At 40.4% G+C, this 64,514-nt stretch overlaps 2 protein-coding genes across 3 annotated transcripts; one reads left to right on the forward strand and one right to left on the reverse strand.

Moving 5' to 3' along the window:
- The first annotated feature begins 218 nt into the window (after positions 1 to 218).
- Positions 219 to 8,887, forward strand: LOC137589184 (protein mono-ADP-ribosyltransferase PARP11-like). Of its 2 annotated transcripts, XM_068306755.1 has the most exons (8): positions 219 to 290; positions 4,035 to 4,159; positions 4,862 to 4,982; positions 5,117 to 5,192; positions 5,556 to 5,628; positions 5,921 to 6,048; positions 6,692 to 6,843; positions 6,945 to 8,887. In XM_068306755.1, exons 2-8 carry the CDS (start codon positions 4,043 to 4,045, stop codon positions 7,262 to 7,264), a joined length of 987 nt encoding a protein of 328 aa, XP_068162856.1. In that variant the 5' UTR covers positions 219 to 290; positions 4,035 to 4,042; the 3' UTR covers positions 7,265 to 8,887. The 2 variants fall into 2 exon arrangements, with proteins under 2 accessions (XP_068162856.1, XP_068162857.1); XM_068306756.1 differs by lacking the exon at positions 219 to 290 and having other exon boundaries at positions 3,602 to 4,159.
- A 1,958-nt stretch (positions 8,888 to 10,845) lies between these two features.
- LOC137589410 (protein O-mannosyl-transferase TMTC2-like) lies at positions 10,846 to 59,750 on the reverse strand. The gene is made up of 12 exons (XM_068307159.1): positions 59,283 to 59,750; positions 35,445 to 36,033; positions 25,753 to 26,587; positions 25,448 to 25,562; positions 24,620 to 24,705; positions 23,795 to 23,979; positions 23,609 to 23,687; positions 21,678 to 21,799; positions 18,913 to 18,994; positions 17,128 to 17,242; positions 15,198 to 15,261; positions 10,846 to 12,221 (listed from the first exon to the last, which is right to left on the reverse strand). The coding sequence occupies exons 1-12, from the start codon at positions 59,363 to 59,365 to the stop codon at positions 12,018 to 12,020; spliced, it is 2,559 nt and encodes an 852-aa protein (XP_068163260.1). The 5' UTR covers positions 59,366 to 59,750; the 3' UTR covers positions 10,846 to 12,017.
- Positions 59,751 to 64,514: the final 4,764 nt, after the last annotated feature.

Here is a 64,514-nt window from a genome sequence, read left to right on the forward strand (position 1 = left end):
AAATTTACGTTATTAAAGGCATGAAAGATTGGAAAGAATGACCCGCCCTACTTCGCCTCTGATTGGTTAAGATCTGAATGTTGGTTGGTTTGATTGGATAGGCTCAGGAAATCTGTAGAAAAGTTGGGCGTGTCGTGGCGTCGCCGTAGCAGTATCGTTTGAACTCTGAACCAATCAGGATGACAACGTGTTGACGCAATGCGCCTGACAAACCAGGAAATAAATGTAAACAATGAACACAGCGAACTGACTGGGTCCGTTTCACAAAGCCGGTTTAGTGGAAAACCAGGGTAAGTTAACCCTGAAATCAGGGAAAACCAGGGCTTTCATTTTCAAGAAGGGAGGTAAATTAACCCAGGGTTAGAGCAGTAACCCTGACCTGTTTCATGACGCGATGTAACGTGAACCTCTGGGTTTGGTACCGCAGTGACAGACTCTCTGAACATAGTCGGGAGCAGGTTTCATTCCACAAACCCAGGGTTTCCTCTGACTCCGCCCCCTTTCACCGCCGCTCGTGCGGCTGCATTTCCTGGTTCTGACCGAAGTAAGGGTTAATAAATAACTCCGTATTTCAGAGGTGAACATAGCATGTCCGTTTGACGAGGAGCCCCTTGATGGAGTTTCTAATTCACACAGATTTTAATATTTTTTTTTGTATCGCGTTCAGATGTCCTGTCATATCCTGTCGGACAGTTGTCTTTATCAGTTCTCTTTAAAAAGGGATGAAAATCTGTTAGTAAGTAGGGGATAAATGTCACTCTGTATTCCACCAGAATGGGAAGAGAACAATCAGTAACATAAAATATTATCCCACCTTTGTTTTCTTCAATTTCTTGTTAATTTCTTTCTTTTTAAAAAAATCATTATTAACTCCTGTGTGTATCATGGGACTAAAACAGACAGAAAATAAAACCTGGAATACCTTAAAGCGGTTATTTATTTATTTATTTTATTTTATTTTTTATTTTTTATTTTTATTTATTTAATTTATTTATTCAGTTTATTTTCTTCTTTCCAGGCATGTTATTACAACAGATTTTACATTCATCATTGTTGAAACATCGGCAACATCACCTGAAAAAAAAAAAAAAAGGGTTGCCGGGTAGAAGCCACTGGCTTGTGAAGTTCCCGTCCCCTAAATCACCAACATCTCATTACAGCACATTGTCAATCAATACATACTTTGCATGTCACAATTCAAATTTAATTATTTTATTCTGATACGCTGTTGTTTTGATCCATGCATTTAGTTCAACAGGCGTGCGTCTTTGCACACCTCTTTATCAGTTCTTGAGAAGAGTCCTAATTTTGTTCTTGTTCATTTTGTTATTCTGCCCAATTTCTGCACAGAGGTTGTAGTGACATTTGTTTCACAGAATTACCAACATGAAGTTCATCTCGCCAAAACAGTTCAGTCCTTTAACCATCATTTGCGTCAGAAATATAACCTTGCAAAATCTTGTTTTTTTGCAAGGTTACAAGTTCACTGTTGAACTTATCGAAGTCACTCCTGAGCTGGTCCACAGTGCGGGTCAGCGCCTCCAACCCAGAGACCATTCGTTTCAGGGTTTTATTTTCATGTTCATTCTCAGACTCCTCAGATTTCCCTTTTTCCTTTTGGCATTTTGAAGGCTAAACACAGACATTATGAGGCTAAACACAGACACTCTCAGGGAATTGGCCCACAGAAGTCCAAGATAAGGGCTCAGAATATAAAACATCAAAGCCCATCTTATAAGCGGTACAATGTCACGGCCACTGTTGTATGAACTAAAGCAGTTTTGGCTATGACTGTATCAAACGAGCTACATGTCAGCTCCAGATTTCAGTTCTTAGATAATATCGGTGTACACAATGGTGTGAATATCCTTCTCAACTGTTTTTGTAACGTTCATATGCCGATTGACTGTTTTATTTACACAACAATAAAACGTTTTAATGTATTTCATTATTTAACAGAACGTGATATAGATGAGAGTGCATTTATGTGCGTGAAAAGAGCGTTATGTTGGGGATAAAACAACTGAATAGTCAAACGTCCACTTAATATTTATTGTACAATATCAAACATAATGAGGATGAGGAGGATCCATAACGAGATGATGGAGTCTGACCTGTGGGAATGATGTTTTTATTTTCATTCCCAGCTGCTGACGTGCCCTTCTCCCCCCACTGGATCACACCTAAATAAAATAAATTAATAAACTACTCTTGAAGCCGTTTACTTCTGTATTTTTACCGTGAGTGCAACGGACTTCGAACTTACGCAACGACTTGAGCAGCAATTCCCTCCCACGACATGTCGATCTTCTTTGCAGCTGCAACGCTGTTCTGTTTCTTCTGAAAATGTCCTCAAAGTCTTTCTATTCAAAAATTGAAATCTGTACTCCGACTTCCGTAAAGCGTTGCGTCTCGTCCGTCGTCATGGTGAATCGATGAATCGGGGCTCCATTGGTGATGGCTTTTTTTCAAGTTGTGGTGTCTGTTAAACTGCGGGTCAATTTACTCTGGGTTAGGAAAACTAACCCTGAACCGCGTTTGTGAAACCGACATCCCTGGTTTTTCCAAGTTCAGGGTAAAGCAACCCAGAACCACAGGTTTACCTCAGGGTAGGTTAACCCTGCCTTGGTGAAATAGGCCCACTGTCGTGTCACATTATTTATCAATTTGTATTATTTGTTTGAAGTTTTTAAGGACACTATGCACGAAGGATCCCGATATGAACAGGGACCCAGTTAGACAGATAGAGAACCGGTAACATAACCAGAACATCGAGGGGAGTCGGTACGATTAATGATAGCTTGCTCGATATAGCAATTACCTGTATTATTTGTATTTGTTTACAGCAGGGGTGTCAGACTCATTTTCACCAAGGGATACATCAGCATAACGGCTGTCCTCATAGGGCCAGATGTAAAGTAAAAGTAAATGTAACTCAATGTAATGTAAAATAAATGTGACTACTGCTTAATGTTAAGTCTTCTTCTTCTTCTTCTTTTCCTTTCGGCTTTTCCCTTCAGGGGTCGCCACAGCGAATCAATTTCCTCCATCTAGCCCTGTCCTTTGAATCCTCTTCTCTCACACCAACTACCTTCATGTCTTCCCTCATTACATCCATAAACCTCCTCTTTGGTCTTCCTCTAGGCCTCCTGCCTGGCAGTTCAAAACTCAGCATCCTTCTACCAATATATTCACCATCTCTCCTCTGGACATGTCCAAACCATCTCAGTCTGGCCGCTCTGACTTTATCTCCAAAACCTCTAACATGTGCTGTCCCTCTGATGTACTCATTCCTGATCCTATCCTTCCTGGTCACTCCCAGAGAGAACCTCAGCATCTTCATCTCTGCTACCTCCAGCTCTGTCTCCTGTCTTTTCCTCAGTGACACTGTCTCTAGACCAAACAACATCGCTGGTCTCACCACAGTTTTGTACACCTTTCCTTTCATTTTAGCTGAAACTCTTCTTTCACACCTGACACTTTCCTCCACCCGTTCCATCCTGCCTGTACACGCTTCTTCACCTCTTTTCCACACTCTCCATTGCTCTGGACTGTTGAGCCTAAGTACTTATACTGCTTAATGTTAAGTAACTGAGTTTATTACGCATTCAAGTTACATTCAAGTTACAAACATTACAGTTGCATAGATAAAACATGTTTGAGATTGTTGCTTTGTTTTAAAATAAATCCTTTGAATATGTCAGGTTATAAAACCCACAGAACTCCATTAATCAAGGATCAAACTATTCAATAGAAGAAAAAAAAAATCAAACACAATTCAAGACAATGGCTTTGTTCAAAACGTTTTTGTCCATGTTAAAATGGGCTTAATAACTGCATTGTGGCAAATGTAGTTTTTGGTCAAAGCACACTGTTGACCTATTCTTAGACACATACGGTTTACAGGATGAAATGCCCCATGGCAAATTTTGATTATAACCAATTGTTTCATAAATAAAACATTGCATTCCCCAATTGATTTAGCACCATTTTTAATTGATTTTCTCTAATATGATTGTTTTAATTTATTGCAGATTTCACCATGTTAGCCAGCAGATCATCTGAGGAGGAGTCCGCTGAGACCGAGGAGATGGACACATCGGAGCCAAACTGGTGCTGGTTCTACCTGGCTGAGTGTGGCATGTGGCATATGTTTGAGGTAGCTCATGCATTTGACAACTTTCTTTGCCCATCCCGCTTTGACCATTGTGTTATTGTTCTCCATAAACAGAACAAAAGTCTGCAGGTTATGTCATTTCAAAACAACTTAGTGCAATATCTCAAACCTGTCCATTCATCAATAATGTTTTGGGGTATGGTCTTTTGTTGCCATAAAAATTGTATTAATGGAAGTGTTATTGGCAAATTATTATAGATCCTTACTGCCAATCCCAATGGTCATTAATTAAATTTCCCTTCCTGCTGTCATGTCAATCAGCAAAACATTTAATGAGTTTAAAAACAGTAGAGAATTATCTGTCAAATTATTTTCTCCATGGTTTTCTAGAAAATGTCTTCAGCCAGATCTGACATATTCAGATTGTCTGTCGTGTCTGACCAATAGACCAACAGTCAAGTGTTTAGTTTACTATTACTAAGACAAAGAAAATTCAGCAATTAGAACAAAGAAGGTGGTTTTTACTTGTTTTCCAGTCACTTTACAAATCAGTTAGTCAAGCAATCATTCCATCTTATCGTTAGACTTCTTTTCCTTTCGGCTTTTCCCTTCAGGGGTCGCCACAGTGAATCAATTGCCTCCATCTAACCCTGTCCTTTGAATCCTCTTCTCTCACACCAACTAGCTTCATGTCCTCCCTCATTACATACACAAACCTCCTCATTTGCTTTAAATTCCTTTCAGATCGATCCCAGTGCAGAATGCTCCGTGACAAGTGCTCAGATTGAACAATGCTACAACAGAAACCAATGGGGTATCATGGGGTTCGTCACAGCCAAGTACACTTACAGACTGGACTTCTCAGGTAAAGTGATACATTCAGGTGATTCAGTCTGCAAATATATAAAAGAAGTCAAAAATTCTGAGTCAGATTGAATTCTCTTCCAGAAATTGTGTTTGAATTTCTCTTAATCTTGTTCGTTTTACATCTCTCTTTAGCTATGCAGCAGACAAATTTAACAACAGGGAAGCAACGGCCAATCAAGCGCGCCATTCATTCTGCCACTGGATTTAGGTAAACTTTGGTGACATCTATGGAACTTTTTTGCAATCTAATACAGAAAATATATTAGAGGGAGTAGAAATAGGCATTAAATGAAAGTTCAGGGTTCAAGCGCCTGGCAGTTTCAGGAATCCTTGACGAAAACCTTGCATTCCTTTCAGCTCCACAGGGAGCTGCCCTGTTTCTGACCCTTAACTTTAGGCTTTTTACAAACACAGAGCAAGATAAAGGGGGTTAAGATCAGGCACAAATATCTTAGAGGAGATTTTTTTCCCCTAATTTTGTGTTCTTATCTGAATGGAATTGGCGCATTGACAGAATACACTCAGTGTTATATTGCTGTTCTTCTCCACTCTCTTCTACATGTTCCATCAGGTTTATTTGTGATAATCTTGCCTTACCTGTTCCCTGTCATTGGGAACAAATCAACACAGATGAGCCATATCAGGTGAGTTAAAAGACACACAGCACTGTGACGCAAACAGATTTCCAAATTTGCATCAGCAGGACAAGAACAAGTAAGTGTTTGTCTGGTATTTGTGTTATTTTGAATTGATGTTAACAAACGAAACAGAAATCTCTTAAAAATTTTTTTACAAATTGCCATCAAATGAAAACTTGACCAAACTTAAAATGACAAGTAAATGTTTCTGCATTTTATTTCCAACATAAAACACTATGAAGTCATCTACTAGTCTACAGTGTAACTCCTGTTTGCATGCGTGATTGTGTTTTTGCAGCTCATCCAACTTGGAAGAGAAACATATGAGTTTAAAAAAGTCTCCAAACTGTATGAAAGGACCATGAATCATCCGATCAAATCCATCCAGAGGATCCAGAATCTGCACTTATGGGAATTCTTCTGCAGGTAGACAGTTGTTGTAATGATGTGTTGTTATTTGACAGAACAATAGTCCATATGTTCCTCAATTTTAATTGCAAGCACCTTTCTTCTGCTGCTTAACTCAATTTGCTTTGCAGTAAAACATAGAAAAGCTATATAATTTGAAAACATAATAACATTTCAGCATGGAGACTTTACTATCCTTCTCCTATTTTTTGTACTACTGCAGCTACAGTATATTGTAATATTGTACCAGGCACAAAATATGCAAATAAACTTACACATAAACTACCATAAAAAAGAAATATTCTCAAACTGCACTGAAAAGATGAAGCAGATGCAGTAGATCTATAGCCATCAGCCATTTTGGTCCAGTCGATCACTATGTGATCTAGTTTTTAATGGAGGTAAATTCAAGTTAGCTGAGGGATCTGACTGGGTTGTGTGCTGTAGAAGAAATATCTGCTTCTGTTGCAGTAAATGGGCAGAGAGAAATTCAATTAAAAGCTGCCTCACTTCAAGCCAAACATCCGAGTTTTTCCTGTCCAATGAGAGCCATTCATGCTCTAGTTTTGAGATTGTCCCTGCTGCTCTTTACAACCTGACAATACACTTTGTAACAAAGTGATCACAATTGTGTTTTGCCATTCTTTGGTTCCTTCTTAAGGAAGAAAACACAACTAAAAAAAGTCAAGCGTACATTGGAAATCAAGGAGCGAATGCTGTTTCACGGCACAGGACACAACAACATACAAGCTATATGTGCATTTAACTTTGACTGGCGGCTGTCAGGAAGCCATGGTGACGTCTATGGCAAAGGTAGAATTTCCTGTGTTGTGATGCAATGTCATGAAATAACTCAGTGTGCTAATTTTTGTTTTTTCTGAGCTGGACATTTCATATAAATTTATTTCCTACAGGAAGCTACTTTGCCCGTGATGCCATATACTCCAGTAAATTCTGTCACACCACTGGGAAGCATAACACTATCCTGCAGAGACACGGACTCGCCCCAGTAATATTTGCCAGTGAGCCACCCTACAGGACCATGTTCTTGGCCAGAGTACTTGTTGGAGAATATACAGTTGGACATTCCACGTACTGCAGACCACCATCAAAGGATGCCAGCTTTACCAACGTCTATGACAGTTGTGTGGATGATATGGCCAATCCAAAGATTTATGTAATTTTTGACAGCAATCAGATTTACCCAGAATATCTGATTGAGTTCTTCTATTAAGGCCCAAAACAAGAGGATATGAACTCTTCTCAAGTGTTGGATCTCAAACATGAATGTCTTTTGGGATAAAGAATAACCAAATCAAATGGAAAAACAGCTTAAAGCTTCATGGACCTTTCCTTTTTTTCCAGTCAGATCCAGTGCCTAACTAGAGCATGAGTCATCCAAAGTGCCTTTGGAAATTTAGGAAGACAGTAAAGGCTTTGTGTCCAATTTATATCCTACACGGAATTCTAAGCCAGACTCTGTGTAACGTTTCTGTAAAAAAAAAGAAAGAAAAAAAACTGGCTGAAGATCATCCATTTGTATCCAATGCAGAATATGTGCTTGTTTAATATTTGTGCACAATTGTCTAAAATATGGACTTGCAGCCTGTAGGTGATTCACATCATCCACTGTCATTCACATCCCAACTAATGTCACACAAGCTTGTTTCCAAATCATGTTGTCATAATTCCAAATGACAAAATGAGAATTTAACATCTATCAGTCTACCCTCATCTGTATGAGCACAGATCATGGTATTATATAAGCATGGGATTTATTTATTCAAATTTTTATACCTGTACATTTCCATACATCAGTGCCACATCAGTGTGTGTTATCTAGTCTGTATTTAATTCATCAGAATAACAAGGGTATGCAGGGAACCAACTTTGCAACAAGGTGGAGCAATGGTACCAGATTGTATTCCAAGCAGTTCTTGTATTTTCAATGGCTGCAGACAGAAATATAACGCAACCACACGTAGTACAGCCAAGATACAGATCATAACTCGGATATGGGATATACGGTTAGGTAGCTGAGATTTGATTAGATAGATAGATATATACTTTATTAATCCCGGAGGAAATTGCATATGTCGGAGTTTTTATTTTTTTATAATTTCATGATACTTAAAAATTAAAAAAAAAATGGAAAGGCAAAGTCTTTGTTATTATTTAACTACTCGTTGTGAGATGAATGAAAAGTCATATAGAAAGAAATTTCTGTGGGCTAAAGAGTATGTGTGAGAGGAGACCCACAGAACAAGAAGCTGTACTTCAGAGAATTCACCAGCAGGGGTCGCAATTGACCCATCAAATAAAACAGGTCAGCATTGGCTGGTTCCCATTAGATAAGGTTGTTCCTACTGGAACATCCTTCAGCTAGGAGCTCATCACTCAAACACTCTTTAACAGAAGGAATAGCTATTGGGAAGACTGTGAAGTTGTTTATAGATTTTTTTTTTGGAACTTGATCTATACTTCCTGCATAGTGGCTCAGCAGTAGAGCGGACGTCTTATGACCAGACATCGGCGGATGGATTCCAGCTCCCGCCAGACATCCTCAGAGTGTGAGCTGACTATGGGATGTGTCAGCTCACCACCTGGCCACTGCCGAGGCTCCCTCGAGCAAGGCGCCATCCCCTTACATGCTGCTAAATTGGGCGCCAACCAAAGTTGCTGCCCTTCACTCTGCCTCCCCATGCACTGTTTGTTGTGTTTACTAATTGCATGCTCGCAGGCCCCTTGTGTGCTGTGGTTGTTTCAGGGGCCTGCTCACAACTCTATCTCACACAAAGATATGTATATGAATAGAGTGTAAGAAGTAATTTCCCCATTAGCAGATTAATAAAGTGGATCTTCTTTTTCTTACAACATGTAAAAGAAGGCACATGATGGTTTGCTAGGCAGATATAACCATTAAATATGAATATCTGATTTCCTGAATGACTTCCAATTTATTGGTCTGTTAGGTGTGAGGTAGTGAAAGCACAGACAATTTACCGAGAAGTGACAGGAAGCTGTACTCGACTCACTGATTTCCATTAGTTCCTGCTAATCTGCCTCTGAGATAAGAGGTTATCAAAATGCTTCCTCTTAGGGTGTGACCTCGGATGTACTTGGTCACTATGGGCCTGTGTTTGATGAAAACAGAGCTCTTACTTATGTCTCAAAAGGAGCCACGGTAGATTCTTTCATGGACAACTCTAACTTATTGTGATATTCAAAAGAACAAGGATATTCCTTTAATATCTGCAATTAAATTAACCCTGAAATGTTTCTGTTTATTAAAACTGATTTATGAGTATTTTTCTAAGGGAATACAAATCAAATTGGTCTAATTATATATGTGTTAAAACAGATTAAAAAATCCAGTGTTTCACTGGAAATTTGCTTTTGTGGATGTGTTGTACAAAACTCATCCCCCCATTTAGTTTTGTAGTTATATTAATTTAATTGGTAAGAGACAAGACAAAAACGTACCATAAAATCGTACCAAAAATGAAACTTTTCTCTAATTGACAAAAAAACTTATGTTTTAACCTTGAGTGTGAGTAATGTTGGGTTTTTGTACATTAGACATACTTCTATAAAGACAGCATATTACTGTTTATTACACATACACAAACTGCACTGACACTGAAACCACTGGAGAGAAATCACTTCTTTTTAAAATCATTTAACACCTCAGACGTTTGCAAATGTATGTAAATCCCAAATAAGTGGAGCGAAGCCTGCAAACGAGTCCAGGAAGACGTTTCCATCACCGCTGCACTTTGCAAAAATACAGTTTGATTACCTCTTTGCTGTACTTTGCTTGTTTTATCAACTTCATCCTTCATGATACTTATTTCCCAATTGTGTGAAAATAGCTTTTGAACATTATTTTTAAGTGCTGCAGCCACCTAAAACAACATTACCCAAAAATGTCATTCACTATATTTATGAGCAACTCTGTAAGAGTATTTTCTGAAATATAAATTTCTGATAAGGCCTGGATATTTAATAACGTTTTGGTTGTGCTGCTTTTCGCTGCATCTCTCCCTGTCCTATTCTCTTGACCCCATCCCCACCCTGACATCCACCTGAAGGCTCCTGCAAGGAGGTTTAAAGTGTTTGTTCATCATAAGCTAACATCTCTGTGTAAGCCTGTCTGCAGGGAGGGATGAGGTCGGAACCCGGACATAGAACTAGAGGCCACTGTCATTCAATCCTGAGCTGTTGCAATGAAATAATACCTGCACAGCTCTCAGCGAGTGTGTACCTCCACCGGAGGCTTTGTTACTAAAACCTGAATTAGTGCCAAATACTTTTCTCACGTTAGAGCCATTCAGGTCAATTCCATCAGCAGTCAGACCCCCGGGAGAAGAAATGGACTGGCTGTTAGATCATCAATTGTTACATCATTGCACCCAGGGCATTACACACACTACAGCGATGTCGCCACGCTGCCGTTGTTTTATTTGGATCTGAGTCTTGCCAAATTAAGTGATACCGCCTAATTCCTAGAGCCTGGAAGCCGTCTCCTAGCAGCTGGACTCACGTGTTTTGCATCACAAGTTTATGATTTCATGATGGATTTATATAGTGGTGAAAAAATGTTGGTTTTGTGGCATATGTCCTACTCATTTGCTGCTCATTTTTGTCGGTTCCCATTTGTTCCCCCACTGCACATTGATTTTTGTTCTCGTGAGGAGAAGTTGGAGTTGTGTGCTTTCCCGCATCGACAGGAGTGAAGACAAATATCAACTCATCGTATTCTCATAATCGCCCATGCAAGCAGGTCGACTGTGTTCACGTTGTTAGGACATCACATTACTGAGTTCAAAACTTTTATCTCGTTTTATTACGGAAAAAGGTTCTTTTTTCTGTACAAAACACCACATATTCACCTACATGTATTCTATAATTTAATCAAACATCGATCATAAAAAAAACAAAAACATCTAGTTCCATTTTAAGTAGCTCTCTCTGTGTCACATCATGTGACAGGAAATAACCCATTGGCCCTGAGCAGAGAGAAAAACAACAAATAAAACATGAATGTAACCGTCTATTGTTGTCTATCTATAAGGAAGAATTAAAGGTGGTCTACCATGAGGGTGATGGCACAGTGTTGCCTTTTTCACATAAAACAACATGTATTAATAAATTAAGTTTGATCCTTCGATCGCACGGAGTGAAACATCATTTGACACGAGGAACACAACACAGAAGAGCAGTTCTTGCTTGGCACAAGAGGTGTACAAGCTTTGGCACCACCGCGGAGTCTTATCATCCGTTTTTTTTTTTACAGCACCAGGCGTTTCACTTGGTAAAAACAAACAGAATGCTAAGCTATGAGTTTAAACCTGTTGTCTTACTCAGAGCAAACAACATCTTTCTCATGGAACCCCACTGCTTGTGTTACCTACAGTTATGCTGGTAGCAGCTATTTTATCCTCCAGCACAGATGAGGTTCAGATACCTCCTCCCAGACCTCCCTTTGAAGGTGACACATTTATCACAAATGTAGTGGTTCTCTTCAAGTAAACAGTTTCTGATGTGTGAAATGGAAAGACCCAGCTAGCATCGTGAACTGCAGAACCAAAGTTCTACATGCGACAGCGCTGATGACTTCCAAACCCCGGCTTGTAGGAACTGTTTAAATAATTTTGCTAAAGCTTGATTCAAATTAAACCCTAGTTTCAACGTTTGGACTTGCGGTTCCTGTGACATCAGCTGAATAAATGAGCCTCACTTCATAAAATCTATCAATAAAAGGTGACATCAGTGTTCGGCATTCGTGCCACCGTACAGCACTAGTGGTGATGTGTTATGGGGCTGAACGTCCTGGAGTCCCAGACATGCCAAGCCTCGATTTCCCCTCCAGCATCACTGGCCCTAATTGTGAAGTCTTGCAGTCTCAAGCGGATAACTTTTATCCTCTTTGTCTGGGGAAATGAGACACGATCTTAGCGTCAAGTGTGTGGTGGCTTCCTCTTGATTCAAAGCTCATCCCTCTGCATTCTGAGCCCCCCTCTAATCCTGAGCCCTTGCCTCTCCATGATGTTCCACAGCTTCCGGAGGTTGGATTGGGTGATGGCATCGTCGGGTTTCAGCTGTAGCGCTCGCAAGTAGTTTGCCTCTGCCTTGGTGAGTTTGCCGTTCAAGTGCAGGATGGCACCGAGGTTCATCAGAGCAGCCGGGTACTGCAAGAGGGTAAAGACGCAGTGAGAAACAGAGGTACAATGATTTTTAATGCCCTAACTACAGTGAGATCAGGGGTCCCACAGTGTTGACTGATAGGATTACCGCACGAAGATGGCATCTTTGATGATCTCAGATTTATTTACCTGGATTAACTGTTTTAAACTTAGTTTTCTCAGTTTATTATTTGAAAAACACAACTAAGTGTCAAATAAAAGGATTTTTAAGAAGCTTGACAGATGTTGTTACGCAAGGACGACTTCAGGCATGAGCTCCGGAGGGTAGGGAAATCAAACACGCCTTATGTTATCCCCATTGCGATCAGGCATAGCCACGAATCAGTGTGTCTTTTTCCGGTGACTCAGGGAACAATAGGATCTACAGCTTGTGAGTGGGTGTGTGTTACGTTTTTGTTTTGGTTTTTTTTGGTTATGATCCAATGAATCCATTCAAGGAAGGTATATTATTATTTAGCAAAGCTATCTTCTGAAACTTATATTTAAAAAAAAAAAAAAAGGGGGGGGGGGGATGTAACCATCTGGCTAAATCTTGAAAATCTGGATTCAGCAAATAGTCTGAACACCACACGTCTCATCCTAGAATCGGCATCTGATGCTCCCAGATCTCGCCCACGTCCTCACCGCGAGACTTACGTTTAGCAACTTGGCAACCAGTTCACACGTTTTCTCTCCCCAAACACAACTGTTCATGTCTTCTCAACGCTGACTTGTTTACATTCCAACTTTCAAGTGGTGTTAAAAGACTGGCCGTGGGAGTGGGAGCTTGTTTCGCTCACCTAATGTATCAAATGAGGGTTTATAGAGCTGGGATATTTCAACTGGCGGCCTGGAATACGCTGGGAAATTAATTAATTAGCAGCTGCAGTGCTGCGCTGCATGCCCCCCCCCCCGTGTTTCAAGTCTCGACAGATGATGTGTCAAGCAGATGCATCTAAAAATACTCCAAATCGTAGCTACGCTTCTTATAGAACCCGTTAGAGAAACCTGCGAGCAGTTGAGACGCGATAACGTCTCTGTTCAAACAGCTGGGTGATAAACAGATTTGAGGGAAAGCAGCTCTGACTACATGAGTTCTCTGCACAGGAAGGCAGCCAATTACTTTTGTAGCTCTTGCTTTAACTGTAAAAATTACTTCCGAAGTCGGGTCAGTTTGGCTGCGACACGCCAACAGCGATGAAAGGGATGTGGTCTCCCGACCTTCAGCTAGTTGGATATATGGTACTTTTACAACTTCTTTGATCTTTGGCTTTTATGATGCATCCTGCTCCCTGAGCTGCATTTATAATTCTCAAAGATCCCTTGAAGACATGTTCTAAGATGTTAAATACTATCCTAAGTATAATAATTCTTTAAAAATATGCCTAGGCTTTATACAAAGTGACACCCGATGGCTAAAAGGGAAGAGTCCTAGCTGACATGTGGACCCAGGATTGGAAATATGAATTATTTTACCGGTAATGCAAACTGAGCACAAAGTAAAAGCATTCAACTAGAGAAACACAGGCTTTTACTTTGAAGGGGCTGCTGTAGCCAATCATTACTCTATCTGAGTCGGTTGTAATCTGATTGCACCCTTTCCTTCAAGGCACATCATCATTGTCTTTCTTAGCACGAAGAGCTAGCGCTGAAACTTTCACGACCTGAAAGCTATCGGATTAAGCAGACATTTGAGAGAGGCCGTCACTCACTAAGCAACCGTGCACTTTGAAAACGTCAAAGACAAGAAGCGCTTTACTCGTGACAAATGACAAAGGAAGCCCTCAGGGTGTCTGAATGTGAGCAGGAGGGCTTTAGGACTGTGAATAATAACACCTGTGACTTTGCGGTCACGTCTTTTTTTAGAAGACTAAAATATAAAAACATGCCTTTCCAATTGAAACTGGGCAACTTTTTCTGCTATGGTTGTACTTTCAGGGGTTTCGACAGGATGTAAACAGACAAGCAGATGCTATCTGAAAGGGGTGGATGTTGTAAGGCGTAGAGTACTTCATGTTCCTTTATATTCCCCATGGGGCAGGTCTGCAGGGTGTACAAATTAGAGGCAAAGAGGAGTCTTTCCTCGGTTAATGATTATTGAAATTATCCACCAAATGATTGGAAAATTGGGTAAATTCTTGATTAAATGCTTGCAATTGATCTAAACTCAGGGTTAAATGCTTGAAATTTATTTTGAATAGGTTTTTTGTGATTAAAGTGTTTGATCAGATCAATATAAACACATTTGGTTAATGAAGGGGTAAGTCATCAGACGGGGCTGTGTGGGAACATCACACTAAAAAGGACGAGGAAGCACGGATTTATGGTGCTTGGCCATATATAATATAACACTGGCTACTCCGGTGAAGGGCATGAGGATTAAAGTCTAACCATCGCATCTGACTGAACGGCAACATAACTCACACAGCAGACTGTAGCCAAGCGGGCTAACAAGACAAATGATCACAGGAAGCCCGTTGTAGGTCTGGTCCAAAAAACACCGGGGTTCCTGCGACACCACGTGACCTCCAGCCGACCAGTCCAAGGTTCAAGGTTGCTTCAACCATGCATCCGTTTCCTTTTGAAGTGTTGATTCATGCCTGACAGAAACATCCTTCCATCCTGCCTTAAACTTCTTCAACCACATGTGCTGACACCGAGAGACGTGATCCGCCACAAGGCTCTATCCGTTTTTAACGACGCTGTGACGTTCAACTGGTTGTTACTTCGAGGAAATATCAAGCGACACAAACCACCGATCATTCATCTCAGGGATTTCGTGTTTGTTTAAGCACATCGAAAAAGTTTCCAGCCATGAGCTGAACAACTTTCAATGTTTTTATTAAGTCATATCTTTGTTGCCAGGAATAACAGTAGAATAATATAACGTTCGAATGATGACCAACTCATAAGATGCAGTAAACTGAATTTATATTAAAGGTGTGTGTGTGTGTATGTGTGTGTGTGTGTATGTGGACTTACATTTGGTCTGAGGCTGGCTGCTCGCTCATATTGCCTTTCTGCTGCTTCATTTAGACTGGCCTGTCTGAAGAGAACAACAAATGGAAATTGAGGAACCTTCTTGCACTAATACAACATTCATTCATTACTGAACATTACTTTAGTCACAGCAAGACATTCATTCATTTTGTAAATTACTGCAAAATGTGTTAATTAGAACTTTTTTTCTGGTAGATCTTTTTTGGTTCAACCAAATACTATTTGTGTACTTAATCTGTGACCACAGAGTGAAGGTTTTAAAAATTGTGTATTAATAGATTTTTAAAATATGTCTAGGATACTTCACTTCTGAAAGAAAGATGTAAATTGCATAATAGCTTTTGCAGGAGTAATGGATGAATTTTCTTATATTTTGGCAAGGTTTTTGAAGGAAATATCAATACACTTATCTAATGTGGGAATTGAATAAGTTTTGTTCTTTCTTTATCTAACACTTTCTGTAATCTTGTGTGCATTTTGGAATTAATTTTTTTTCATTCGTCCACTCATTTTATTAACACTTCTCCCACTCTGCGTGTCACGGGGGTCGCTGGAGCCTATCCCAGCGATGCTATTAAACTTACATTTAGTGTATTTATTCTATAGTCTATGGGTACTAATGAATCTAATGAGTCTTCCTCAGCTACAACAGTAGTGAAGCATTTAAGTATGATGATGTAGTAAAGGCTCCTTTGCCAGAATATCATGAAGAGAAATTGTTTTCATGATGCCAGAAACACTTGTTCAGTTGTTCCTCTTCTACATGTTGCAACTGGGTTCATGAAGTGTCATTTAATCTGCTCCATACATACAATTTATCCAGAGAGTGCATGAACCGGATTTCGCTGTGCCAAAGTCAATAAAATTAAGGAAACTGTTCTTTCCTGACATGGCAATTAATATTTATAAGACTGTGACTTGGGTACGAAATGCCTTGAGTGTACAGTTAATGAGGGTTCAATAGAGTTCATATGTGACTATCGTAGTCTTCATCTTTTAACTTTTTTGTTTAGCGCAGCCGAGTCAATAACAAAGACAGATAAACCCACAGGAAGTCAGCTTTTAAGGGAAGTAACTTTGAGTCAAAACACAGAAACATCCTCTTTCTTTTAAAAACATGTAGATTCATCCCAAGCATATAAAAGAAGTATTTTGTGATGGAGGTCACACACCAGGCTACCCGTGATATCTGAATCCTCAGAGTGGCTTGGAGTAAGGAAGAAAGGAAGCCTAGCACACATATAAAAAGTAAAGAGGGCAAACTTCTGACAAACTGTAATATGAGGTTATAATAATCCTGGTTATGGTCAATCAATAAGACAAGATTTGTAATTTTCCATCAGTGGAGTAGCTTGAGTTCTAAAGCCGGCTAACGATAGGTATGTGTCATGGCCATAAAATCCTAATCAAATTCGATTTATGTCAGACTCAGCTAAAACACAGACCAGAATATCCGATAATGAAGTGTCATTTAGATTTGTCTCATGTTTCTGAAAACAAACCACTGCCAAACCCCTGCAACGTTTAACTTCTTAACAAACCCTCTGCGGTGTTGTATTGAGATGGATGCTGGAGAGCAGTGATGGCTTTTCCAGATATGTAGAGCAAACTAGAAAGAGGCCACTTAGCTCCGGTGTTTCCTTGAGTCAGTGGAAGAAAAGTACATCCGTGCACAATTTTGACACATACGTGTTATCTGTGCATATTCTCGCCAAACTCCACAATGTGTTTATTAAATGGCAAAAGTACAAAATAAACCTAAGGATGGGTCAAGCAGCACAGCTGAAAACGAATACAGGAAAAACTGGGTTGAGAAAACCTCCATATTTCCTGGAATGAACCCATTTATTCATTTTTTTTGTTCCTTTTTCGATTAGGAAAACTGTTATTGTATGTCAGCGGTTCGGCAAACCTGAGCATGTGAGCAGCGCTGAAGACCACATCGAACTCCGAGCTGTCCAGCTCTGCGGCTCGCTCAGCCATCTCCGCTGCCTCGCTAAGACGAGACTGTTCCAGCAGAAACTGACCTGGAAGAGAAGACAAAGGAAGCCATCTTATTTATGCATAACACAAATTGTGTTGGGGAATTTTTCTTTTTTAGACTTAATAGAAGTGTAGGCACGCCAAAAAGATCCCAAAAGAAAACTTTTAATACAGTACTGGAAGGAGGCACACAAACATTATAGGACATTGATTTTGTCTGCAGGTAATTGACTGATGTCTTCTGTTATAAGTTTGTTGTGTCTGCATAGTGGGTGTGTGGTGGAGTGACTGACTAAAGGCTGAAGATTATCATGGCTAATAAAAAGCTGCAGGGAAAATGAAAGTGTCAAGGTTCCACCATAATGATCAGCTAAGCACCCTTCCTGCAGAATGGTAATCGGTCTGCAATGGAAGATGAAGCAGAGAAAGTATCTGGCGAGGAGAATCAAGTCGATGCAGAAAACAGAAAACAATAGTGGTGTTGTTTACTTGCACACAGAGGTTTTTGGTTTTGTTTCTTTCTTTGGTGTTATTCACAAGTTCAAGCCAAACTGATGGAAGCAATGTGGAGTCAGACGTGGAAGAAGCTCTGACAAAGATGAAGATCGGTGGGTAAACAAAGAAAGATGAATAGCGGCAATGAAAGAAACGAGCGCCACAGGAAATGCGAGGAGGAGGCATAGAGAGGGAGAGAATAGAGGGAGATTGGGAAGGATTGCTTTTCTCTGACACAGGGGAGCACAGATGAGACGGAGGTATTTCATGTGATTTCCTGTGGGAGTATGGACACCTGGTGTGGCACCCGCAAGTGCTCGCCTTAGTGTCTATAAATTAACAGCTACAGATGCTAGTGTGTGTGTGTGTGTGTGAAGAGGGAAATGTGAGGGGGTTCACTTTAATTAAGCACTTCTAGTATTTAAAACTAACTGCGTTCACAGCGTTGGACTCTACAAACGATTTCAAACTGGGTCATATGAAGGGTCGTTTGCATAAAAAAAGTGTCATTGCCAACAACGGCAGGACGGAATGCATTTTGTCTTCCTTATCACTTCCCCAGAACCTACTTCCTTGCATTCTCTATACATGTTTGTCCACGTTTGTGTCCGTCGTGTGAAATTGCAGCCAGATATCGCTCCTTGAGCGCACCTGGAGCTCCTCCAGCGAACACAGGATACCTCGTGCCGCCCCATGTGTGATAAAGGAGGGGAGCAGCCCAAATAAACATCACCTACAGCAAGAAGCTACAAGATAACATTCGAAAAAATGAAAACAGCCCGATACGCTGTGACAGGGTAAAGAGTGTAAGGGGAAGTGGCTCGGTCCAAAGACAGCAAAGCATCGCTCGCCATGGATCAAGCTAATCTTGAACCCCCAAGATATCCAGAGCAGAGAAAGCACTGGGAGGAATGAGTGGAGATAAGGAAGAGAGAAGGGGACAATGCATGGCCGTAGTTTTAGCGGGACAGGACAGATTTAATTTCCGGTGAACATCCTAAAGATAGTGAGACGGAGCTGCATGAAGCCTGTTCCTGCGAGCAGATATGAAATACTGCATTAACAGCGACGCAGAAAAAGTGTGGAATCATGTTTTACTCGCTGTCAGGAATGGTAAACATGCATTCTGAGGCGGATAAACAGAGCATTCATGCCTGTTTGTGTGTGTTTGAACCAACTGCAAACACTCAACCATGAAATCTGCGGTATGTCTTCTTACCGTAGTGCATGTAACAGTTTCCTTTTGTCGGGTCGAGATGGATAGCTCTCAGATAGTACTTCTCTGCCTCTGTTTTCTGGCCCTAAAAGGGAAAAGAAGGACATCATTAACAGCAGTGTGTTTGTTTTTCTCTATCTACATAGATACACTTAATCTGCATGTACATATACAGGGATTCAAACATGTGATGCATGTTAGAGCCGTGGCTTGAACATGTTTGCTTGGAGGTTCTGGGTTTCAAAGAAAAGATAAAGGAGCAACTTCATTTTCAGTATTAAACATTGTCAAGGTTAGGGACTGTTACCTGGAATGCGTTTAATAATCAAAGCTAGAAAATAACATCCAAGTGTACGAGAGACTCCATCTGAAGATGCACCTTATTGTGACTGTGAATTATACTAAAGTCAGAAATGAAATAATGTATAACATGAAAGAAATGTCAAGGGAATAGCTCCAAATTTTTGAATAAAACTGAGTGACAGCAAAATTAAAAGTCAATTTTAATTGCTAAAGAATAAGAATTAGTGTTAAAAATAAGACGATTGGTGACAAAAACTATTTGTAGTTGTGTTGAGATTTAGCAGGAATCCAATGCTTTGAAGAACAAACCACACACCTCCCCACGGTCCAGTGTTAAAGAAAACCCCCTGAGGTGCTTTTACTTGTGCGCATGTGTGTGTACCTCCAACAGAAGTGACAGAAACAAAGCTTCTGTGTGCTCGTGGTTTGATTTCTTCACCTCTTTTGTTGTGCAGACTCCAGCACTGATTGCTTCCATATTGCCAATTGGCTTGTCATGCAAGAAGACGTGCTTAGACCCGGGCATATTAGGTCCGCTTCATTAGCTTTTTCCCATGCCCGCAATCAGTTGAAATGAATCACTCAATATCGGGGCCTAGATGGCTTATTTCACATTTTCTTTGGCTTCTTTATTTCCATACTTGCAATTACATCCTTTTCCCCATCAATCCATCAGACCTGCAGTGGTTCAGTGGGCTGACGTTGGACGTTGGAGCATGTCATTATTTAACAAGTTCAGGTCAATTTCAAAATATTCAATCAAGACAATTCTGTTGCATGCTGTGACAAACTTTTTTCCTCTTTTTTTTGGTTGGTTTTGTATGTATTTCTCCACATATTGCACACTTTTATCACATTTAAGCTGCTTTACTGTTGATCTGATAATATTCCAATGCAATGGAATATTATCACCAGCAGTGAATGAATCAAAATGCATACAGTAATTTAATTGTAGAAGTCAGCTTGGTGTTGCCTGACCACAGTTTTTCTGAACACCTTCTGATTGCAGAAAGGAATCTCTGACCGAGGGCTCTGTCGTGGCGGGTGACTTTTGTAAAACAGTTTTGACCTTTGGAGGAATAAGGCAGATTAGCAGCCGCAGGAGTCGCAAACGTTATTTAACGAGGGATGTAAAGTGCTACAAGATTTTCAGGTTCCAGCTTTATTATTGGGTGGATGTAAGGCTCAAAAAACTTGAAGAGCTACTTTGCATCAGCTTTCAGATGCAGCACAGCAGTGCAGACCATATCGGGGTGAACCGCAGTGCAGGACTTCAGTTTCACCTTTGCTCGCCATGTCTGCCTTTTCGACCGATCTGATCAGGACAGCTAAAAAAACTTGGCTGATGGACTGATTCAATAAGGAAGGAGAGTAATTGCATAATATGCCTGTCTGCTGGTCCCATTGTCCAGGGTCCATCTGATCTGTTTTTCCTAAAGCAGCGGAGAGAGACCTCACTGTGAGGCAGGACCCTCCATGGTTCTACAGCCCTGAATGAGCCTAAGGGAGCAGGACAGATGTGTGTTTTTGTCTGTGTGTGTGTGTGTCTATCTTCAAATCTTTCACTGAAAAAAAGAGAGAAATGATCAGAACTAAGGTTAAAGCTTGTAAGGATTGCAGCTGCAAGTGCAGACTGTTTGTGTCTTTACTCAGCAGCCAAAGGATGTGGAAAAGAGGAGGTCAAAGCTCTCCAGCAGGGTTACAGAGGATGCACAGCTCTACCCCACCCGCCCGCCATGTCTAAACGCGACCCAGCTGCGAACACATCTGTTGTCACATAAGTGTGTTTTTGTTTTTGTGGAAAGGGAGAGGTGGTGGGAGGACAGGGAATGCAGGGAAAAAAAATAGGATGTCGGGCAAACTTGTGCAATCTCAACATTTCTTTAACACTCACAGATACACAAAACGAAGGGAAGGAAAACACGAAGGGAATCTGGAAGTCATCCCGTATCACAGAGGGATAGCTTTCATTCACACCAGACGAACTCCCCACACGTGTAACCTTCAGATGTCAACGATGGATACCAGCATCCTCTCTGCTGGTGCTGCTAATTTTTTTCATTTTTTTGTAAGGCATCAGTGACCTTTATTCTGAATTCTGCCTCATTTTCTCTTTCATCTAGTCCTGCTGGAGGTCAGCTCCAGCAGTAGTAGATGAATGAGAAAATCATTTCATATTTATGAAACCATCATGTTCCCTCTAGCTTGACGTCTAATCGAGAGGAGAATGGCTTGTTTTGCATGCACCTCACAGAGCCAGAGGCTCACACCTCATAATGGTTATCACGGTTCCTCAGGCTCTAAAGGAGAGATCAATGCACTGCTTCACCACAGGTCTGACAACCCATAACTCACTCGATATGCATTATTCATCACTGGATCCAGCCTGTTTAAATACGCCCGGCCAGGTAGTTAACCACCGTGAGATAATGCTTCTTCCTGTGTGTGTCAGTAATGGGACTCACAGTGATGGACAGGAGCTTGCCGTAAGTGAGGTGGGCAGGGATGTGGTCAGGCTTGGTCCTGAGGGACTCCTTGTACCAGTGGCCTGCTTCTTCCAGTCTGTTCAGCCTCATGTAGGCCTCTCCTGAAATAGGGCGTAGAGCAGAGGCCGAGGTTGAAGTTTTATGACTATGTTTGTACTATTTATTTCTAGAATACAGCGGTTCCTCCTTAATCGCGGGAGTCACATTTTAAAAATAAACTGTAATAAGCAAAATAAGCGAAAGCGAACGTAGTCAGCTTTATTTTTTACAACTACATGTTTTAAAGCAGTAAGACCCCTCAAAACACACTTTATTTAACATTTTATTTATTAACATTTCATTATTAACATTTTAACACTTTTCTCTATCTTGGTCCCAGTTCCAGTTTTCCCTTTTGTCCTCTCTATCCTGATTTCACTCCCACTCAATCCACTCATTCCTGTTAACTGTGTTGCTGCAGCCACCAGCATCCCATCTCCAACCAGTTGGCCGCTGGATTGTCATTGACGCATCCTACTCTTCAGCTTTCTTGGACTTCGACGTAATTTTTATTTGTTTCCTGGATTTTGCTTGTTTGTCTATTCCTTGCTTGATCTTCTGCCAAACTGTTTTGGGGGTTTGGATGATTAAAACTATGAATGTGGACTTCTCCCCTTGTGTACTGCATTTGGTTCTTAACCACACACATTCTCTCTTGTTTTAAATGCACAGGATGTAGAATACAATGAGCTGTAAAAAACAAACAAAACAAAACAAAAAAAACCTTGCAAAATTGCGCTAAACGAATGTGCGAAACTGAAGCCGCAAAAGGTGAACCACGATATAGCAAGGGACCAATGCATTACCAATTTCTGCAAAAAAAATATATTTTCAGCTCAGCTACAATTTGATCTGAACATAAAATCTCCTTTCACACAGTTTTCAAATTAAAAAAAATATCCATTTCCATTTGCCATGCAGGTAATTTCATGAATTTTAAAAAATGCATTTGTTTTGGCAGTGAAACCAAGTCAACAGCCTTCATGATTTACGTCTGGCAGATCACATTTAGCAATGCTCTTATCTGCTTTGCAGATATAATTTAGTCATGCATACAGTTGGATTAGTATTATTTAAGTCTCCCAACCCTGTGCATAAGAATTTTGCATTAGTGCTGCTTCCGAAAATCAGCTTAATTCTAAGGTGCGGGACAATTAAATTGGCTTACAGTCAGAATCTGAACAGCTATTGTATTTCTATCTAGGAGATTTTGTCTGATCTCAGAAAGAGCTGTTGCTGAGCTTGTGTGGGAAGATGAAATCAGTTTTAATGAAAAAAAATCCCCCACATCCCACTAATGCCCTGATCCGACCCCTCCATCCACCTGTCAAAACACGTCCTGTTCTCATTTAGGAATGTTTCCAGACATCTCTCTGCAATCTCAACCATCGGGATGAGCTTTGAATAACGTAATTAGTGCTACAATAACAATGAGGTGGATTTGATGTATTGCATGGATTAGTTTCAGTCCTCTGTTGGAGAACTCTGCACACACACACTTATGAGCTTATGAGTTGTTGGAATCAAACAGGTGGCTCAAGTCCTCAGAGGGTTTGTTTAGCAATTAGCTCATTTCAGTTTGTTAAACTTCATTTATGGCTCACATAAAATGGAAGAAAAAGATCTAAGCTCGAAGCAATAGATGTACAAGTTGTCAGTAAAGTTCAAGCGTAATTTGTCCAAGACTACTTTTCCTCAAGTACTAAAACGATTATGACGTTCTTCACAATTAATGCAGATTTAATTACATGCAAATGTGACCTCATCCAAATACTCATTAACATTGCAAAGCAATTATTGTTAAAGTAGGCGATTAATAATCAAAGACCAATCAGATTTTCAGACAGAAAAACACTCCGACAGCAACTCACCCATCATGTTGAAAAGACTGTGTGGTGCGAACTGTCGAGGCATTTTCTGAACCGCTTCCTTGTAAATAGACAAGGCTTCCTTTGGGGGACAAAATATTCTTGTTTTTAATGTGCTTCATTATAATACAGGTGCAGTATATAATACGGGATCATGTGCAAACTAGGATCTACTGAGTACGAACAAACCTCCTGTTGGCCCTGTTCGTGAAGCAGCTTGCCCATGTTGTACAAACAACTTGTGACGGAGCTCTTGTGGGCGTGGGGGTCCTTCAGGTTCTCGTCTGGAATGTCGGCGCAAGTCAGAAAAGTGCGTTTGGCCTCCTCCAGGTTGCCCTGGTTCATCAGGATGATGCCTGTGTTCAAGTAGGCCGCTGTGAAAAAGAGGGGATGTGAGGGAGATTTGCAGTTTATTCACTTAGAATTGCAACATATTGATTTTTTTCATTGCAAATGCTGATTAATATGTATATATTAATATATATGTGTGTTCGTGGTAAAATTGTTACAGTGAAATGTAAAAAAACTGAGATCTGGATTTAACACTGCAGAAAATGCGGCTGTACAAAGCGAATTGGGAGAAGATATTAAAAAAAGACATACAACCAAAAGGAGACTGAACAAAGGTCAAAGAAAAATCACCATAAAAATAAGAAATAGATTGGGTTCATGTGCGATTAGGCTCAGGACAAACCGTGGATAACTCATCAACTTGAAAATGCAATCTGGGAACCTCTACTTATAAAATTGTCCTTGGTACACTCAAAGACGGACCCTCATCTTGCATGCGAGCACTGGAGTGTGAGATTGGATCTTGTCACAGTCTAGCTGAAGTAGTCTGAATATGGCCCACGTGACAAAAACATTTATATCAGCATTAAAGTTGGACCCGACGGTGATCCAGTAACAGAGCTCCTGCTGATTCACGCACAATCATAGCTGATAACTCACCCCTGATCACAACCCCTCCAGTATTCGTGCATCATCTACAAAATGAGGCCCTCTTTTACTTACATGCCAGTGTTGGCCTGCTCCCAATGGCCAGTTTGTAATAATGTAGCGCCTCAGAAAAATGCTCATTCTCCTGCAGCAGCAGGCCACTGAGAGATAAGAAGAAATACACAGACTTGAAACACTTCTACATACGGTTAAAATGCTGAACAGAGGATTTTTTCTTGTTATTTTTAATCTGCAGAGGCAAAGAAAACCACACATTAAAGCATGTCAAAGTGACGAGGGATACGAAATGAATACATGGCAAAAAACTAAAAATAAAAAATGCAGCGGCTTCTATATCCCTCACCTAATATACCAATGCTTAACCCCAATATGTCGAACCATCCATCATATTCAAACAGCCATCTCGACTTTAAAGGCTGAAAGCACACATCGTTCGGCTCATTCTCTATGTTGCCTTACCATTTCCTGACACCCGAAACTTGAGAGGGAGCAGAGAAGTGGTGAGAAAAACAGAGTCAGCATGAGGGCGAGAGATATGGGCGAGCTTTGAGGATTTGGTCCCTTTGACACATCGTGTTGCTGGATTGGAAGTTTTTCCTCTCAGGCTCTCACAACTAATGAAATCAGTAGCATAAGGTACCAAGAGCAAACCAGGGACACGCAAAGACATTTCCCTTTCGTATTGCATCATCTCTGCATCTCGCTTTATTCCCTCCTTCTGTGATGATGCATTTCTTTTTTTGGCTTCTATAACATCTTCCTGTCTGTCAGTTTCCATCTTGTTCTGCTGCTGCAAACTCAAAGCGACGGATGACAGGAATCAGAATCTGTCGTGACTTTGCAAACGGGAGGATGGGGGAGCTGACATCTTCAACAACTCACAGGTTATACAACATGTCGGCCATGTTCCCTCGGTGGTGCAGAGCATTTCTGTATGCCTTCTCCGCCTCCACCATCTTGCCCTGGTTCTTCAGTACGTTCCCCAAGTTTCCCCAGGCTATAAAACACATGTCAGTCAAAAGTTGTGCTTTCACAGTTAAGAATACATAATAATAATAATGTTACTGCTGTTAATTTACTAAAATGAGCTGGTATTAGTTAGATGAGTAATATGGAATCACATTGTCTCGATCTGTGCATTCCTCATTAAATGTGACATGACTTCACGGTACTCCAATGAACCTTACCTTTAGCAGGATTTACACCAATCCCAGACTTGTAGAGATTCTCCTCATTGCTCCAGTCCCTGTTTCTCTGAACAGTTCTGAGTCCGTTCAGCAGAACTAGTCCTGTACAGAGACTCAGGAATATAGCCTTGAAGCTTTTAGTCCTCATTCTGACATAGAGGGTTCTTGCACCGGCAGCAACCAGTAAACAAAAGCCTATACTGGGGATGTACAGTACCCTCTCTGCAATTACAAATCCAACATAAAAAAATAGGTTTGTGGCTGGAATGAAAGGTAATGACATGATGCCCAATGAAAATAATACAAGGTTTTCTGTTGGAGGCAGAGACGTCCTTGGAGGGCATTGGTGGAGTCCAGCTAACCCATTCAGGGTGGTCTTTGGTGGCCCCTGGTCAATGTTATGGTTTGTGTCAGGGGCACAGTAGCCATTCCCATTAATGATAGATTTCCCATTAGTGACAAAGGCTTTTCCATTTGTCTCCTTGGGATTGAAGGTGGGGCGCTGAAGTCCGAACACAGCCAGGAGGAATAATCCACCATAAAAGGCAACAGTGTGAAGGTTCCTCCAGTCTGCCACGGAGCGTACCAAGGGCACGGCGTCCATTGACCAATCAAAGCTGAGCTTGTCGGGGCACAGTAGCAGCCAGAAGTTGGCAGCCGGCAGATGGAGGAATGTTAGTGTTCGAATGAGGAATTGTGGTGAGTCAGCTGCAGGGTTGTCAGAGTTGGAGAAGTTGGGAGGCTTATTGCCCATCCAGTAGAGGCGAGCTGACAGCAGAAACACTCCCCAGAACGCCAGCACAGCAAGACTCAGCAAAACACCGAGGTTCTTTTTCTGCGAGAGAGGAGGAAAAAAAAAAACCTTGAAGAAAACACCTAAATCAACATTTCTTAGTCATGTCTCAGAGCACATGGATTTGTTTTCATTTATTAAAGAAGGCTTTTAATACTTATCAAGTTAATGTAAAAGAACGTCCAATCTTTCAGTATGTGCTGTTAGCATTTGATTTACAAATCTTCAAAATACATTATCCCACTCTTAAATAGAAAGAAAAACCACACAATGCAATCTCTAGTATGTTTTTGATAAGTGCCTGGAGCGTAAACCACATTCACGTATAATTGTACAGTTGAGTGTAACACGAGCAGAGCTCTTAAAATTAAAATACACCGTCGCCAGAAACAATACAGCTCTGTTTACATGAAAATAATGAAATATGCCACATTGAAACTGGTGAAGACAGCTCTGCACGGTCACGAACGCTACTTTCAGTCAGCAAAGATGTGGCTGTTACCAAGAAATAATCATTTCTAATGGAACACGTCACATTCAAACTAGAGGATGATTTATTCTTTTGAGATGCCAGGAACATTCCTTTTAAGGGTAATGGGAAAATCCAAAACCAATGAAAAGAGAAAACCCAACAAAATATCAAATATTATTTCTATAATTGAAGATATATTGATAAACCACACTCCCCTCGGTTCTGACCTCGCTACAGTCAACTTTGAGGTAAATTTGCTGCGTGAGAGGCTTTCTCTCAAAAAGTCTTTCCAAGTTGCCTGACAGGGTTGCCGTGAGTGGGACCGTTAATCAGCTTAGGATTCATTGTGTTGGTATGTAGATGTTGTTTATATCTCATAAGAGCATTAATTCTGCAGGTTTTCAGTCACGCAACACCTTTAAACAAGTGTTCATACGATATCCAGTCCCTTTGTAAACTTTAAAAGTTGAACTCCTAAAGAATCCAGATCCAAAGGTGTTGCTGTAAGGCCAATGATGTTTTTTGGGGTTTTTTGCCCCCTTTCTCGTCTTTCAGATGTCTTTAATAGAATATTCCATTTTGGTCTTTTCTGAAATCTATTAGTGACCAAATATGATTCAGTGCTGGGGGGTTTTTTGCCAAAAAAAATGACTACATCTGACTCCATGTGGTTCCTTACACAATAATGAAACCAAAATGTCATACAGTTGTTGAAACAGCCAGCTTGATGCAGTCCTGACCACAAAGTGCTTGTCGTTCATGTTCTCTTTTATCTAATGTACTAAATACAACACAACAACTTGAGTGATGATTACAAAGATTCTGTTCACTTTCTATTTTCTGAGCCCATTTATTATTTTGGCGTAATATGAACTCCACTTGAACTCGTTCTGGTGGAAATCCAACAGCTGCATGTTTATGAACTGTAAATGCTCTAAGTCAACGTGTTATCAAGGTTTATACAACCGATAATCACCACCAGCATGTCTATAATTTAAGTCAGAAGAGCCCTACTTCTTTATTTTCGAAGTGCGTTGATTATAATAATCATTTACACTCTGTATTATCAGCTCTGAACGAATCGCACAAGGCCAGATCCGATCTTTTTTTAAATGCAACGGACCAAAAAAAAAAACAAGATTTCCTTTGTGGCATTTATAAATTTAAGAGTGACTTATTAGCTATTTTACAATGAAAATGCAAGAGTGATTTCAAGTGTTCGCTTTCAAGAGCTGTGATGGCAAACACAAGTTATCTATGATGAGGATTAGAATAAGAGGGTTAGCCCTGACTTGCCTTGACCTGTTGGCCCTGGTTGATTTCACCCGATCTGAAATGGAAAAGCGCATTTAGCTGAGGTAGGAAGCCGCAAGCGCCGCTAGTTACCGAGAGCCGGCTGTCAATGGGAAGATGGAAAGGAGCGGTTCAAGGAGTTCGATACTTGGTAGTAAGGAAGTGATGGTGGGAAAAAAAAAATTGGATATTGATTTGAATCCTGAAAGCTGGTGCACAATGGATGAAAAGCAGAGCATTTCACACAAAAAGAGCACTGAGCTCATTGATGGATGAACCCCTGTTGGCTGTCAAGGGAAGAAAATGTCTGAGAAATCCAATTCCGGTTGCCATCAGAAGATAAGCCAATTCCAGTAAGAGAGTCATTTGTGGCATTTAGGTGAATGAGCTTGATTTTATCCTTCGCTGCCTTGTCTATTTCTAAATCGTTCCTTAATTGACTCCATGATCAATAACGCACTCACAACTCACAAATTGCCAGGATTCGACAGCCTTACAACTGGCATGTTTTGGGGGGCAACGGTTTACAGATTGGTTACTGAAGCATCCACGAAATGGAAGTATTGTTGTTTTTATATCCCTGGAGGAAGGAAACCAGTCAGTCTGTCTGACCTTTGCTCTCCGATCAGCAGCCTCTTCTTTGGTTTGTGCAAAATAGATCTTCAATAATTCAACATCGCCCTTTCCCATCTGTTTCACTTCCTACTCAGTTGCATCCTCTAATTGCTCTGAAATGCCATCTTACCTCTCGATTTAGCTGTTGATTTATTGACTTTCCAGACAATAGCAGCTTGTACTGTCATTCTGTGCCCAAAGAAACATCGGCAGTGTGCTGTCTTGATGAATGAAGCTATTTTACACTTTTGTTAAAAAGAAGAAAGCACTCAGAGAGTATTAAACTCAATTTAACGGGCTATTTGCTATTATCTCTGCTACTTATTGGAGGTAGTGTCATGACTTTGTGCGTCTCCTTAATATACTGTATATCTTAATGACCAGACCAGGGTAATGTTCTACATCTCACTCCACATAATGATGGAACATTGGTGAATTTAAAGAGGACATAGAACAATTGTCCTATTTGGATTTTAACGATATTGATTTCGTTTCATTCGCTCTCAAGCTTATTTTGTCTTTGAATTTATTTCCTTTGTTTCCCTTTTCTTAACAGCATGTGCAAAAAAGAAGAAAATTCACTGAAACTGTCATCAAACTGGCGAGACAGAATTAACCTAACCATAACCGTAACCCTCTGGGAGTGCTTCTCCCCCTGAGTGGAGAACGAGGTAACCACTACGTAATCGAGAATGGAAGTGATATGGTGTCTTAGTATTGCTTTACACGTATGCAAAACATTACTGTTATTCGTCATGACTCTTTTGCTTGCAAAAGTTGACGTCTTTTTTGAGTTCAGTGTACCAAAAAAAAGCAGAGTAGGGAAGGGTCCTCTTTGCGGTGCAACGATGTGATTAATTAACCGTTTCTACATACTGTATATCACAATGTTTTAAAGTTGTTCTTGTAATTTTCACTGTTTAACTCAAATTCCCTGGGAAATGGTTCTGGCTACGACTGGCTGGTCGTCATGAGATTTGTGTATCCACGGAGGATGGATGGCGTAATCCCCTGCCAACTGTGGAGCGTAACACCCCACTTGCTCCAAGCCTTTGAACTTAACACATTTCCACAATCTTCTCCAATTTGGATCCTCATTTGGAAACAGACTGTCAATTATTTTCGATTTCCTTCCACCACTTTATTTTATCTTTCATTTTATTATCATTCCTGAATGAAATCGCCCGTCATTCTCCCGCCCCGTTTCTCTCTTTCAACAGGTATTTATGCAGTGTTTACTTCTCAAATCATCATCTTTAAACAACCCCATTCATTATGACATGTCTTTTATGAATCCCAGAAGGGTGAGGTTTTCTTGTTGACACTGAGACGTGGAGTGTTCGAAACAAGTCTGAAGAGGCAGCGGGACACAGCTGACTTCGCGTGAGCACTGTTTAACAATGGCGAGCGCTGATGCGAGACAGCAGGGAATCAATCCTCTTGACATTTCTTCTTAAAGTCACGTCAAATTTAAATGGCTCGTAACTTTTTCCAGAGCTCCGGGCCGATCGTGCACATTTCAGACGTTTTGTTACTGTTGTCCAGAATCTTTTTTCCTCATTCCAGGTTTTTCCAAGAGATCAGTGTCATGCCAACTGTAAAGTTTAATCACTCTTTAAAAGATTACCATAATATTAAAGGCTTAGTTTGCCAAACGGGTAATATTTTAAGTTAAAGTTGAGATTGGAGCTACTACGTCTTCGTGTGGAGCAAATGTCTCTCAGTCACAGTGATTACAAAAAACCTTCAAATATTTAGATAATGTCAAGTCCAACAGAGCTCATAGTTGATGCATCACCGCTGAAATGCTAAACTTTGATGAAAGGTACAATTAGGCATGCGTCCAGTTCTTTTCACTGCCCTTCTAATGTGCTCTGGATTCTGCTGACTTGGCACAACTGAGCCAAGTCATCACAGCAGCACTACGCCTGGTATTGAGAGGACTGACTTTGATAGAGTGACCTAATTACCCTACATTTCTCTCCGTGAAAGCCCTTCTGCTGCTGGCACGGAGACCCGTAATGGGATGGGTCACAGGTTGACGCATCGCACGCTGTCCACCAGTTGATAAACTTAACTTGACAATGACAGAGCGTCCTGTCAGAGAGAAGTTGGGGCATCAGTCTGAAACAGCTTTAAGCACGGAGCTTCTTGATGCCGCTGATGTTTTGCATCTGATTTAGTTTTGTTGGCCCCATTTCATACTTACTTTAAAGACTTTCAACAGTTGACTTGTGCTGATTTAAATGCATGTTCCAGGCGTCAAGCCAAAATCACTCCAACAGATTTCTTTCAGTTCTTAATTGGCAAGTTTTTAGGCCCAGTTTACAATCAGTACTTAAAATGTCTTGTATCAGGATGAAGTCTGTGTTTAAATTTAAGATTTGAGTTATGACACACATAAGATTGCTTATCTGATTTTTTTATGCTACATGCAAATCAGTTGTGGTCCTATTCCATCCCAAAGGTTAGTGGTAAGGTACCAGATCCTGTCTTTGGAATAAAGAAAATGCGCACTTTACCATTTTAGGTACAGCAATAACAGCTAGGCTGACAGCCATTCAAATCGTCCAACAGTTAAAGTGATCAGGGATTAAATAATGGCCTCAGTTTCATTGTAATTTCAGGTACATTGCAATAAAATATTCACTTATATAGAGAGACTGAATAAGACTCAAAAGTACGTACAGTATTCATCCTCTCTGGATGCTTAACTGCATTTTCAATATCGAGGTAGAGTCTCAGTGTGAATGTCTTTGCTTATTGGTTTCATTGGCATCAAAAATTGCTTCTTTATTTCTGTCCTACGGTGTTAACGGCTGTAGTAATCTTGTAAAGATGGGGGTCATTTTTTGGTTGATTACCGTTCAAGATGAAGGAAGCCATTTACAAAGAATTTATGCAAAGAAGACGCACTGCAGATAAGACAGACCGTTCTATACTGAGGTTCAGTGGCTAAATGCGCTGCTTTTGTCATTATCCATGAAAGCAAGGTAAATGAAAATATACCAGAAGAACGCGCCACAGAGATGTGTCCTTTTGTCGTCAAACGCCTCTCTGTAATTTATATAACATGAATCAATGCAGTTGAGACCAACAAGGAGGATGGGGAGGAGCAGGGGGAGGAGAAGGAGGAGGAGTCTGTTACACTTAAATCGCAATAACACGATCATCACTCTATTGTGTGGGCCTGAACGCTTTCTCATCTTTCATTTGACTCCAGGTGCAGACGAAAAAGTTTCTGTAAGAAAATCCAAAAAGGTGTGAACAAGCAGGATTAAGGAGAGGGGGAAAAACATTCCTCCCTTCTAATCCAGCCTTTATTTCCACTTGCGGGGGTGTATTTGATTTTACGCCTACTGTACGATGTCCCTGAATGTTTGAATCAGTGACATCTTTGTTGTTCGGTCCAACAAAGACTTCAGATGCTTTTCTCACCAGCTTTAACAGTTTCAATGCACACAGATCTCTGACTTTTCCTACGACCGACAGAAGCAAACTTTTTTTTTAAAGGCCTTTTAATACCGTTGAACTTTATTCTACAAAACAGTTTGTTTCATTCACTGAACAAATAATTCATGTTTCATGATATCGTCGTATGAAACCCATTCCACTTTCTTAATAGGCCGCTGTGCTGACACGTCTTCCTTCCTCTCCATCAATCACTTTCCAACTCTCCCTCTGTCCCACCTTGTCTCATTTGAAATCTCATCTTAGACTGATTAGGGACCTAATAGGATGAGAAATGGAGTGCTGGCTGAAGCACATCTGCTTCCTCTGCTGCACTGCAGTCAATTTGCATTTCCTCATTGTTTGTGGCGGGTGCGAGGCGGCGGTCAACATGATGAAGAAGATTTTTCAATCTTTTCCACGTCATTGTGGAGGAAATGGAACATTTTTGATTGAATGGAAAGTACCTCATGCTGCATTCTCCATCAGGAGTCCTCCATACGTCGCAGATTGTTACCGTGTCTCAGTCACAGAATGCGATACAAGGAGGAGCCAAGATTCCCAAAGTGCTTTTAAAGCAAAGTAGGTGAGAAAGACCAAGAACAGATAAAGGACAGGAAGTGAGAGCATAGTTTCCCTCAATCTCACTTATTCTCTCTCCGTATCCCACCCCCTTTTGTGTTCCCATGCGTCTCGAGACGTCTGGCTCGTAATGGAGGAAACGACTGCCCCCGTGGCTGGCCCTGCTACAGAACAAGCTCCCTGCCAAGATAACTGTGACTGGGGCACTAGAGGCGGGCATTGCCAGAGTGATAAATGAGCCAGATGTGCTGCACGGTGTCTGGCGGTTGGCGACGGGGGCCAGACGGTCTGGCACAGGGACGCTGGCCAGCGCTATTGTGTCTGCAAAGAGAGGCGGAGGCGGCTGGTGATGCCCTTGCTCTCCGGTGTGATGAATTCAAAAGGAATTGGGATTTTCTGAGCTTCTGACAGGAGCCGAAGATGACGAAATCATATAGACCATGATGCAACACAAGAACAAAGTGCCGCTCAGTGTTTCATATTGAGGTTTCATTTTCAAAGCTCTTTTTATCCTGTCTTTTTTTTTTCTTCATACATGAACAGAAGAAAAAAAAAAACAAGAATCCTAATAATACAACTTAACTAGAAAGTACAGTCAAAATATTTTTTCACTGTGTTCTTGGTCATTTTGGTATTTTTCCACTTACTTTTTTTTTTCTTTAGATGTCATCATAAAGGTGGAGAATTTATTGTAACACCATGGCACACGTGGAACCGAGCACTGAGAGGCAACTGCGTCCAGATCAAGTAAGAACAAACAAAAACCCTCAAGAAATCATCACCGAAATCATCACCCAAGGACAAAATAAGCGATTAAAAAAAAAGTATTAAAAAAAAATTAAAAAGAGCAAAACAGGAGCATTACTGGTGTCCCTTAAATCATTTCTGCTCACAGAGGAGTATTAAATTTAAAAAAAAGACATAAAAAACCCAGGTCCAGTGGCTGTAAGTGGTTGGAAATGTTAAAAGGCCTTTAATTTAATGTGCTAGAGTCATGAAAGTAGCTGTCCAATTTCAAGAAGAGTCAATAAATTACAAATGCAAAGCCTACTGTGCATTTCACTTCAATATTTCTTAATATCTTACTTGAATTAACAAAGAATATTAAATGTGAGTGAACTAAATATGCTTTTTACATGTATGCCAATAGCTTGCTTCTTGTCAAATTGATAAACCTTTATCATATAATATTACTATGATACAATATTACCAGAGACATAAAAATAAAATAAAAATAAAATAAATAAACCTTGATCTACGGTTGCCTCATATCAAATGTTTTAGCCCAAAAGCAACAAAATTGAAAGAAATCTATTCATAGGTCATTACAACAATTTCCAATTGTTTAATTAAGACCTCATATGGAGCATCACACTTTTCTCTGTTGCTGCGCTATTCTAACAAGATTTAGCAGCTTTCCAGAAAAACTGGTTGCAATGGACAGGTGTCATTTTACATCGGCTAACGTGCTAAAATTATGAAAGTACATATAGGTTAGTCCCTCCTGCAAAGCTCTGCAAAGAAAAACCATAATTTTTTCAATCCCATCTCCCTGGACCACTCACCACAAGTGCTCTAATAACCATTGTGGGTTATTATGCTGCCAGAAACGACTGCTGTAGAAGTTGCCCCAGAGGCACCATAAACCTTCACATGTAAGCAGGACGTGTCTTCATTGGGATGCGGTAAATAAGACAGCCACGCAAAAGTCTGCAGGCATCTGTGTGCGGTAGAAACTTTCAGAGGGCATCTGTGATGTACTACACAAGGTTACATCACAAACTCTGCAACAAATCAACAAACTGTATTTATAGATGTTTTCAGAGCCAGACTGCCCTTGCTCTGTAAACCCAAGGGGAATTTTTATTACGCTAGTTGTGCATTTTATGAGCACATCATGCTGGCTATGGAGCAGTTTGTCTAATCAAATGTAGAGAGCCTGTGAGAGAAAGTTTTCCAGTCAAACACTGATTCCCATAAACAGATTAGTCATTGGGTTAAAGCCCTGCAAAGGAAGCGTTGTGTGTATGTTCAAGAAGGCCGTTGTTCTGCACATACCTTTTTGTCACCTTAAATTACAAAAAAACAAAAAACAACGCTCCCTGAAAATGGATGATCGTTTTCCTGAAACAAGCACGCACATAATGTGCATCTATTTATTGACGCAAGGCAAAGTTACAGGGAAGTGGAAAACTTCCCTCCTTCGCTCATAGTTTCCTCCCCGTTTAGCGGATGACAAATGAGAAGAGCTGTTTGTGCAAAGGTAAACAGCTTTCCTAATTACACTCCTCATGAAAAGAAAACAGCGTACAGCACAAACAATGTCAACACACACACACACACATACACACCAAACTTAATCCACCATGCAGGAACCATTAAATGCTTGGATGAGGTTTGGCTCTGAGGGAAGGAAGAGGAAACTGGATATGAAGGGAAGACAGGAGCCAAGGAACACACCGGCCCCCGTGGCATGAGATAATTTACCTTTCCGACCAGCAGGAGAAGCGCCTGACGAAACCGGAGGCTCTGGAACACGAAGACGTCGTAAACGGCCGACACAGCCAGCACCGTCACTCCCTGCTCCTTCCACATCATGCTGGCAGCCGCGCACCACAGGCTGCCCAGCATCCAACCCCAGCACCAGGTCGGGAACGTCCCGCGTGAGTCCCCCCGAAGTCCACAGTGTCGCATGTAGCAGAGAAGAGAAAGCAAGAAGAAGAAAGCGGCGCCGACATCCGCCCTTCCGACCACACCGGCGACTGCTTCGGTGTGGATTGGGTGGGAAGCAAAAAGGAGGCCTGCTAGGAGACTCCACGGCCCTCCGCCGAGAAGGGGGCGACTGAAGGCCGTGAAGAGGGCGGTGACCAGGCCGTGCAGGGCCAGGTTGAGCAGGTGGTAGCCCCAAGGACGCAGGCCATGCAGGGTGTAGTTGAGGCGGAAAGACAGGGTGCAGAGCGGACGGAAGGACTTGTGGCTGCCGCTGTGGGTGAGCAGGGTGCCCCAGAAGTCGTCATACAGGATGTTGGTCCACGGGGTCTCAGGGAGAAGATCCTGGTTGGTCTTGATGGCTCGGCTATAAAAAAAACCCAAGAAGAAGAATTCATTATTTTAAGTTTTTATTTTGCTTTGGGTGTTTTTGTTTTTTTTTACATTTTTCTCTGTGATATTAAAAAAAAATCAATTCCTTTCCAGTTTAGTTTACTGATAGATTTATATATTTAAATACACAGAAGAGGGATTTTTTTTTGGACATTCTTTAACATGCTAAAATGGGTTCTTTTCGTCAATTTCAGTAGACATAAATTACTCAACATGTTTTCATGGAACTTTGAAGAGTGACTCATGAGCCAAAGATGGAGCTTAGAGTAGTCTCACTTTCTTTCACACAGCAAGAACCCTCAGGGCAGATTCTCTGATGACACATTGGAATGTGGGTTAACTTTAATCAGAAGGGATTGTTGGATCTTGTCGGTGGCATGCATAATAATTTTTGTTTGTCATCTCAGTACAAATTAGGAGGAAAAAGCAAAAGCAAATCCCAACATATCTTTGTCTCTGAAGGTGATTTAAAAATGTAAGAATTTTGATGGACATTCCTAGAAAAAAGGGAAAAATCCTCCTGCATCCTGAGGCAACTACTGGATGTAAAGCATACGGTAATATGTTTTCCACTTCGCTGATGATTCAGTCATACATGAAATTTAATAGACAAATGCAATGAACGGGCCAGTGTGTGTGCAACCGAATCTAAAAACACATGTGCATTGTTGCCCATATGTCACAGGTAGCTGCTCACACACACACAAACACAAGGGTAGGTGTTTTCACACCCCCTGGGGCTGTTGTGAATTCTGGGTAATTACGGGATCATTACTGGTGCACAAACAGACTGAAACAAATGACTTCCACCAAAGGGGTTAGGAGGGATAAATTAAAGATACATTGACTCAAAGCTGAGCTGGAGATGGAAAGAATTGTTAAAAAAAATATCTTAAAATGTAACATTTGATCAAAAGAAAAGCTGGCAAATATCTCACACACTGCCGGCCAATAATAAGAATCTCTTGGTGATTTTTTTTTCCTGAACTCTATGTAGAAAACTAACACCAACACATCAAAGCAGAGGAAAGGTCACAAGGTTAACACCAGTGTTTCCTGTGCATTGTTAATATCTGAGGCTCAGTTTAAATCTCTACAATGTGGACATTCTTTTTTTTTTCCTGAAGCCTATTTGACCAATAAACAGTGGGGACTGCTTGGATCATATCAGTTAGAAGATAAGTGGGTGAATGTTGCATTGTTATGTTTTATATCCAGATGAAAAAAAGTCTTTATAAACCAATAAACATCATTGAAACTTAAAAAAATGTTCATTTTTCAATTAAAAGACGTTAAATTGGATGTTTCATTTGTAATCTTTGGAAAATGTGTGGTTTTTTTGCAAGAGCTGTGTGACGTGTTCGCCCTGTTTTCAACCACAACCTTCCACAAAACAATAAGATATCTCTCAAAGATAACTAATTAAAATTTGAGAATTTGAGTTTCTCTGCTAAAGCAAGCAGAAAAAAACATTCTAGCACGCTGGTGTTATTTTGCCGTGGGCCTAATTGACATTTCACATGACACCTTTTTGGATTGTTGTATACCAATGCTGAAAACACACTTCGCACCCATGTATGTAATGACTGTAAAAATGATTCATCAGAAAATTAATTTGTAGACACAACAGAAAGACCATGTGCACCAAAGAAAAAATGGCTTTAAATGTATAATAAATGCTGAAACACTGAGCTCAATAATAAGAACGCATAGCTTCACAGGTACTACTGTGTATATTAGTAAGGTGTTGCATGAGATGTAAGGATTATTGGAGAGCTGAGGGCCATAAAGATTGTGTTTCCAGGATTTAATCACTTGCCTATATGTAATCTTTTGTCTCTCGGCCTAATCACGATTATTTACCGTTTCTGCACTTGTGTATGTCGCACCAAAGCAGAGGCCAGTTGAGGACTTCCTTTGTCCGATGGTTGTAACTTTAGTGCCGAGCGCATAACAAAGAGGGAGGGAGAGAATGAGGGGAGATGGAGCGGGCAGCCTGTGCAGCATGAGAACAGGCGAGGTAAAAAGGGAAAGACTGATAATGAGGAGAAAAAAAAAGGAAAGTAGAAAGGCACAGATGGCACATTAACCTGCAAGTCTGGCATTGGAGAAATAAATCGCTCGATGTGTTAAACTTAACTTGAATTTTTTTTTTTTCCCTCCGAGATTACGGCCCTGTCATCGAGCGAGCAGTATCGTAAATTTCTCTGTTTTCCCAGGATTGTTTTTCTCAGGCTCTGAGCTGCAACAAGCTACAGTGGAACCTTTCACTTGTCTGATATTTCTAACGACATTAAATCACTCAGTTCACTTCTTTTCCCGCCGTTTGTCCACAGCGAGATATTATTTATTGAATGTTTTACAGTCCCAGATTAGAGTGCTATAAACTTATATTGAAATGTCATGATTATAAACATTCATAATATACTGATGATTCATGTTCCATTAATGTCAATTCTACAGCGTCTCATGGAAGCACACCAGCATAGCCGAGACAAAGCAAATAGCACGCCCACTAAAATCTGCATGCTTTCTATTGTTTTCCCCTCCTCAGCCAATAAAAAGGCACGCCATCACAATCCGAACATGGCTGGATTCGCCCTCACCCTGCTCCTTCGTGTCCCTTGGCCTTGGCTGTTGGATCTCAATACTCTGTGGTGATAAATAATTTAAATATTCAAATCAGCGCCAACCGCTCATCTCCCTCCCTTCTCCTGCCCGCCACTGGAGGATGAAAAGAATGCATTAGCCATGAGGGTTCTGGATTGGGTTGAAAGCGCTAGTGTGGTGTGTGTGTGTGTGTGTGTGTGTGTGTGTGTGTGCGCGCCTATAAGGGCTAACGGAATAAATAGGTAGGTGCAAAGATGTCCGTCTTTGTGTTTGTGAGTGTGTGCACATGTGTGAGAGTGTGCGCTGATGGCTTCATTGAGACCTGTCGCCGCGGCAGCACAGATAGAGTGGTCTCCCGGAGTGATTGCTCTTACAGAAGGGGGTCTTTTGTATTCAGCCACCGTATGTGGGGCAGGCAGGCATGCTGTGGGGCACTCTATTCACAATCCTCAAAGTACAGGACGGGTTTGGTCTTTTCAATTTTCTTCTTTTTGTGTGGGGGGAGGTAAATTCAGAGGGATTTCCATTAAGGGTTGAAAAGAGACATTAGGGTTTGGGGCAAGAATTTTTTTTTTTTTTTTTTTGTATGCGTGTGTAATTGGGTGAGGTCTTCTTTCACCTGTCCACTGGTTTTATTGAAGAGAAAATGCTATGTGTCTTTTCTATATGCAAATGCTGCACTCCACCGCCTCCACAAGCAGTGATCTCACCAACAGGGATTTGCCTTCTAGCGCGCCGAGGCCGCATACAGATGTACGCTCGGCTTTTTTTTTTTTTTTTTTTTGGACACGGTCGGCAAAAACACATCGAACGCACAACAAAAAATACACATTGGCAGATCCCTGATGAGGTGAAACCAAGTAAAAGCTGCTACTCACGTCAGTCACACAGGAGCTGAAGTGGAAAATGAGAAAGAGTCACACCCAGGTTATTTTTAATGACTTTTTAATTCAAGGGGGAACTGGAAGCACTGCAAAAATAACACCAAGTACCTACAGATATTTCAACACTGTAGAGCTTTTACTGCACGTCAGCAATTAAGAGCTGTTGGCCAGTCATCTGACGGGATACTCAGGTTGGGTATTTTCATCTTGTCACCTGCATACTGTGGGTACACCCTCTTTTATTCTGTTTTAAGTTTCCTTATGGAGATTATTTAATATTAAAGCCACCCTTATGAATTTAATATTCAATGTTTCAAAGCTCACAGCATGTGTCCCAGCACACCTACATAGCATTTTTTTTTCCAATTATTTAAATTGTGCTTTATTTGGATTAATTTTTTGCTAGCTTGTTCTTTACAGCAATTGGCAATTACGACCAGCGTCTGTAAATCAGAGCGATTGTACAACACCGTTAAAAAAAAACGTGCACCTATGGAGATCGATCCTAAATTGGTTACTCCGTATCTCTACTGATGGTCCTAAACGCTGTATGTTTTGTATTATACAACCACATGCATACGAGCGGCTCCATTTGCACATGTTGACATGAGTGATTCTAACCCATTGATACTAATCAATATTAATATAATATTAATGTTAGAGTATCTATTCAAAACACGGTACCAGCAAAACGCGACCACATAATGAATGCAAATCTGTCTCTCTGAAGACACCAGTGCAAAACACCATTGCACTGTTTTAATAAGCCCTCTTGCTTCTTCACAAATTGCATACAATTATCTACCCTGTGCTACAGCTACGTTTTCTATTACTAGCTCGAGGCTTGATTCCTCAGTTAGGAACCACAACCTGTGGAGAAAAAAAAACAAAAAAGTTTAACTGCATCCTCCAAAAGTTCAGTTTACAGATTTTAGACAAGTTTGTGCAAACAGCGCAATCATCATTATCCCACTCCCACTGTGGTCTGAGCGAGTAAATCTACCTTCGGTTTAAATGTTTTCACATCCTCTATTAAAAGAACAACATTAACCGTGTTGCAAAACAACATAGTTGAGTTTCTTTTAAATATTTGGGCTCCCATCCAGCCTGTCTGTCTCCATCATGTGTACCGGCCAGCCATCTTCATTCCACTAATAAACATCCGCAGGATAAACTACCGTCATTTAGCATAATAAGGACTGAAGTAGAACCCTTTGCAGCAGAGTACATCCTCACGATTCCTGCTGGTTGTAATGGGATGGATTCCTCAGTCATCTTGAGAGCAGATTTTATTATACAGATTTTACTGCTTTATTTGTTCAATTTCTTTTATTAACTATGTCTTTCTGTCCACCCACATGCTTGCAAATCTTCATCCACTCTATTTTAATATCTACAGTCTATTAAGATTTAATATTATCAAATCCATACACTCTTGTAACTTGTATTTTCTTAATTTCCAGTCCTTTATCTTTTCTGTATTCAATTATATCTCATCTGAACCGGTCTACTTTGGTCCGAGTGTGTGTTCAGTTAACCTTCTCCAGCCAGGATCTATAGAATTTCTTCTTATTGAGTAATCTGAGAGCTAATTACACATTGGCGTAGAGCTGCAGCATAGTGACATATTCACACAGTGGCCGAAGTAAACTCACTGATGCAGTTTGATTACATGAGAGGTTTGGGAAAACCTCCGGGTTAATTATCAGATCTGATTACCAGAATGTATCAATTGTCTAGTTACCAATAAATTAAATTAATTATAAGAATACCAGTTTCTAGAAATTAGTAACAAAAAGTTAGTATCACTCAACTACATCAAAGCTGAGAACTTAAACAGTATTTAAGGAAATTGTACTTGTGTGAACATTTGCTTTTCTGTTTCAAACATCATTGCATGCTCATGGTGTTATATTTTTAGACACAACACTTCACATTCAGCTTCGCTAATTTTTCAATTCTGGTTTTGTAGCTCTATCAACGCATATTTGAGTCTAGAATCATGGTAAGGAATGTGCTGTAAATCAGTTATTTAAAGCCATCCATCCATCCCTCTGTTCATCCCGTTTATCCCAGCTAATCTGTAAACATGATGCATTCAGGGACCCGACTATTTACTGACAGTAAATTAAATTACTTGATTTGATATAAACAGTCAAATCGATGTTCACTAGAATATGAGACATTCATTATTGACTTCACGACTGAGACAATGTGTAATTGTGGTGGGGTGTTGGGGGTCCGGATCACTTCTGTGTTAATCCAATACTAACAGGATTAGAAAGAGATCATAGAGTGCATAGAGTTCCTGTGACATGCAAGAAGGTCGGGGTTCAACTGCTAATCTGATCCAGGGTTGTGCCATATAGCATGTGTTCAAAGCTCCATACTCATGCATGTAGAATGACACCATATGTTATCTATATGAAAGTGTCCTCATTTCATGTGGTGTTACAGTTGGCAGGAAAGCACCGTTCACGGCTGCTCCTAGCTCACGCTGCAGCTGCTGGAGGATAAAAATCCAATAAATTTTACCTCAGCGGTCACTCCAGAGAGAAGCGCATCAAACCGCGCCACGAGACAGCTGAACACGCCATGATGTTCTGGTCTCTTTTTTTTTTTCTTTCCCATTTATCCCATAGGTGTCTGCCCATCCATCACAATGCAAGGTTGAACGATCATGTGTAAAGCCATTACACTGGCTGCCTGGGCCCGAGTGATTCATTCATTGGCTGATTATCAGCTGCTATAATCCTGTCAGTATGTGGCCACATACACCACAGATGGTGGCGAAGATGAAAGAGGAATTGTGGGAGAGAAAGACACTACAACCATATCCTAAATAAAATTCTTCCAACCTTTATTAAGAATAATCTCCTTATTTAAATTTTTCTATTTTCTTTTCATATATAAAATCCACAATAAGATTATATATCTTTCTGATAATCCCCATTTTGAATCTGTTGGGTTTGTATATTTCCTGGCAGAAAGGTCAGGAAGTGAGCATTGAGGGTGTTTTCATACTTCATATGTCAACGACACCAGTGGCAGAACAATACCCCAGCCAGAAGTGGCACCACGGCTTTCCCACACTCTGTCGCACACCAAACCGGCATTAACGTGAAAGCAGAGGAAAATATGTTACATGTCCAGATAGCATTCATTAAAATGTCATTCTGCCAGTGGTTCTTCCCATTCCTGATGTGTACTTAAACTTTCATTTGGCAGATTGAATGTCCAGCTCATACGTAATTTTGTCTTTCCATCATGTAAAATGTGTGAATAGTGAGAAACTGGATGGTGTTCAGTATAGCTGGGCACCAACGATGACGAAAAATGGTGAGATTTTAAGATTTAAATAATTGCAGAAAAAAATAACCTAAAGCTCAGAGGACAAAACTCTAACTTTCTATTCAAGGCACTAACCTTTGGGGGGTTTTTTTTCTGTCCTGCACGGATCACTGGAGTTATCTTTTATTGATTAAAAACCAGCCCCTCCTGCACCTCCTGCCGGGATGCAGGATAACCAGCCGGAGGTTCAGCGGAATGAAAACGCTGGATAAATGATTTATTTGAACTCTTTAAGCAGAGATTAGTTTGAAAGCATAGCAAATTATACAAACCACTCTATTTCACATTGATTCCATCTTGCAAAGAGAGACTATGTTTTATTCATTCGATGCATTTACCTCAACTCTGACAAAAGGTTTGTTGAGGTCAGTGATATATTCACCACAGGTGCATGTACAGGTAGTCCTCAAGACACAAACATCCGACTTACGAAGATTCGCAGATACGGATGACCGTGCGCCGTGATATCAGACTACTGCAGTTCCCCTTTCTGCCACAACCCCTGTCAAGCAGCACAACTCCGTGCGCATCTCTAACACTCATCTATATGTGAGCATCTCAGCGCGTCAGGATTCATACACCCTTGGATTAGCAAAAGCTAATTGGTAGAGGTATGGTGGTAAAGAAATGCCGCGTTCTCTCCAGAGAGAACAGAGACAGACAATCTGGTGAGGCTTTCCAGGAGAGTGGCATACATGCTCATTTACATACAGATAAAGAGCTATGGTACATAAGGGGAATAAACAATTCCATTTGTAACCATGATTAAGGACCGACAATAATTATGGTCCACATTCATCAATGGTTGGCCTCAGTACAAGTATTCACAGATATAATTGGTGTAATCAAAAGAACACACTCGTGAGTATTTACTCCCCGTCACTGAAGTCCAGCTGTTTTAGCTTCTTCATTAAGTCAGCTCATACCTGATTAAGATAAAGAGTCCTCCACGTCCTCGGCCTGTCCAAGCAGCCAATCAGGAGAAACAGATTTCTTCCGGGGCTCGCAGCTTCAAAGAGGGTGAAACCATCTGAACTAAAGCGCCAGGAAGTTAGCAGTCTCTCTTTTGTCAGGCCAAGGGTTTGTTTTCATGTCTCCTGTGAAGCCGGCTTCCTGATTAGTAGAAACACTGACTCCAAACGGGGCGGGGACAACTAACTGTGCATAGTATAGATGCGAACTTCAAAAGACAAAGACTTGATAATGTAGATTAATAAACACAATCGATGCCTATTCATATGTTCCATATGCAAATGTTTGCATCTGGCCGAGAGGCAGTGAATCTGTCATCTTAAGCCAAACCAGCTGAAATGGAGACGCATGTCTGCATTTTGACTTTGGAATTATTGCTGACTAATATGTTTGAACTTTGAATAAATACAATTTTGGCACATTTCAATTTTTGCGGTACCATTTTTTTGCACATTTTGAACAGGTGAAGGAAAAGGTCGCCAAAAAAATTTTCTACAAATGTTTGAGGTCTAAAATGTCAAAGTAGTTTTATGTTACATCCGCTGCTGACTGAGCCAAACCTTACAGGCAAAGAAAAACCATACGTTCTTCTGGGATATGTTAGCCGATTTGGGAAACCCTTCCGCAGAAAATATTGATCTCCTGTCTGCTCACTGAGTACGAAACTACTGTGGGATCAGTCAATAGGTTCTGGTTCTAAAATCTGGAAGCTAATAGAAAATCTTTAAGGGTCAACTTATTTTTTGTTTTTTGCCAAGTAATATCATCCAGCCCGGAGAAGCTTCTAGCTGTGCTATGATAGTTGCATCATCATCATTTTGTTTGATCAACTGAAATTAATTTTGATTTGATAACTGAAAGCATGGAAACAGGTCTATTGTCAGTACTGTCCAACATTATGCCACTGTAGTGGGTAAGAAACGTGAACACAATCACTGAAAGTGCGACTCCATGATTGATTTTTCACCAGATTGATTGCTGAGTCTTTATCTCCATCTCCGTGACTGACTGATTGTTTCCCATTAGCTTCTTGTACAAAATGGAGGCGATCTGACAACAACACCACTGATGCTACCTCAGCTAAAAAAGGAGAGAGCACTTCCTGAGTGATGGTGTCAGTAAAAGTCTGTGATGAATCCTCTGCCACCACATTGGGAGAAGCCCACTGTGGAAAAATCAATGGCTAATAAAGCTAATGCTTAACTCTCCTTTGGGGTATGAACACTGCAGACACAATGAAGGGAAAAATCGGGTTGGGATTTTAGGGGGTTTAATACTCATGCCTCAGAAAATATGCTAATGTGATTTTATACAGAATAATGAACATGACATTAAAAAACTAAATGCATAAATCCAGTCAAACTGAAAAACATATGAGACTGAAGTTTCGGGAGTTTACAGTTCACTTCAATGTCAAATTACAATTTCCCACCACCGTGATCGCCCCTAAAGACCACCAGGGGCTTTCTTTCCTATATACGGTGTTGTTTCTCCCTTATAGGTTACAAAAGGAACTCTTGATGTGAGATTTATAGGTATTTTAAAAACAACTTACCCAATAAATCTCATGTGCCTACAGTGTGGTGCCATGCCCAAACAACATTCACAGTGAGAAACACATGTAAAACAGCCAATGTCCAGGGGCGCTGCATGCTGAGAGATTTATGTGCTTTCCAAAATTCCTGGCTTTCCTTTACATCCAGGTCTTATCAGCAAGACAGCAGCCAACTTTAACACCTTCAGTCAACCAGAACAAAAAAAAAAAACCAACACACCTCCAGGATACTGATGAGGAGCCAATTAGGTCGTCCGAACACTGCATCGGGTCTCACCAGCCAATGACAGTGAGTTACTTATTACTGTGGTTGGTTAATTTTGGTGCTCTCCCTGAGTCGCCTGCATCCACAGCGATAAATGCAGTCCTTGATTAAAAACGGACCGAGTGCTGCTCTGCGACGGCAAACAATGCGAAGACAATGGTTCTGTAGGCCAGGGATGTGATTTATGATGCCAGACAGATGTTGCTACACACTCTGCAATACACTGGGATTTAGGCTAAATAGTTGTGGGTTCTTGAGGACATTTTGCTATTGTTGGGTAATTTTAATCGATTATAATAAAAATTATAAATGCAGCTATTAATGTTCATTCAAGATTACAAATTTAAATGAGAGGGAAAAAATATCAGCTGGTCCATCCATTATACTACTAAAAAAAACAAGCATACTAATAATTCAGGGCCTGAATAGATAACGGTGAATTAAGAAGTGTTAAATACGAAGTGATTTGAGACGCAGTAGTAGTTTATGATTTTCTCTTTATGGGTTGTGCTTGTATCAAGTCCAACAAATGATGTCTTACTTCATTTGATATCTCTTTGGAATAAGTGACTAAAGAGCAGCATCAGTTTCCAGTCCCAATTTTCTGCTGAGGTTACTATGGTTACCATTACAGCTCCAGTGGCGTCACAGCTTCTCCACTGCTAGCTTGTAATCATACTTCTTTTTTTTTTCCAGCACCACGCTGCTTTTTCCCTTTATCCTTTGCCTCTGCTTCTACAATCAATTCGACTGGCCTACTTCCAGAGAGGCTGCGCCTGTTGGCACAGTGACCGACAAAAACATGCACCTCCAGACACCTGAACACAAAACTGCAGAAACATCCTTCCTACACATTAATTAAAATGGATATGAAAATGTTGCCTGGCACTGGTTTGACTCTTCAGGGAATGCTGACAGGTCACGAGGGATCGCAGCTCAGAATCGACTGCCAATGTTGCCGGCTCACTTTTGAACTTAGCACAGATCTACAATTTGCAATAATAATTTCCATGTACTCATGAAGAGGACCTGGTTTGAACAGACTGCTCTAAAAATCCCTGACACTATTGTCTCCAGAGTCCTGCAGACATTGGCAGGATTAAACTAGGTCTTTTGTCCCTTGCTGAGGTAAAAAAAAAAAAAAGTGTTTTTCTCTCCAAGTGTGTTACTAGACATTGAAAACTATTGGAACTCAGGAGCACTGAACAATAGTGTAACCATTACTTGCTCTCCCACAAAACAGCACCAAATAATCAAGCATTTTGAATACTTCATAAGGAATCTATCGTCTGCGTTGCAGAGCTGTTGGGTGGGGACAGAATTTCAGAATTCCTTTGAGGGAACAGGATCTTTTTTTTGTCTGCTGCTGAGATTATAATGAGTAGAACTTTAATTGCTGATGACAAATCATGAAGCCAGTGTAAGATTCGGAGCACTGCAGGACTGCCAAGGGAGCAGCTGGTGAAACAAAGCAGCATTCTGTTTCTGCTCAAAAGCCTTCTGTCTCTGATTAAACAAAAACACTTTAATGCTCCATCGGAATTGGTTTGTAATCCGATCACAAATTAAAAAAATGAAAATGTAGAGGATTTGTGTCTCAATGGTGTATGTAGAGTGAGTGGGAGTTGTATGTACAGGAAACAGAACTCCCCACCGTGTCACACTCTGACTACTCTCTGCCTTGACGGCTTTCACCGGTCAGATTCGCATGCAGCACTTGTAATGGCCAAGTATGCCGTGCTAAGCGACCATACAGCACTGTATCCAATCCAGAATAGGCCAGCCTTTCTTCTGCCGTGACCAGTTGTCACATTCCAGCATTAGCGGGAGAGAAACGATGGCTATAGAGGGGTGCCACGGGGGCCAACCCAAACCAAATCTGTCTTCTTTTCAAGTATGTGTGCTAATTATCTCAGATCTTTACAAATTCTGATCTGTGATCTGTTGAACACGGCTGGTACAACAAAACCATTTGCCTGGACTTGACTCTTACATTAGGACCAATGTCATCGCTGAAGTGCAAAACCCCATCCACTTAACCCTTATCTATAAACACAAAGCAAAAGTTGGTTATAATGGGCCGCTTTAATTTGCCAAACATTCTTTCGGACTTCAAACCCCCTGGAAATACAAATTGGTGGTCCGAAGATTAATTATTAACTATGGCTATTAAATTACGCCAAAGTTCAGTGCAATAATAAACTATATGTGATGTATTTCCCTATAGGAGATTTAATGTAATTCAAGTTTGTCAAACTATCACCAGGGGTTCCAAAGTATATGGCACTGTTTAAAATAGTACAGGAAACTCCATTATAAAACCATAAAATGCATCGTATAACATCTTAAAAGAACCATATTCCCCTCTGAGATGGACCGGAGGGACAAGCAGACATGATGTCATGTGGCAACATCATGACATTTGTATGGAAGACTGGGTTACAAGTGATTGCAGCCAAGTTGTTCTTTCTGTTCTTCAGTGTATACATATACATCACTGCAATATTAAGGAGTGACGGAGAGTAACTGAACACTTCCCCCTGATTTCCCTGGATAAGAAACGACTGACACAAGCTTACAGGAAAAGTTTGACAGCCAGTTAGCATAGCTTAGCATTAACTGGTTGAGTGAGGGTAATAAAAATTCACCCACAAACTCATTCATTCATTAAATTCTACCATTTTAAGCCACGGAAAAACGGAAGCACAAAACACGCCGTCTTTGTCATTTTAGTACATCATTTGCACAAATTTAAAAAAAAAAAAAATTACCATGTTATTTAAAAAAGCATGGAAGAGATATTTGGCATATTCTATTGTCTTGAGTAGAACCAGGGTAGCTGTTTGATCTCAGCTAAGTTATTTGGCGGCTTTAAACTCATTGCAAAAGACACAAGCATGGCCTTGGTCTTCTTGTTGAGCCTTCATCTTTCAAAAAAACTTTTCCTATAACCTCTCTGCAGCTGCAGAACAAAAGGAGTTGATGCGTAAAGGCGCTAAGCTAAAAATAGACTGCATCTCCATGGCTTTGACGAACAGGATGAGTTCATTTTACTTTGCAGACAAACATCTTTCCTGACTGCAATGGGGATGTCACATGGCATGTTTCTGCTGCTGATAACACTATGAGTGAGTAGATTCTGCTAGTCGTGGCAGGGAAAAAAACAGTGAGACTACAGTATGTGGATTAAATTGTCACTTTACGCCGCCTCAGTAATGGATTGACTGGATGTGGTATCGCGATAATGAGTAAGCCTTGGGGGAAAATGATTGAGTGTTCTATTTTTTTGGGATGAAATCTCAATGGTAGCCTCTAATACGTCTGTGCTTCATGAATACAGGGCAGAGGTAGGAATCCAGAGCAAGAAAATGCTTTTGGAAGGTGGAATTTACATGAAAAAGACGGATTGGTTGCCTGGGATTATGGATTTTTTTTTTTTAGGTAAACTCTGGAATACCTTGAAAACAAGCTACGGATCTCATCTCGAGACTGACTGCAGAAACGAGATGTTCATTGTGAGATGGATGAGTGGGCAATGCTTGGTATAAATGCTTCCTGACTTTGCACAGAAAATTAAAGAGGAAAAAGGAAACTTGAAGGATGGTGGTCTTTACTGTGGTAAACATTTAAAGATGAATTTCCTATGGAACCAAACTTAACGAAACTGATGTTTCAGTTGGGATGTATCACAAAACCAAATGTCAGTCCTACTTATATTTTCTTACGAAGCGACATTTAGAAGTCCTGTCTAAGAATATTTCTATCATATGAGAGGAAGACCACACCGCAATAAAGTAAACATAGTCATTAAAAAATATTGGCCACAGAGGGCTTTATTCATGTTTCCAACTCGCACAGTAGCTCTTCTTGTGAAATCTGAGGCAGACTACACCAATAACATCTTGTCCCATGACGAAACGTGAAATTTTCTTTTCACGAATATATATAAACGTTTGATCATTTTTCAGCCCAATGGTTTTGAGAATCTAAAGAATTGGGTCACATTTTAAGAAGTGCAGTGATTGGACAATGGAAAAAAAAAGTGGACTTCCTGTTGGGTTTAGGTCATTGTCACCAAGACTATTTTTTGTAGTTCTGGTCATGATGCATATGTACATATGTGCATCTTTGAACATTTAAAGGGGCAATACGGCGTTATTTAGACCCAATGATTTTCATTCTCCAATATTTAATTTTTCTTTGAGAAAACACGTTCAGTTTGGCATAATACACACAATAAATAATACATTTTCAAGGTCCATATAAATGGTGAAAACTGTTTTACAGCTTTCTTATCTACATAAAAAACCAGGAATTTTTCATATCTGGAAGAATTTTTTAGAAAACAGCCACAGATGGACATAACCAATTCCAATAGCCCTCATCCACTTCTTGGCAGGTCAGAAAATCTGTGGCTGTACAGTGAAACAGGAAATTCCAAGTCTAAATAACCGAGCATCAAGCTATACAGATTTGTCTTTCTTGAACACTAACATTTTTCTAACCATAGATGCAAATTCATGCTATTTCCACGTATCTATAATGGTCACCTCACTTTGTTTTCTACAAATAGCCATCCATTGTGTCATAAACCACCACACACAGCTGCATGGAGACCTGCACGCTTCCTCTATCTGTATTATCGAGCGTAGTTTTCTGATTTTAGGCGCTTATCAGGGGGGAAACAGGAAAAAGAGAAAGGCTATCTCCTTCCGCAAAATAAATAATGAGGACGGGAATGAAATATGAACGAACTGCATGTTTAGAAGAAATGCGAGCAGAATTTGGGGAGATCACAAAGGATTCAATCCATATGGGAAGTAGAAATTTTACACATGTGCAAACAATTCACAAAACAGAGGAATCATTCATATATTTCAGGCTAATTTCTTCGGAAAGTCTCTTAAGTTGTGCTTTAAGGTAACTGAAGGACAATAAATACTGTCACCACACGTAGAGACAAAGCTTCCAGAATAATCACTTTACTCCCCCCTACATGTTAATACCAAACTATGAGCGTGCACTTGAGTAAAGGCTTGTCATCTGATCTCTCTCGAACCTTAAATCTCGCAAGCCCTCACACCACCTCCCTCAATCTCTCCCTCTCAGGTTTTTATGAGGTGAGAAGCACAAACCGATTTTTTTCCCTCCACACACTCCGTTCTCTGCAGTTCCGACCCAGGCAGCCTCATTCATATTAGTATATTTTACAAGCGTTCGCTGGCGTAACCATGCGTGAAGATGGAAAGAGTTTGTGCAGGGCTCAGCTAAGGTTCAGTGCCAAGGGTGTCGAGCTAATTAATCCCTAATGATTTGTGGGGCGCATCTCACTTATACAGTGTCACGCTCAGATAAATGGGGGTTTCATCCCTCAGTGAATGGCACAGTGATTTTTGTCAATCAACCGGCTTGTTTCGCTTTACAAAAACATTTATTTCTCCTTTTATCTTCAGTCGATATTTCTCTCAACTCAGCTTAATGAAGCTTGGGAAAATGTTTCAGATGATGATAACAGCAGGTAGCCTAAAATTTTAGGGCTGCTAATTATAAGCAGATGTTAAATGTTTGCTTTATGTGCATACCAAAGTTCAAATTATCCACTAGGCTGAGGACTTACATAGACATCTTGATTTGCAAGTCTTTGTGTAAGGTAAGCATTGGAAAGGTTAAAGAAATCAATCATGAATTTGGGCAAACAGGAAGTCTAAATGGTGACAAAATCCCCCCAACCAGTGCCTTTTATCCCGGCAATTTAATACGTTGTAAATAGTTTGGTTTGCTTAAGCCACACAAAAATGGAAGTGGATTTAAACTTAACCTGCCTCTTGATTCTAGGTAGTCCACATGAAAAATAAATCTAGCCAAGCTTTTAACTGAAAAAGGTTAATAATTGCTCTCCTTGCTGTAGCTCCAAATAGTGAAGGCATTAAACAATTAATTAAGGGAGAGGTATCGATCTTGTTTGCATTTTAGAGAGGCTAATTTTTGGAGCAAAATAGACAAACTGATCACATCTTAGGCAAAACAATTATCACCCACTTAGATAAGTAGCCTGACTGGGGGGGAAATTACCTCATCTGGTGGCATTTGTTCAATCAAGTTAATGTCGGACAATTTTCAGTGCGAAAAAATAAAAACACACCAACGTCCTTCACAGGTACAAACAGAACCCTTTAACTTATGTGGAACTGAGTGACTGGTGTCAGACGTCCCTTTAGAGAGGTATTCACAGTCACAAACGATACAAGCTGTAGTGAAATGTGAGCATGTTGTTTGATTCTTCTGACAGCTGTTCTGAGCTCCGGACAAAAAAAATCTCCTTGGTCGCTGAAAGACAATACTCAATGCTATGGATTACAAAAGGTAGAAAGGGTAACCGCTTGAGATTCCTGTGATCCCTGGGTTGGTTTTCGGTTTTCTATTACGCCCCAACTGCTGTAAGTTGTTGTAAGTCCACCTTGTGGTTTTAAGAGAGAATGTGGACGCCAGCTTCTAAGCGTAATTTAACGCCACAAAAAGGAACTGCTTACAAAGTGCAACGGGCAAGAAATTCAACCCCATGGTTGTGAACATGGAAAGGCCTCACTTAGGGAAGAGCACAATGAACAAGAGTATTTACTTTACCCCTTTATCAGTGGTTTGAGGTTTTCATCCTTCTAAATCTTGGTGTACATGACAAATATACTGCACTGATATTTGTATCCTAAAGGGAGGGCACTAGCAATTTTTTTCAGGTCCAGTTGTCCATGGATACCAGTGTTTTGGGACCCACATACGGTGTGTATACGGGAAGGGTCGTGGGATTGAGGTTTGGCGGTCACATCTTGGCAGATGGGTGGGTCTACGCAGCCTGCAAAGCACAAAGGCCAGCCAAGGGTTAGTAGCGGCAACCCGCATCATGGATATCTGGGAATGAACGTTACAAAGAGGTGCAAACTAAAAATAAACATACCCATCTCTTCTTAATATCTAATGGGTGGTGTTTCCACTGGGTAAAGTAGAATTAGATATTAAGCTAATTATACCGAACAAAGGAATTAAGTAAAGTTGTGCATGATATGTTTTAGAACATGACTTTTTTGCCTCAATTGGGGATGACTTTAATATTAGCAGCCTGCAACACTTTTTTAAATTTACAGCATATAGAATTATTTCACTTAAAAATATCACACAGCAGTGATCCAAATCCCAAACTGATGGCTTTAATTTAGTTTTTTGAGAATGAATTTTCAGACCGACTTAATCAGTGTGTCAGTTATATTTAATAATGATTAAATCTTCATTGGTTGACGAAGGTAAGCTAAGAAATCTAATCCATCTTTATCCTTTGGAGGGCTGCAAAGTGTGCCGGATGTGACTGCATTTGACTTTAGCGAGTTGACTTCATTTCAAAATAGTCTAAGCTCCTGGATGTTATAAAACCTATGGCCACAAAAGAAATCATACGTGTGAAATGATTGCACTCACTCTTATCTGAATCTTTATGGAAACAGGGAAGACACTATGGCAGTCCAGCATTTTCTTAAGTCAGAAATTCCAGCGGGCAGACTTTAAAACTGCACATGATGAAAAATTTGTATATTATGCAAAACCTTCTGTAAAAAAATTCAATCTGCCTTGTGCATATCTCCGTACCCTCTTATTATTTGAAGCAAACTTTGGAAGCACTTCTTTTTGCAAGAAGACTGTTTTTCTTGCCCCTTTGTTGACACTGGAGCAAATCCCAACGTAAAACAGCACAAGTCTTGAACAATTCATTCCCTAAAGTTATCCATTGGGATGTCTTCACATAAAAGACACCATTGGGATCTCCAATGAGATTCTAACTCGCTCCATTCTACAAAGTGACTTCAGGACTTTGTGGCTTTAAAGCAGCTTCAAACCCTCAACATGTGTAGCTGACCACTAAGTGCTTTTGTTAGTAAGATCTGCAAGTAATTAAAATAAACCTCTTTGTCCCTGTCCTCCCATTGTTTTTATGAAAGTCCCAATCCTGCACTGGGGACAAACCGGGAAAACAAGACATCCCCAGCAACAATCAATCGAGTGAGACTCAATACTTGGGAAAGTCTGTTTGTGAGATGCTCGCATCTTTTTTTCATCACCAAACCACACTCTTCCAGAGGTTTCACCCGCTTCTCCTCAAAAACACATCATCCTTTATGCACACAAGGCTAGTTAAAAGCCTCTTGCCTCACAACCGTCTCAGATTACCATTCATACACACTTTTTTTCATTCACTTTATTCACCACACTTTATTTCTCTACATGTCTCTGGGCAGTCTTGCTCATTTCTAAAGTGCTCCCAGGGAGTAGTCCTCCTGACAGAGAAAAGGAATTTTCACCTCAGCTTTATTAATTATGACTCAGAGAGATTCTGCTAACTCGTTTCATTAGCTTACATCTTCGCCCAATATTTATCTGCTCCGAGCACATACTGTAACTTCAACAGCCTCCACACATGTTTCAGATAATTATTCCACTGAAGGAAGATATTCCTGGCAGCACTTACTACAGTAGGTTGAAAGTGATCGCAGTGAGCCTTGGTATGAAAAAACAATGACGAGCAGTGGCTAACACACTGTGATGGAGCACATTCTATGTTTTAAATGCACCCCCGGTGTTACGCCGATTAAGCATTCCATTCTTTTTTAAACAAGACCAGAGCTAACGCGATGGTAAATGTCACGCATTGCAAAACATGGAATCTGAGTCAGCACTTCACCGCCTCCGATTTTAAACAGATCATTTTTTTACAGCCCAAGGATCTTAACACATCCCCACCACCTTGTGTGTGACGGTTCGGAGTTGTTTTTTTCGTTAGCGCCAATAAAATCAAGTGGCGTGCCGTGACAATATTTCAAAACTCTGCTGACAAACTGAGGAAAGATCATTTATCACAATGTCAGCTGAGAAGGAACGGGATGAGAAGTCTTTACTCATTCAGTCAGATCACTTAGTCAGGTTTTCCTGTTCAAGGATACTCACTCTTGATTTGTTTGCTTACGTGCAACTCTGAAGGACAACGTGCAGTTTCATGTTCATGAATGGTGCATTTTTAGAGCTTCTATGAAGCCTTGCAAAGGACTTTTTGGGTTGATTGACAGAAACCTCCAAAATATTAATGTCATCTTTATTTTGCATTCTTATTCATTCTTACTTTTAATTTTAAACACATAGTATTGTCAATATTGCCATTAGATTTTAACTGGATTTTAATGGAGATTTGAGTTAGCATCTTACCATCTTGTGACATCATAGTCACCACTTTTACATTGTGCAACTGACTGCTATGTAGTCAGTCATAAGGGAGGAGGTCATAGAGAAAAACTTTATTGTCATCTACTTTTAGTCACTGGAAAGGGCTGACATTTTGATGCTGTGTAAGACATCAGCTTATTATAAACATTTCACCTAATCTAGCCGAGACAAATATAATATGTATTTTTCAAATGACTCTTGTGACACATCAGATTTTTCTGATGATTAATTGATGACAGCAGCTTTAATGATTTAGAATGATGCCTTTTCCGAAGAATTCAATCTAAGGAATAAATCCTTTTATGAAACATGTTTTTATCTGTATTTTGAGTCAATCACAAAAGTGAGGCCTTTTGGCCATTTAGATGGGCCAATAGGTTTAGATGTTTTCAGACCCAAGACCTCCAAACATTGGTTTTACCAGATGAAAGTCATGAGCTGCAGCTATCCTGAGGGAAACTTAGGAGGAATCCAGCTGGTTCCATTACTTCACCACTGTACCCAGGTCGGACAAACGATCTGCTCATCAGAAAAACCAACAACGAAAGCTGACCTCCTGAATAAAACGGACCCAAATCGCAGCTACTCCTATCTCAGACGATACAAGCACATGAACATGCCTGACGAAGCAGTGCTTCTCATAAACTAAGCCTTTATTACTTACAGATTTATAGATGGAACGGCCGTGAAGGACAAAAAGCGAAAGTTCTGTGTTTTTGTTTTAAAGATAAGACTCAGATTTATAGGTAATCCATGTATATGTTAAACAGCGGGCTCAGAATTAATACACACAAAGGTGGTTTATGAGCAGTTTAAGAACTACACTATGAACCGAATGGCACTTCCTAAAGGCAATCCCATACTGATGCACTTATTCTACAACCTCAGGATCTGAGCTGGAAATATAACTGATTGCAGTAAACATATTGTGATCATCTGTCTTTTCTAGAGTCACTACACTGTGTCCCCTATGTTATTCGAGTTGCATATTAAATTGTTTAAACCCTTGTTTGGAATGAGCTCTTAAAAGTACTAACGATGAGGATATCTCTAATAAAAAATAAAACAAAAAAATTAGCCATCGGGGGAAATCTAAACTTTACCAAATACCTAAAAACCTCCCTGCACACAGACATGTGATTCTTAAGATCTTCTGAAACAAAGAAGGAAGATGTTTGCACTCTAATCCCAAAGGGACCATAATGCATTTCTGCATTGGGCAGAGGACTATGACATGATTGAGGTCACAGATGTTTGGAGATACATGACTCTGAATGCTGAAAACCACTTAAAATGCATTTCATTTCCTTTGTCTCATCTTTGCTCCACTCTTAGTGCAGAAGAATGTCCTTATTCTTCAAACCAATATCATTAAAATGTCTGCAGCACGAGCAGCTTCAGACCGAAGAGCTTGGAGGTGGTGAATGTATTTTCTAATCTATGGTCCAAACTCTCAAGCAAACAAACTTATCAGTACCAATAAGGCATTTGGCTCCACCAGAGAAAAGCCCGCCTGTAAACCACTGCATCACATCTTATTTCTAAATCAAAAATAGCCTGGCTCAAGTCCTCTGTCCGCTCCCGTAAAACTATGTTATTTCACAAGCACAGGCTTTTCATTGGGATTACCAAAGGCCCAGAGAGAGTTTGGCTGGCCCCCTTGAGCAATGCCAAGGAAAAACATGATTGACATGATTGAAAAAGCAGAGACCAGCAGCAGCATCCCCGCAATTTGAAGAGTTATCTGCTTTGCCATCTCACCTTTCAAGTAAAGAACCGCAGCAGACACTTTTGTGATACAACTAAAAAGGTCAGACCAGATTGTCTCAGTTTACAGGGCATCACAAAGGAGCAATAACTAATTTGTCTACACCCCAACTATCTTTCTTTTTTAAAAAACATCTCCGGACCAGATTAATCCGCTCAACACCCCTCCACTTCAATCTTTGTCTTGCCTTAACCTTTTGCTCATAATTCTCTTGGAATCCCTGAGGGAATAGACAGGGAGCACACGACTCTTGACCCCTTGAGATGACGCTGTTTGATGAATGACCAAGGGAGGTCAGGCTGCTGATTGGTATTCAACCTCCTCCTTCAGACGGCACTGAACCAAAACGCCAGCATGTGTCCCCCCAGAGTGCAAATTACCATGGTGACTTTGATAGATACGCAGCAATGGCAGATACTTAACTCTCACTGAGGGAATGGAGTGTAAGTGTAGGCTGAAGCTGGAGAGGCAGCACCGCAGGTAATATGTCACCAGAGGGCTTTTGTTGACAACCTTAGCGATGTCACGGTCACATGTACAGATGGGTGACCGGCTGCACGCCGCTTTTTACAAGGATGCATGGAGAGGTGTGATGGAACTGGACACGGCGTACATAGCTCAGTCCTGCCACCTCTCTATGTTTCTTCACTACCTTCTCCTTCACCTCACACACACAGAGGGGTCACCGATGGCGCTGAAAAGTAAAGTAGGGGGGATCTTTGACCTTTCAGGGGCGTCTGGAGATGCATACCAGACGGCAGCGACCGACTGAGGCGAGCACGAATGAGGGAGGCATCCTGTTCACTGCCTGTTAATAGTTTTTATTCCCATGCGGAGAAATCTACCGCATACCTTTCATATCAGTAGTTTTCATTCGAAGATTTAATAGTTGATAATGGAAGACTAATTAATATCAAATTTGACAGAACCTGTACAGGAGCCAAAACTAAGTATGCAGAGAAAAGGAAGAACAACCTGTTCAGCAAGGCTTCTTTTAAACGTTGGACCAGCTGCGGGGAAAACCAGCGAACATTTACACAAATTGGTGATATTGTTACAGAAAACACAAGTAAAACTAATTTATACTCTTTTGTTTTGTGTATATGTTTTACAATATGCCATTCGGCAAGACAAAGAGAGAGACAGAAAGAGTAGGAGAAATATTTTAATGTTGAAATGAATGCTTGAAAATTTTCAACAACAATTATATAAAGATAGATTAAGAAGGTAAATACAACAGAAACGGACAATTTTACCTCCACCAGAAGGTGTAAAAACTCTGAAGGGAGGGCGCAATTCATATCAGCTATGGGGGGGGTGAGGGATAAAGGCACAGCACTGCCCCAACATGTGGATGATCTGCAGGTTAGGAAGTTATGTCTCGACTAAAATGCATCCTTCATAAACCATGGGTAAAAAAATAATAATTTCAGGTTCCCAGGGTGGTGGAATTAGGAAACATAATCTAGAATGAGGCGGCACTAATACCAGTAATCTGACACAATCATGGCAACAAATACAAAAGTGTGTTATAACCGTAACAATTCATGATCTTCTGATAGTCTCTGCTTCAATGTGAGGATTGTTTTAGGATTTCCTTTAGAAATTGCCAGGAAACTATTTTCTGATTGTTCGGGGTTTCAGTGGTGTTGGCAGATGTATTAGCTTTTTCTTTTTGCTTTCTTTTTTTTTACTGTTCATGATATTTAGCACACGAATTAACCAAATGATTAGTGAGAAAAATTATGATGTAGATAAAGCATGATTAAAATAACAGCTTGTTTTAGTATAGTCAGATTTTTGCTTAAATCAACAGTAGCAGATATTTTACTCACTTCTAAGTGAAAACTTAAAATTAAAATCACCTTTTTCCACCTTGTCCTTCACCTCTAGGCTTTAAACTGTCCCTCAGCGCAGCACAGGTCAGACACCCCCCCCCCCCGCCCCATTGTGCTTCATGAAAACCTCGACATGTTTGTTCAGCTGTTGGCAAAATGAAACTACCTCCCTGTTTAAATTAGCTTTAACTCCCCCCGGGTGGGGGCACAGTGGCAGCAGGCATCAACGCGTGAAACATCTGATCCACTTGGTGCTCGCAGCGTGTGACGAGGACCCGGGCTGACGCGCAACGCGTTCAACTTCACGCCTTTTACTGTGGATGTGCGCTTTCTTTGTTAATGGTATGAAAACACATTAAAAAAAAACAACTATCGTTTGGCACTTTTTTTTTTATACTACGCGCACATGATGGGAAATTGCGCATTTAAATGAGCATCAAATGCTCATTTCATGTAAAACAACATCACAACACGTGTTTTGGTGTCAGTAAAATGCCACTGAGCAAGTTTCCCTACTTCCCCTTCCTCTGCGCTGTTGACTACAATTAGCGGTGATTTATTATAGGCACCGGACAAAAAAAAGCACAAACAGTCAGGCATCCCCCCCCCGCTCTCATTTCCGTGCGGAGGTAACGAGAGGAGATGACAAGTGGAGGGACGGATGGTCATGTTGCTGACAGCGGTTGCTGCTGCGTTCCGTTCGGGTGAACCGAGCCTACCTGTCATCGTAGCAGAAATCTGCGTCCAGCGTGTTCAGATAAAGACCCACAGCGACGGCGGTGCACACCAGCTCCGTGATCATCTCTCAAAGCCAAAGTGGGCGAAGGAGCTGAGATAGAAATGACTGAAAAACCAGGTCCGGTTCTCTGTTATTGTGGTCTCAATTCAGCCGCTCGGTCGCAGAACGGCTCTCCCGACGACGCAGGGCATTTCCCATGATGCGCAAAGTCTGTCAAAGTTTTCCATGTTCCTTCTATCCCATCATGTGGAGACACGAGTCAGCGGGTGGTGTGGGGGTGAAGCCATCACCGGGTGTGCGAGCTGTGCGCATTTCTGTGCCGCGATGTCCACAATGAGCGCATCTCTCTCCGCCTTGGTACCGGAGAGAACGGAGCGGGGAGACGCATGTGGTTTTGACGGAGGCTGCGCATGCGCAGTGGCTCTGCAGTGGAGGTAATCGCTGGAAGGTGGTGGCAATGTGTTTTAATGTGTTGTTAGAATAAATCGTGAGAATAAATTGCGTCGAAGTCTAAAGTTTTTCAGATGAAATTTCATCTGTTCAAAAAGTTTTTCAGTAAATGAATGAACTACAGTGTCTGAACAGATTTTGAAAAATTAAAGAGATTGCTTTAGAAATAGTATAAAAGCAACAAAAAAAGGTCTATAGACGAGTTTTTTGTAAATGTTTCCGGCTTAAATAAATCTATCTAGGGTCTTCATCTTTCTGAAATTAATCCGCCTGTGTTCAAAGATTTTGGAGCAACATGCTGTCATTTCACAGTAAATTGGTGGTTTCAATGACTACATTTGAGATGATAAAATTAACACTCATGCATGTCTACGTTGGAGCAACTGTGAAATTGTTAAAATTAAGTTAATTTAACACGTTAAACCATGTCAGTGTTACCTAACATCCTCTCACTTGCGACTAATGCATGGGTGACAATTACACTGAAATGATGTTCACTAATTAGATGAGCACACTGTTCACTGCAACTGAAAGCACACTTTTAAAAATAGATTCATCTACTAACATTTTAAACATGTGATTGATTTAGTTGTAAATTATACATTAAATCATATAAAACCAATAACACTTTCAGCATCGCTATTTAGCAAACGGCAACTATTGCATAGAATAAAAAAAACATTATATCCATGATCCAAATAGCTTAAACTGCTTCCCATTATTATAAAACTAATAATTAGCCTCAGAGGTCAACACTTAACATATGACAGAGATAACTTTATACTAATGTTAGAAAGACTTATTGTTTTCATAACTGATCATAATCCTACTGAAATACAAAATAGAAATGACACGATGAACTTTAGCTGTGCCAGGATGCTGATGTAGGTGTTAGGGACTATCAATTCTGTTGCCACCCCATCAGCTTCAACTTACCTTACTCATACAGATCAGAATGAACAGAGAAACCACAACAACATTAAAGCTGGTGTTGTTCTGTAACTTACTGCAGCAATGTCAAAGTAACTTGTGAGTGGCAATAACTTTATAGTAACCTCTAAGTTTAGAGTAAACCCCTACATGCCGGTTAATGCCGAGCCATCTGCTGTTATTGGTATCATCTCATCCAGCCACAAATTGAATATAATGATGGATTTGCTACACACCTAGCCCCCACCATCTCGGCGGAGAGGCTAAACTGGGAGAGTAGGCGTGATTGATGAACTGCTGCACCTCACCCTGTGGTGAGTATGGGCGTCGGTCTGGAATGCGCAGCCCAGTCCTGCTGACTACCAGCTGGACTAACGCCTGTTTGTCAGTAGGAGCTCCAAGCAAAGAAATCCAGAGCAGAGCAGCAGAGAAAGAAAAACAGATGGTTGGAGAAGGATGCACAGTATAATGTGTCAGCTGATGAGAGAGAGCACAGGGTAGGGAGAAAGAGTCATTTATAAAAGTGGCATCGGCGACCCTGTTGCTCAACAAGACTTCACCTTGACCTCATGAAGGGTACTGGACGGAGTTTTTATACCTGAGACAAATTCCTTTTCCTTATCATTCATCAATGTCCAAAGTCAAAAATGTGTTTGGATTGCTGCTTTCGTATATCCAAACAAACCCTGCTGTATGTACTGGAGAACACAGCCCACAAGATGCCCGATGTGCCCTCAGGGGATAAGGGCTGTTCTGTCTCGTGGTCGTCTCAAGTGATTTAGAGATTAGTTAAGCAAAAGAGAGAGGTCAAGCAGGTCCAAGGCAAAACAAACTCATAATGGGATATAACAATGTTCAGTCCTTCAACGGATTACCTGCTGCGTTCTCACTGCAGTGGAGCGCAATGATTATATCATTACCTTTTAAGGTGTAAACAGACAGCAGTCCTAAAGACAGCAGCTAAGGGCTCTGGTAAATGGTTGACGTGGAATCATCCATCACACATGCACTGTTTGTTCTTTTATTTTATTTCGTTTTAGAAAAAAAGTCAAAATATTTGTACGTTTTGTCAAAGTTTGGTTTCTTCAGTTTTACCTGAAAAATGTCCAAACTGTTCTGTTGATGCCTACAGGCCATATGCTATTAAATATTATTCAGCACAAATGTATGCATTATTCGCATACATTTGGTTGCTGGACAGAGACAAATGTATTGGTTTGTCCTGAACAGTCATTGTCCAAAGATGTTATCTATAAGATAACAACCAACAACTGAGAAAATTGTTATTTCCCTCCAGCTTCTCCTTTCCTCTTAACTTTATATGTTTATAAAGCAGATTCTTAAAGCCCATGTTGTACAGGATGTTTTTCCCTAAATCACATCTTCATGTCTGCATAAATGTACTTCCTGAAATGTTCAAGTATTTCTGTACACACTTCATGCATTGTTCACAGGTATGTTAAATTCACAGATCAAACAAGATGCAAAGGCACAAACCGGATCATTTTCACCAAGAAAGAGTAATTGTTGGCACTATTTGGAGATTTCTAATCCCTTTTTAGCTACACAAACCAAGTAATTATGTTTTCTTTGTGCTATTTACTCCAAAAGCACTTCTTCAGTCCAGCAGATAAAATCCCACAGGATACAGATAATCACAGCTGGAGGGACTGAGCCCGGGACCTGCCCTCACAGGAATAGCACACTCATAATATTCAGCCAGTGAAATTAGGAGATATCACACAGAGGATCAAATCCACAGTGGCTTTTGGAACATCCCCAAGGGTGTCGCCTCTTCAGTCAGGAAGAGCTGACCTAACTGTAAATGGGAAAAAAAAGGGGGGTTTTGATTATTGTTTGGGTTTGTTGCTGAATTTAGAATAAGTTAATGACAGTTATTTTCCATTTAAATGATGTTAAAAGAGGATTGTATTGTTCTGGAAAAGGATAAATGAAAATGAGACACGCCCATATTATGACCTGAGCCTGGGCTTCTTTTAGCCTGTGGAATGAATTGGCCTTTAGAGTCAGATCAGTGATATAAATGTAAAATGAAGCTGATCAATACCTGTATGTGACTGGCTGCACACATACAGAAAATTAACAACACAATGTTAAATTAGTGCATGGAGTGAGATGAAAGTACAACAAGCCAAACCAGGCTATCATAAGACAACTAAAATAGCATTAAAAAGTTTTTTGGATAACTTATTTGATGTGTGATTTTTTTTTTCTGTCAGCCTATAGGCTGTAAAACCAAAGCAGAACAAACAAAACAAAAAAAAATCTCAACAGACCAACAGAACTGGAGTTTCCGACAAACAATATTGATTTACTTGAGTCTGCAGTTTCACGATGATAATGATCCTCTCCTTTCATCCTCTCCTTTGCCCTCAAGATCATCATAATCCTCCCATCCTGATTGGCTGACAGTCATTAGTTAAGGGTCAGACAAGGTGCTCTTTTGCAGCTAATCGAAATATCAATCTTGTTTTTTGATTAGTTATTGCTTTCTTCATCTGTTTACTTTGGGCATATTTATACCAATTTTACTATAATTATTAGTAAGTGTGGCTCTTCTTAAGCTAAGGACTTATTACTTCAAACTGTATGACTTGCATGAAAGTGCTACACAAATGAAATTTTTCATTATCATAGGACAATTATTGTCAAACTTCATGATGATAAATGACCAATCGGGACTCTGGGGACACGTTAAGTCAAACACAGACACACAAAAAATTATATATACTTTGATCATTTTACTTTAATGGTGAATCCGTAATTAATTAATCCTAGGCTGACACATTATTTCAACTATGTTTAATGTTAAGGTTTTTGTTTCAGCTAAAAGTAAAGATATGCTGGAGGTATACAAGGAAAGTAAAGGGGAAAAAAAACGAGCAATCTGTTGTGAATGTGGAGTTTGGTCTGGACTGACGTTTTCGATTTCCATCCTGATTTATCTTCCCAGTCCTGCCTGATCATAACCGTACAGCTCAGCAGCTCATAATGCCCTTTACTATCAGCATTACTATGTCACATAAATTTGTTTTGTATGAAGTCCCTGGAATAAAATGGGAGGGATGCTAAACCTGACTGGTTATATCACCTCAGAGGCCTTTCTAGTTTTGTGCCTCAGTGAACACAGTGCCACTGCAAAATAAATCCATTTATACAACTCAGCATTTTCTTACCTTAGAAAAGTCTTTAAACCCAGTGGTAAGAATGGACCATTAATAATATACGACAGCAAAACTTTGGCTGTCCTCTTTCTATTAAATCTCATTCAATACAGTAGAGAACTACACTGATCCACTGTAAAAGCTATTGGTAAGTAATTATTGAAAGGATGCATTTGAAATTATTTTTCAAATGCATCCTGAAATTGACTTTTTGGTTTGGGTAAGCTGTTCATGCTCCCATTTTTTTCTCCAGTTTTTTTATGTCTTCGCAGATGATCTAGTTTGATATTAATCTGGATGAAATTACAAAGGGATTGGCAAGATTAATGGAAAATATGGATCAGAGGGACAAGTATTGTATTGTATTGTAAATATGTGATGACTGTGCTTCTCATTAAAAACAGCAGTTGTGCATTTCTCAATTGTTTCTTCAGGGTGCCATTGTTTGAGGCTCCGAGTCAAACATTTTAAGACTTGAGGTGCCTGTTTACACAGCCACAGATAAATCTCTGACGTGTGTGAAATGCATGTTTGTCCACGTGTCTCTTTGTGGAATGAATGTGCAATGACTTGTGTGTGATCAAGATCCAAGACTCCTGTTCCTTGTAGGGCATCCAGCAGAGGAACTTTGGCCGTTACCAAATGCA

Source organism: Antennarius striatus, chromosome 22, assembly GCF_040054535.1.
Source record: "Antennarius striatus isolate MH-2024 chromosome 22, ASM4005453v1, whole genome shotgun sequence".
NCBI lineage: Eukaryota > Metazoa > Chordata > Actinopteri > Lophiiformes > Antennariidae > Antennarius > Antennarius striatus.

Coding starts and splice junctions, on each gene's coding strand:
- LOC137589410 (XM_068307159.1), bottom strand. CDS start 59,365: ATGATCACGGAGCTGGTGTGCACCGCCGTCGCTGTGGGTCTTTATCTG. Junction 36,034..59,282: donor GATTTCTGCTACGATGACAG/GTAGGCTCGGTT, acceptor TTTTTTTTATAG/CCGAGCCATCAAGACCAACC. Junction 21,800..23,608: donor CAGTCTTTTCAACATGATGG/GTGAGTTGCTGT, acceptor GCCCTATTTCAG/GAGAGGCCTACATGAGGCTG.
- LOC137589184 (XM_068306755.1), top strand. CDS start 4,043: ATGTTAGCCAGCAGATCATCTGAGGAGGAGTCCGCTGAGACCGAGGAG. Junction 4,983..5,116: donor TTACAGACTGGACTTCTCAG/GTAAAGTGATAC, acceptor ATCTCTCTTTAG/CTATGCAGCAGACAAATTTA. Junction 6,049..6,691: donor TTATGGGAATTCTTCTGCAG/GTAGACAGTTGT, acceptor TTCCTTCTTAAG/GAAGAAAACACAACTAAAAA.